A 72,089-nucleotide genomic window follows, 5' to 3' on the forward strand; every position below is an offset into this window, starting at 1 on the left:
TCTGACCCTGCCGGTGTGAGCCCTTAAAAGGACTGATAGAAAGTGCTATCCCTAAGCTGTCCAGCGCTGTGTATGGAGCGTATACAGCAGTATCGGCGATAGGAGCTGCGCCAGTGATGTCTGACACCAAGGACGCAGAAGGCAGATAATGGCGTGCTGGAGGAAAATGTCTGGTTTTATAATGCAGGACATGTGACATGGACATCCTAACACACATGCCGTTGCTTCTCTGGCTAAAAGTCCACTTAGCTGTGTGTGTGTCTGGGATTAGCTGACATGCTGGCCTGCCCCACTACACACGCGCGCTTAGGGAAGGAAGACAAGGAAAAAAAAAAAAAAAAATGGCGATCGCCATTATACATACAGCAGTGATCTGAATGCGCTGTTCCCGCACACTATACACTGAAATGTCATAATAGTGTGAGTCACAGAGTAACTTACTCTATTACAGCGGAAAGCCAGCTAGGAATTAGCTGTTTTTTTTGCTGCTAGAACCATTCTCGAACGTATCTACAACTATCGAGCTTTAGCAAAAAAGCTCGAGTTCTAGTTCGATCTAGATCAGCCCCCAAAATCACTCGAGCCGCAAACTTGAGAACCTCGAACCGCGAATCGCGCTCAACTCTATCCAACAGCCACATTTAGGATGCCACTAAGTTCACTCAGTGTTTGCTAGTATAATGGCTTAGTAACAATGAGTTTGAGTGTGCAATGCAGGTAGACGTGCTGCAAATATCTTTGCACTAGTGGGACAATACAGAAGTCCAACAGCCACTTTTATGATGCCGCTAAGTTCACTCAGTGTTTGCTAGTATAATGGCTTAGTAACAATGAGTTTGAGTGTGCAAAGGGCAGGAGGGTACAGTGGCAGGGTTGTGGGTCTCTGGGTAGAGGAAAGGAAGCCTGCCTTTCTATCCCTCCTAATGGGGAAATGCAGCGAGGAAATCCCTGACCTTAGCTACACAGACGCTGTCATCTTGTGTAGCTGTGACTGACACCAAGGACGCAGAAGAGATAATGGCGTCCGGATGGGCAGATACTCGTTTTTGTAATGCAGGGACATGTGACATGGACATCCTATCACACATGCCGTTGCTTCTCTGGCTAAAAGTCCACTTAGCTGTGTGTGTCTGGGATTGACTGACATTGCTGGCCCACCCCACTACACACGCGCGCTTAGGGAAGGAAGACAAGGAAAAAAAAAAAAATGGCGATCGCCATTATCCATACAGCAGTGATCTGAATGCGCTGTTCTCGCACACTATACACTGAAATTTCATAATAGTGTGAGTCACAGAGTGACTTACACTGTTACAGCGGAAAGCCAACTAGTAATTAGCTGGTCTTTTTGCTGCTAGAACCGTTCTCGAGCGTATCTAGAACTATCGAGCTTTAGCAAAAAGCTCGAGTTCTAGTTCTATCTAGAACAGCCCCCAAAATCACTCGAGCCGCGAACTGGAGAACCTCAAACCGCGAACCTCGCTCAACTCTAATCCTGGGGCCCACTCAGGCGCTGCTGCTCCTTTGGAAGCGATTGCCTCTGAGATCCAGGCACTCCATGTTCGACTCCCCAACGTGATCTGCTCCCTTGCAGTCAACGGGACTCTGGACACGATGAGGTAGGTGCTGCAGGGGCTTGAACCTGAGCAGACCTGAGATCCTGCACCTTCTGTGTAAGTCCATGAACAAGGCTAGAAAGGGTGTGCACCTGGTTTAGCACAGCATGGAGAGAATACATTACTTTTTTTTCTCTCCTTGTTAGATGTGTTAGAGATAATGTAACGCCTGCCTGGATCAACAGACTCAGGGGGGATGTAATGGACAGACTAAAGGGAAGCCACTCACAAAGCAGGACCCCCAGAACCCTGAAACCTTTTAACCCCTATACAGGGATTTGGAATTACAAAGAGCCCTGGAGATCACTACCTGTGGAAGGCTGCAGTCCGATGAGAGTAGTCGTCAGGCAGGGTCAAACCAGGAATAGCAAACTAGGGACAGAATCGGCAGACAAGGATGTAATCAGAAAATGGAGCAGAAGTCAAATCCAGATCGGGCAGCGAGGTACAAAAACAGCAGGCAGAATGGTAGTCAAAAAACACGCAGAAGTCAGCACACAGGAATCACAAAACAGAATAGGGCGGACCAGGAGCCAGGAAATCAGAACTATCTCTGGCAGTGGTCATGTGACAGGAGGGGGAATAAGAAGGGTGGGGTGTCTTCCCATTGGCTGTAGCTGAACGCTGGCAACTTCAGCTGGAAGACACACGCCACCCACAGTCAGCCAGTGGTACTGCAGATCCCAAGATAACCCAGCCCAGTAGATGATCGGAGCCTGCGCCCACCGGTGCCGCTGGCATCGACTCCTCTCCCATCACCAGCACCATCCACGGCAGGAACACGGCGTCACCTGGCGATCGGAGCAGAAGTCACTGGAGCAGACTCCGACGGTGACGTAACAGTGTGAATGTGGAACACCGGGGAATAACCCCCTCCTTCCCCGAGGCAAATATTGCACATAAAATAAGGTGCAATACTCTATGGCGAGTGAAGCCTCAGGGACCCACATATTCTTTGTCTCTTTCCATTAGCCCTCTAATGTTAGCAATTTTATCTTTTGTTCCTCTGCCTTTTCTGTATTCTGCTTGTTCCTCCGGCAGCACTTAGTCAAAGTAAAGCTGTAGCTGCCTTTGTAGGTTTTTCAATAGCATTTTGCTGGCATGAGGTATGAGGGCAATAGTATGATTGTTTTTACAGTCGGTAGCATCAATGTTCTTCAGAAAGTGAATAAACACGATTTAGTCTAGTCTTTGGGCCATCTACCACTTATCCATATCAGTTGACCAAGGTGTGTGACAACATCAACTGCTACTTCAAAGAACATTATTAGCTCCATTTTAATACTGTTACATCCTTCCATCTCTCTGTTGCTTGATAGAAACTTTATCAAAACAACAACTTCATCTATCAAAATGTTCAGTTCTCCATCATTTCAAGCCTCAGTTTCAGAGTCATTCTTGTAGAGGTGATCAGTGTACTCTTTCCATCTTTCCTTGATCTGTTGTGGCTCAGTTAGTTTTTCACATTGGCCTCTTTCAAAAATACCCACTCTTGGTTGAAACTTTCATTGTATCTCGTTGATCTTTTGGAATGCCTTCCTGTTTGCTTTCTATCTCTGTACATACAGTACCTTGCAAAAGTATTCCGCTCCCTTGAATTTTTCAACCTTTTCCCACATTTCAGGCTTCAAACATAAAGATAAAAATGTTCATGTTATGGTGAAGAATCAACAACAAGTGGGACACAATTGTGAAGTTGAGAGAAATTTCTTGCTTATTTTAAACTTTTTTAAAAAAAATAATAACAGAAAAGTGGGGCGTGCAGTATTATTCGTCCCCGTTCAGTTAATACTTTGTAGCGCCACATTTTGCTGCAATTACAGCTGCAAGTCGCTTGGAGTATGTTTCTATCAGTTTTGTACATCGAGAGACTGAAAGACTTGTCCATTCTTCCTTTGCAAATAGCTCGAGCTGAGTGAGGTTGGATGGAGAGCGTTTGTGAACAGTAGTTTTCAGCTCTTTAAACAGATTCTCGATTGGATTCAGGTCTGGACTTTGACTTGGCCATTCTAACAACTGGATACGTTTATTTGTGAATGATTCCATTGTAGATTTTGCTTTATGTTTTGGATCATTGTCTTGTTGGAAAACAAATTCCCGTAACAGTCTCCGGTCTTTTGCAGACTCCAACAGGTTTTCTTCAAGAATCGTCATGTATTTGGCTCCATCCATCTTCTCATCAATTTTAACCATCTTCCCTGTCCCTACTGAAGAAAATCAGGCCAAACCATGATACTGCCATCACCCATATTTGACAGTGGGTATGGTGTGTTCAGGGTGATGAGCTGTGTTGCTTTTATGCCAAACATATCATTTGGCATTGTGCCCAAATAGTTCGATTTTGGTTTCATCTTACCAGAGCACCTTCTTCCACATGTTTGGTATGTCTCCCAGGTGGCTTGTGGCAAACTTTAAACGACACTTTTTATGGATATCTTTGAGAAATGGCTTTCTCCTTGCCACTCTTCCATAAAGGCCAGATTTGTGCAGTGTATGACTGATTGTTGTCCTATGGACAGACTCTCCCACCTCAGCTGTAGATCTCTGCAGTTCATCCAGAGTGATCATGGGCCTCTTGGCTGCATCTCTGATCAGTCTTCTCCTTGTTTGAAATGAAAGTTTGGATGGACGGCCGGGTCTTGATAGATTCGCAGTGGTATGATACTCCTTCCATTTCAATATGATTGCTTGCACAGTGCTCTTTGAGATGTTTAAAGTTTTGGAAATCTTTTTGTAACCAAATCTGGCTTTAAACTTCTCCACAACAGTATCACAGACCTGCCTGTTGTGTTCCTTGGTCTTCATGATGCTATCTGAGCTTTAAACAGAACACTGAGACTATCACAGAGCAACTACCGTTATACGGAGACTTGATTACACACAGGTGGCTTATATTTATTATCATCAGTCATTTAGTACAAAATTGGATCATTCAGAGATCCTCAATGAACTTCTGGAGTGAGTTTGCTGCACTGAAAGTAAAGGGAACGAAAAATATTGCATGCCCCAATTTTCAGTTTTTTTTTTGTTTTTTTTTTTAAAGTTTAAAATAAGCAATAAATTTCATGCAACTTCACAATTGTGTCCCACTTGTTGATTCTTCACCATAACACTAAAATTTTTATCTTTATGTTTGAAGCCTGAAATGTGGGGAAAGGTTGAAAAATTCAACGGAGCTTTCACAAGGCACTGCATATTTTGGTAATGATGTTCTTTGTCTGCTCGAATGGCTCTCCTTATTCTTTTAATAATGTTGTTTTCAGCCTGCATGTTACTTTTTTACTTTGCCATTTATCGTTCTTCGATGATCTTTAGCGTCTCTTTTGTTAATCATGGATCTCTTCTGCCTTTATGTTACTGGCTTCTACAATAATAATAGTCTTTATACAGTATGTGGCAACTCAACTTTCTTAAAAAAAAATTCAGAAGTAGCATTTAAAGAGTTGATTGTCCTAGGGTTTCTTTTTAAATTCAAGTGACAGAATCCAATGTGCCACTGCCACTTGTCAAACTTCTGGATATTCATAACATTATAATCAATGGAATGTCCAGTTCAACATATTGACTGAATTGTGTTCTCACATTGCCTAGAGTTAAATAATATTGATTTTAATCATACAATCAGCTCTGGCGGTTACTGGATTCCAGCCACTTGTTCTCCCATATGACAGATAGCATAAAATGTTCTGGCATTCACAGACATATCATACTAGATTACTTCAATGGTTTTCTATGGAGAGCAGTCTTGCTCAATTATAACAGCATGATATTAATCCATATCCTTTTTACCCTCATTTAAATATCTGTGGAAACGTTGAGCTGTAGATCTGTATATGTTCATTACATTTTTTTCTAGGCTAATTACCAGATTTATCCTTAATTATTCTCTGCACTGCTTTTGCCAGGATATCCTCTAGCCATTTCCTTTGACTAATGCCTCCTTTTCATGATCCAAAGGTCATTTTTTAAAATTCATAGCTCATTTTGCATTGTTAAAATGCTTTACCCACAGGGATATTACCTCAACACATTCAACAGAAGATTGCAGCTTGTCTGTGAGATCTTACAGACAGTATTTTGTCACAAAAATTACCTGCATTTGCTTGCATCATCCATCAGCAAACTTTAAGCATTATCACCAGTACAAACTCTTTATTTAGCAGAGTCTCACATTCTTTGCTCCAATTAGTGTCCTTTATTGTTCCTTTAGCAAGTGTCTGTTAGGCTTTACTGCATAATACAAGATGATAGCAACAAAGTAAAGAAAGAGTACATCATTATTCCATAATCAAAATTAACTACAGCATCATTTCTCAGAGACGGGGTGCAATACATCTTCCAAATCACTTTTCTGTTCCTTTTTATACCATGTTCTGCTAAAAAAGAATTTAGAAGTACCAACAGTATATAGCCAGCAGGAACTAGACATTAATATTGTCAACTTCTGCTCCCTCTGGACAACCAGGGATTTAAACCTGTACTGTGCAGACTATAACAGGATTAAACCAAGGTTTTCAGCACTTCTAAACTTCAAAGCGTACAAGGATAAGGAAAATGGGCTGCCTTTAATCTTCTTTTACAAGAAACTTCTCTTACATGTTACCTTCCAGCTCAATATTTAGTCCAATTACTCTGAACGTTAAATCTTATAATATTACAAACATTAGTAGGGGTATTAGCATGCCTAATGGTCTGTCCTTTACAGTAATCTGCCAAAATTTAGTTCGGAGACAGGTTACAGGCAGTTACATTACTTCATCATAGCGTGATGATTACTTATTATCAGTCCTTGATTATAGTAGACCCTTAATTAATGGAAAAGTGTGTAGTTATGCTCATAAGAATGGATGTGCTTTATAAATCCTTTCACGTACACACTTTACCAGCATATCACTGTAAGGAAGTTTTCAATTTCCACTCAATAAATCTTGCACATACCTTCCACTGTAAATGGAGCATAATTCACACCCCAACACAGTCTATGCTTACAATGTACTCAAGTCACCGGCATCACCCACCCACTTAAGGACTGATACGTACCCAAACACGCATTGCACTCAAGTTGTCAAAGAGTCAAGAGATTCTAAGAAAGGCATATAAATTATTAAACCTATTACATTTTAAGGATTAATATAAAAAGAGGTAAAAAATAGCTTGTGAGGTAGTCTGTTGCAATTAAACGTCAATATTTGGGGGAATTTTCTTTGATTTTAAAATGGATTTTTAATAAGGATTGCACACAAAAAATGCCAAAAAGCCCACCATCTATGACTGACATTAACTTCAGATTATTTTTCCTCTGTAAAAAAATTGTGCTGCCTTGCTGCTGCTTTTTCGTGCATTCTAGTGCATTTTGAAAAAAAAATCTTCGATTTTTACTCAAATGAAGTAGGTCAGATGCCAGCTACACCATTTCATTGATCAATCACCTTAAGTCTGGTACTGATGCTTGTCCCTCTCCTATCGCTTTCTCACCCTATCAACTATCTTTCTGTACTAGCTGTAGTACCCAGTGTTGCCCGGGGTAGTAACTAAGTGTCTCTCTGTCTCACTCTTAATCCCTCTCTCTCACTTTTTCATTCTTCCTCTTCCTCTTTGTTTGTCTCTCTCTGTCTGTCTGCTTCCCCCTCTGTCTGTCTGTTTCCCTCTCTGTCTCCCTCCCTCTCTGTTTGTCTGTCTTCCTCTCTGTCTGTCTCTCTCCCTCTCTGTTTCTCTGTGTGTGTCTCTGTGTGTCTGTGTCTGTGTGTGTGTGTCTGTCAGTGTGTGTCTCTGTGTGAGTCTCTGTCTGTTTCTGTGTGTCTCTGTGTCTCTGTCTCTTTGTCTGTCCGTGTCTGTATCTGTGTCTCTGTGTGTGTCTCTGTCTGTCTCTGTGTGTCTCTGTTTTTATGTGTCTCTGTCTGCGTGTGTCTCTGCGTGTCTCTGCTTGTGTGTGTCTGTGTGTGACTCTGTGTGTGTCGCTGTTTCTCTGTGTGTCTGTGTGAGTTTGTTTCCAGGTGTCTCTGTCTGATTTTAAAATGGATTTTTAATAAGGATTGCACATAAAAGATGCAAAAAGCACACCATCTATGACTGACATTAACTTCAGATTATTTTTCCTCTGTAAAAAAATTGTGCTGCCTTGCTGCTGCTTTTCGTGCATTCTAGTGCAGTTTGAAAAAAAAATCTTCAATTTTTACTCAAATGAAGTAGGTCAGGTGCCAGCTACACCATTTCATTGATCAATCACCTTAAGTCTGGTACTGATGCTTGTCTCTCTCCTATCGCTTTCTCACCCTATCAACTATCTTTCTGTACTAGCTGTAGTACCCAGTGTTGCCCGGGGTAGTAACTAAGTGTCTCTCTGTCTCACTCTTTCTCCCTCTCTCCCACTTTCTCACTCTTCCTCTTCCTCTTTGTCTGTTTGTCTCTCTCTGTCTGTCTGCTTCCCCCTCTGTCTGTCTGTTTCCCTCTCTGTCTCCCTCCCTCTCTGTTTGTCTGTCTTCCTCTCTGTCTGTCTCTCTCCCTCTCTGTTTCTCTGTGTGTGTCTCTGTGTGTCTGTGTCTCTGTGTGTGTGTGTGTGTGTCTGTGTGTGTCTCTGTGTGAGTCTCTGTGAGTCTCTGTCTGTTTCTGTGTGTCGCTGTGTCTATGTCTCTTTGTCTGTCCGTGTCTGTATCTGTGTCTCTGTGTGTGTCTCTGTCTGTCTCTGTGTGTCTCTGTTTTTTGTGTCTCTGTCTGCGTTTGTCTCTGCGTGTCTCTGCTTGTGTGTGTCTGTGTGTGACTCTGTGTGTGTCGCTGTTTCTCTGTGTGTCAGTGTGAGTTTGTTTCCAGGTGTCTCTGTCTGTTTTTGTGTGTCTCTGTCTCTTTATCTGTCCCTGTATCTGTGTCTCTGTGTACGAATCTCTGTCTGTCTTGTTCTCTGTGTGTCTCTATCTAAGTTCTTGTCTCTGTCTTTGCGTGTCTTTGTCTCTGTGTTTGTCTGTGTCTATCACTGTGTCTCTGTGTGTTTGTGTCTCTGTATCTTTGTGTCTGTGTGTGTCTGTGTGTGTCTCTGTATCTATCTCTGTATATCACTGTGTCTCTATGTGTCTGTGTCTCTGTGTGTCTATGTGTCTGTCTCTGTGTGTCTGTGCGTGTCTGTGAGTGTCTCTGTGTCTATCACTGTGTCTCTATGTGTCTGTGTATCACTGTATCTGTCTGTCTCTGTGTGTCTCCGTCTCGCTGTGTGTGTCTCTTTCTGTGTTTGTTTGTGTATCTCTGTCTTTGTGTCTCTGTGTCTGTCTCTATGTGTCTATGTCTCTGTGTGTCTGTCTCTGTGTCTATCTCTGTATGTCTCTATCTGTCTCTGTGTGTGTGTGTGTGTTTGTGTCTTTGTCTCTTTGTCTCTCTGTATCTGTGTCTCTGTGTCTTTCTCTATATCTCTGTCTCTGTTTCTGTGTGTTTCTGTCTCTGTCTCAGTCTCTGTGTTACTCTGTCTCTATGTTTCTCTGTTTTATGTGTCTCTATCCGCGTGTGTCTCTGTGTGTGTCTCTGTGTGCGTGTGTTTGTGTGTGTCTCTGTGTGTCAGTCTCTGTGTGTCTCTGTCACTGTGTGTATCTGTTTGTCTCTGTGTGTTTATTTGTGTCTCTGTCTCTTTGTCTGTCCCTGTGTTTTATCTGTGTCTCTGTGTGTGTCTCTGTCTCTCTGTCTGTCTCTGTGTGTCTCTGTTTCATGTGTCTCTGTCTGCATGTGTCTCTCTGTCTGTGTGTGTGTCTCTGTGTGCTTGTGTGTGTGTGTGTGTGTGTTTTTGTGTGTGTCTCTGTGTGTCTGTGTGTGCTTGTTTCTAGGTGTTTCTGTCTGTTTTTGTGTGTCTCTGTCTCTTTGTCTGTCCCTGTGTCTGTACCTGTGTCTCTGTGTCCAAGTCTCTGTATGTCTCTATCTATGTGCCTGTCTCTGTCTTTGTGTGTCTTTGTCTCTGTGTCTAGACAAAAAAGACTGACTGACTGCACTCATCGAACTGATGTGTGAACAGGTGCATAACTGAACATGAAATAAAATACAAAAAAATACAGTTTGCACTCTGATAATGTTAAAGTATGGAAACCATGAATGTGTGAACATGGACCTGCATTACTGCTAAGGAAAATCTAAGAAAAATTAGATATTTAGCATATATAAATGGCCATTTGTCTATCTGCCCAGTTGCCCCTTCACGGCATATCTCGTAACTGGGTACCTAACGCTATGCTGAAGCCTCAATCGGGGTTAAAAACCTCCTGTGTATGGGCAAGTAGGAACCTGCTATACAGGACAAGATTACCTGTGGCAACTGGGGGAGGGGTGCATGGTCAGAAGGTATGACTTCTTAATCTAGACAAAAAAGACTGACTGCACTCATCGAACTAACGTGTGAACAGGTGCATAACTGAACATGACATAAAATACAAAAAAAGACAGTTTGCACTCTGATAATGCTAAAGTATATCTCATTTTTTTTAGATTGTCCTTAGCAGTAATGCTGGTCCATGTTCACACATTCATGGTTCCCATACTTTAGCATTATCAAAGTGCAAACTGTCTTTTTTGTAATTTTTGTCTCTGTGTCTGTCTGTGTCTATCACTGTGTCTCTGTGTGTCTGTGTCTCTAGATCTGTGTGTCTGTGTGTGTCTCTGTGTGTCTCTGTGTCTATCTCTGTATGTCTCTATGTGTCAGTGTCTGTCTCTGTGTGTCTGTGTCTGTCTCTTTATGTCTGTGTGTATGTCTGTGTGTGTCTCTGTGTCTATCACTGTGTCTCTATGTGTCTGTGTCTCTGTCTGTCTGTCTCTGTGTGTCTCTGTGTGTCTGTGTCTCTGTGTGTGTCTCTGTGTGTGAGTCTCTGTGTGTCTCTGTCTCTGTGTGTCTCTGTGTGTTTATGTGTGTCTGTGTCTCTGTCTCTTTGTCTGTCCCTGTGTCTTTATCTGTGTCTCTGTGTGTCTCTGTCTTTGTCTGTCTCTGTTTTTATGTGCTGCTGTCTGCATGTGTCTCTGTGTGTCTCTGTCTGTGTGCATGTCTCTGTGTGCTTGTGTCTGTGTGTGTGTGTGTGCGTGTGTGTCTCTGTGTGTCTGTGTGTGTTTGTTTCTAGGTGTCACTGTCTGTTTTTGTGTGTCTCTGTCTCTTTGTCTGTCCCTGTGTCTGTATCTGTGTCTCTGTGTCCGAGTCTCTATGTGTCTCTTTCTATGTGCCTGTCTCTGTCTTTGCGTGTCTTTGTCTTTGTGTCTATCACTGTGTCTCTGTGTGTCTGTGTCTCTGTATCCGTGTGTCTGTGTGTGTCTCTGTGTGTCTCTGTGTCTATCTCTGTATGTCTCTGTCTCTGTGTCTGTCTCTGTGTCTATCACTGTGTCTCTATGTGTCTGTGACTCTGTCTCTGTGCATCTATCTGTCTGTCTCTGTGTGTCTGTGTGTGTCTGTGTGTCTCTATGTCTTCATGTCTCTGTCTGTCTGTGTGTCTGTGTCTCTGTGTATCACTGTCTGTCTGTCTCTATGTCTGTGTCTGTGTTTCACTGTCTCGCTCTGTCTGTCTCTTTGTGTGTTTGTCTGTCTTTGTGTCTCTTTGTCTGTCTCTATGTGTCTCTGTCTCTTTGTGTCTGTCTCTGTAACTATCTTTGTATGTCTCTGTCTGTGTCTGTCTCTGTGTGTGTGTGTGTTTGTGTCTCTGTCTCTGTGTGTCTCTGTATTTGTGTCTCTGTGTCTTTCCCTATATCTCTGTCTCTGTTTCTGTGTGTTTCTGTCTCTGTCTCAGTCTCTGTGTTACTCTGTCTCTGTGTCTCTGTTTTTATGTGTCTCTATCCGCGTGTGTCTCTGTGTGTGTCTCTCTGTATCTCTGTGTCTATCTCTGTATGTCTGTGTCCCTGTGTCTGTCTCTGTGTCTATCACTGTGTCTCTATGTGTCTGTGTCTCTGTCTCTGTGTATCTATGTGTCTGTCTCTTTGTTGTCTGTGTGTGTCTCTGTGTCTGTGTGTCTCTGTGTCTGTGTGTCTCTGTCTGTCTGTGTCTCTGTGTATCACTGTCTCTGTCTGTCTCTATGTCTGTCTCTGTGTTTCTCTGTCTTGCTCTGTCTGTCTCTTTGTGTGTTTGTCTGTGTATCTCTGTCTTTTTGTCTCTGTGTCTGTTTCTATGTGTCTCTGTCTCTGTGTGTCAGTCTCTGTGTCTCTCTGTATGTCTCTGTCTGTGTCTGTCTGTGTGTGTGTGTGTTTGTTTGCGTCTCTGTCTCTGTGTGTCTCTGTATCTGTGTCTCTGTGTCTTTCTCTATATCTCTGTCTCTGTTTCTGTGTGTTTCTGTCTCTGTCTCAGTCTCTGTGTTACTCTGTCTCTAGGTGTCTCTGTTTTTATGTGTCTCTATCCGCGTGTGTCTTTGTGTGTCTCTGTGTCTCTGTGTGCGTGTGTTTCTGTGTGTCTCTGTGTGTCAGTCTCTGTGTGTCTCTGTCTCTTTGTCTGTCCCTGTGTCTGTATCTGCGTCTCTGTGTCCGAGTGGCTGTCTCTGTCTCTGTGTGTCTCTATCTATGTGCCTGTCTCTATCTTTGTGTGTCTTTGTCTCTGTGTCTGTCTCTATGTCTATCACTGTGTCTCTGTGTGTCTGTGTGTGTCTCTGTGTCTATCTCTGTATGTCTCTGTCTCTGTGTCTGTCTCTGTGTCTATCACTGTGTCTCTATGTGTCTGTGTCTCTGTCTCTAAGTGTTTGTCTCTGTGTGTCTATGTGTGTGTTTCTGTGTCTGTCTGTGTGTCTCTGTGTGTGTGTGTGTGTGTGTCTGTGTCTCTGTGTATCACTGTCTCTGTCTGTCTCTGTGTGTCTCCATCTCGCTGTGTCTGTCTCTTTCTGTGTTTGTCTGTGTATCTCTGTCTTTGTGTCTCTGTGTCTGTCTCTATGTGTCTATGTCTCTGTGTGTCTGTCTCTGTGTCTATGTCTGTATGTCTCTGTCTGTGTCTGTCTCTGTGTGTGTGTGTGTTTGTTTGTGTCTCTGTCTCTTTGTGTCTCTGTATCTGTCTCTCTGTATCTGTGTCTTTCTCTATATCTCTGTCTCAGTTTCTGTGTGTTTCTGTCTCTGTCTCAGTCTCTGTGTTACTCTGTCTCTAGGTGTCTCTGTTTTTATGTGTCTCTATCCGCGTGTGTCTTTGTGTGTCTCTGTGTCTCTGTGTGCATGTGTTTCTGTGTGTCTCTGTGTGTCAGTCTCTGTGTGTCTCTGTCTCTATGTGTCTCTGTTTTATGTGTCTCTATCCGCGTGTGTCTCTGTGTGTGTCTCTGTGTGTCTGTGTCTCTGTGTGCGTGTGTTTCTGTGTGTCTCTGTGTGTCAGTCTCTGTGTGTCTCTGTCTCTGTGTGTGTCACTGTCTCTTTCTGTGTGTCTCTGTGTCTCTGTCTCTTTGTCTGTCCCTGTGTCTGTATCTGTGTCTCTGTGTCCGAGTGGCTGTCTCTGTCTCTGTGTGTCTCTATCTATGTGTCTGTCTCTATCTTTGTGTGTCTATGTCTCTGTGTGTCTGTGTGTCTCTCTGTGTCTATCTCTGTATGTCTCTTTCTTTGTGTCTGTCTCTATCACTGTGTCTCTATGTGTCTGTGTCTCTGTCTCTAAGTGTCTGTCTCTGTAAGTCTCTGTGTGTCTGTGTGTGTTTCTGTGTCTGTCTGTGTGTCTCTGTCTGTGTGTGTTTGTGTCTCTGTGTATCACTGTCTCTGTCTGTCTCTGTGTGTCTCCATCTCGCTGTGTCTGTCTCTTTGTGTGTGTGTCTGTGTATCTCTGTCTTTGTGTGTCTCTGTGTCTGTCTCTATGTGTCTCTGTCTCTGTGTGTCTATCTCTGTGTCTATCTCTGTATGTATCTGTCTGTGTCTGTCTCTGTGTGTGTTTGTGTTTCTCTGTCTCTATGTGTCTCTTTCTCTGTGGCTGTGTCTCTGTGTCTTTCTCTATATCTCTGTCTTTGTTTCTGTGTGTTTCTGTCTCTGTATCAGTCTCTGTGTGATTCTGTCTCTGTGTGTCTCTGTTTTTATGTGTCTCTGTCTGCGTGTGTCTCTGTGTGTGTCTGTGTGTCTGTGTCTCTTTGTGTGTGTTTCTGTGTGTGTCTCTGTGTGTTTGTGTGTGTTTGTTTCTTTGTGTGTCTGTCTCTGTGTGTGTCTATCTCAGGGTGTCTGAGTCTGTCTCTACCGATATCATCTTACCTCACATATAAGCTTTCTTATACTACGAATGTCCTTGCCTATAGCAACCAATCAGAAGTCCTATTAACCTGTAGCTCCCAACTTCATTGACTTTAATGTAAGCAGGTTTTTTGGCAAATAAGTGTAAAGCGCAGGGTTAAATTTTCCCCTCAAAACATAGTTTATGACGTTCCCTGAGTCAAAGCAGGTGTCTGTGCAAAATTTCGTGATTGTAAATACAACGATGCAGATTCCTTTAGTGGACGTGCAACATATATACACACATACACACATACACTCAGCTTTATATATTAGACTAGCTGTAGTACCCGGGCGTTGTCCGCAATAGTAACTGTCTCTCTGTCTCTCTCCCAGTCTTTGTCTGTCTGTTTCTATCTCTCTCTCTGTATCTGTCTGTCTCTTTGTCCGTCTGTTTCTATCTCTCTCTGTTTCTTTGCCCGTCTGTCTCTCTCTCTCTCTGTCTGTTTGTCCATCTGTTTCTATCTCTCTCTGTTTCTTTGCCCGTCTGTCTCTTTCTCTCTCTCTGTCTGTTTGCCCGTCTGTCTCTCTCTCTCTCTGTCTCTTTGCCCGCCTGTCTCTCTCTGTCTCTTTGCCCGTTTGTCTCTCTCTCTCTCTCTGTCTCTTTGCCCGTCTGTCTCTCTCTCTCTGTCTCTTTGACCGTCTGTCTCTCTCTCTCTGTCTCTTTGCCCATCTGTCTCTCTCTCTCTCTGTCTCTTTGCCCATCTGTCTCTCTCTCTCTCTGTCTCTTTGCCCATCTGTCTCTCTCTCTGTCTCTTTGCCTGTCTGTCTCTCTCTCTCTCTCTCTCTGTCTCTTTGCCCATCTGTCTCTCTCTGTCTCTTTGCCCGGCTGTCTTTCTCTCTCTCTGTCTCTTTGCTGGCTGTCTCTTTCCCGGTCTGTCTCTTTCCCGGTCTGTCTCGTTCCCTGTCTATCTCTTTCCAGGTCTGTCTCTTTCTAGGTCTGTCTCTTTCTAGGTCTCTCTCTTTGCCCGGTTGTCTCTTTGCCCAGCTGTTGCTTTGCCCAGCTGACTCTTTGCCCACTCTGTCTCTTTGTCCGCTCTGTCTCTTTGCCCACTCTGTCTCTTTGCCCGGCTGTCTCTTTGCCCGTCTGTCTCTTTTACCGTCTGTCTCTTTCCCGTCTGTCTCTTTCCCCATCTGTCTCTTTCCCCGTCTGTCTCTTTCCCCGTCTGTCTCTGTCTGTGTCTCTATGGAGAGAAGGTATGCACACCAGTGACTATGCAAGGGGAATACATGTAATAGCAGAAACTCCTATGTGAATATTTCATGGCAGTAATGCAGATTCCACTCTCATTTTTTCATTTTTGCATGTAGCTATTGTATTTTTTAGGCCAGTACTCACACAGCAGTTTCTGCTATTACATGTATTCCCCTTCCATAGTCACTGGTGTGCATACCTTCTCTCCATATAGTGGTGTTTTTTAAGGTTTTTGCACCCAGTTCAGACTTAGAATGGTGTTCCAAATGTTATTTCTTTATCTGTCTGTGTCTCTGTCTGTCTCTCTATCCGTCTCACCACCGACATCTTTTTACCTCACACATAAGCTTTGTATACCTGCTAACAATTTATTTTATTCCTATAGCAACCACTGACAGTTGCTATTTATAGCCTGCAGCTCCCAGCTCCATTCAGTTTAATGGCTGCAGGATTTTTGTAGAGTAACTGGATATGTTCCCATCCAAACATAGTCTATGACGTTCCCTGAGTCACATGGAGTGTCTGTGCAAAATTTCATGATTGTACATGCGACGGTGCGGATACCTTTAGCGGACATACACACATATATACATATACCCATACATACACTGAGCTTTATATATTAGACTAGCTGAAGTACCCGGGCGTTGCCCGGGATAGTAACTGTCTCTCTGTCTCTCTCCCAGTCTCTGTCTGTGTGTCGCTGTCTGTCTGTCTCGCTGTCTGTTTCTTTCCTTGTCTGTCTGTTTCTATCTCTCTGTATTTGCATCAGTCTATCTGTCTCAATCTCTGTATCTGTCTTATCTGTCTCTCTCTCTCTCTGTCTCTTTACCCATCTGTCTCTTTGCCCGGCTGTCTCTTTGCCCGGCTGTCTCTTTGCCCGGCTGTCTCTTTGCCCGGCTGTCTCTTTGCCCGGCTGTCTGTTTCTAGGTCTGTCTCTTTCCCGGTCTGTTTCTTTCCAGGTCTGTTTCTTTCCAGGTCTGTCTCTTTCCAGGTCTGTCTCTTTCTAGGTCTGTCTCTTTCTAGGTCTGTCTCTTTGCCCGTCTGTCTCTTTCCAGGGCTGTCTCTTTCCCTATCTGTCTCTTTCCCCATCTGTCTCTTTCCAGGTCTGTCTCTTTCCAGGTCTGTCTCTTTCCAGGTCTGTCTCTTGGCCCGTCTGTCTCTTTCCAGGGCTGTCTCTTTCCCCGTCTGTCTCTTTCCAGGTCTGCCTCTTTCCAGGTCTGTCTCTTTCCAGGTCTGTCTCTTTGCCCATCTGTCTCTTTCCAGGACTGTTTCTTTCCAGGGCTGTCTCTTTCCCCATATGACTCTTTCCTGGTCTGTCTATTTGCCCGTCTGACTCTTTGCCCGTCTGTCTCTTTGCTGGGCTGTCTCTTTGCCGGGCAGTCTCTTTGCCGGGCTGTCTGTCTCCAGGGCTGTCTCTTTCCCGCTCTGTCTCTTTCTTGCTCTGTCTCTTTCCCGCTCTGACTCTTTCCAGATCTGTCTGTTTGCCCGTCTGTCTCTTTCCCGGTGTATCTCTTTCCAGGTCTGTCTCTTTGGGCGTCTGTCTCTTTGGGCGTCTGTCTCTTTGCCCGGCTGTCTCTTTGCCGGGCTGTCTCTTAAAAGGGCTGTCTCTTTCCAGGGCTGTCTCTTTCCCAGTCTGTCTTTTTCCCAGTCTGTCTCTCTCTGTCTGTCTGTCTTTTTCTGTCTCTCTCTATCCGTCTATCTTATCTTATACTAACAGTTTATTTTGTTCCTATAGCAACCACTGACAGTTGCTCTTTATAGTCTATAGCTCCCAGCTCCATTCAGTTTAATGGCTGCAGGATTTTTGTAGAGTAACTGGAAAGCACGGGATTAAATTTTCCCGGCCAAACAAAGTTATGACATTCCCTAAATCACATGCAGTGTCTGTGCAAAATTTCGTGATTGTAAATGCGACGGTGTGGATTCCTTTAGCTGACATACGCACACACACACACGCACAAACACACATACACTGAGCTTTATATATTAGATTATTCAAAGACTATTACACTTACCTCTTTCACTACTTCACTCCTACAACAGATTACTCATCTCTATTCTCTTCATACAGATGTATATCTTATTCATCTGCTGTGTTTAACCTATCTTTCCAGCTTATATCAGTGGTATACATCTCATTCATCTTACTGTCGTTAACACATCTTCCCAGTTTGTATCAATAGTATATATGTAATTTATCTGCTGTGTTTAACGCATCTTCCCAGTGTATTTCAAAGGTGTACATTAAATTAATTTGCTGTATTTAATTCCTCTTTCCAGTGTGTATCAATGGTATACATCTCTGTCTCTGTGTCACAGAAGTTACTAGGTTCCTTGCATATTCTTGCCCTACTACCTGTATCAGTGACTAGAGATGAACCACCCCCCTAGAGTTCGAGTTCGGTTCCGTTCGGCGAACGTTCAATAACCCCATTGAAAACAAAGGCAGGCAAACACAAACACATAAAAACACATTATACATGTACACATACAGTTAATAAACATTGCCATTACACTTACAGGTCCCCGAGACGCGTCCTGCACTCTGTCTCCCGCCGCTTTTCCTTCCGATAATCGCTGTGTCCTCCCGGTAACCAGCACTGATGATAGGACCTTCCATGATGTCAAAATAGCATGTGACCAGTCACATTTGTATTATCTCATTGGCTACAGACTGGTCACATGGCTAGACGTCATGCTAGGTCCCCGTGTACCAGCGAGATGCTCTGGCACATAGTTGGCTTCCCCGTTCCTGCATGTGGGCGCTCTCACCGTTGCTATAATAACCACCTTTCAGATTACTTTAGCAACGGTGGCAGCAGTGACGTCACCGCTTAAAGCCCGCAGCCTCTGCTCACTCCCACAGAGTGATTAGACTGCACGGAGAGCAGCAGCGTCTTCCTCCCATGCAGTGCTGTCTGTTGTAGCAGAGCTGCATGGTTTGAGGGAGAAAAAAGACAGAAGACCAGGATCGTGGAGGGATGAGAGGGAGTAATAAACATGGAGTCTGTAAGTGTGTCTGTGTATTTATTTCTATTAAAGTATTTTTTCTCTGTGTGTTTTTTTTTAACTTTTTATTGGAGATTCTTAATGGCTGGGTCAAACTTGCCTGATATTAAGAATCTCTGGCTTAATACTAGCTAGCAAAACAAAGCTAGTATTAACCCATTATTATCCAGCAAGCCAGCCGGCTTCAGGGCTGCTGGAAGAGTTGGATACAGCGCCAGATGATGGCACTTCTATTAAAGCGCCATTTTCTGGGGCGGCTGCGGACTGCAATTCACAGCAGAGGGGACCAGAATGCTTGGGCCAACCTGTGCTGCGGATTCCAATCCCCAGCTGCAGAACTACAAGGCTTAGCATGCTCCATTCACTAGTGTATGCAGGACAGCAGACAGCAGCTGCAGAACTACAAGACTCAGCATACTCCATTTAGGACTGTATGCAGGAGTTTTTTGCCCACCAAACAAAAGACGTGGGCATCGCCATATTTTTGTATGCTAGCCAGGTACAGCAGGCAGGTACGGCTGCCCCCAACCCCCAGCTGCCTATTTGTATCCGGCTGGGAACTAAAAAAATAGGGAAGCCCTTTTTTTTATTATTTCATGAATTTCATGAAATAATTAAAAAAAAATCGACATGAGCTTCGCCCCATTTTTGTGTCCAGCCAGGTACAACTAGGCAGCTGGGGATTGGAATCCGCAGCACAGGTTGGAAAGAGCTTTCTGGGCCCCTCTGCTGCGAATTGCAGTCCGCAGCTGCCCCAGAAAATGGCGCTTTCATAGAAGTGCCATATTCTGGCGCTGTATCCAACTATTCCAGCTGGGTGGTTCGATGGGTAATAATGGGGTTAGGGCTAGCTGTGTATTATCAACTTGCCCTAAGCCCGAAATTCATGGTGTCACGCCAATTTAGACATCGCCACCATGAATTTCTAGTACAGATAAAAAAAACACAACACACAGAAAAATATTTTTATTAGAAATAAAACACAACACAATTAGTGACTCCATCTTTATTGAAATAAAGAACCCCCCTCTGCAGTAATCCTGGGTCAAGGGTCCTGCGCCGTCCAATCTGGATCCAATATCATCTGATCGGTTTGCTGGAAGGCAAAGCGATCAGATGATGTGTCAGGTTCAAGGGCCTGAATCACATGACACATCAGCTGATTGTATAAACGGCTTTTATACAATCAGCTGATGCATCAGTGCAAAAAAAAACCAAAAAAACTACACACTTCAGTGCAGACTCCTGTCCGACAGCATCAGCTGATAGCTTAGCCGGCCGGGCGGTAAAAAGCTGGCCTCACCGCTCGACTTTTAGTGTCAGCTGATTCCGTCATGTGACCACATTAGCTGATCATCGCCAGGTCTGAGAGAGAGAAAAGAGAGAGAAAAGACAGAGAAAAGAGAGAGAAAAGAGAAGAGAGAGAGGGAGAGAGAAAAGAAAGAGAAAAGAGAAGAGAGAGGGAGAGAAAGAGAGAGAGAAGAGAGGAGAGAGAGAAGAGGAGAGAGAGAGAAGAGAGAGAGAAGAGGAGAGAAGAGGAGAGAAGAGAGAGAGAAGAGGAGAGAAGATTAGAGAAGAGAGAGGAGAGAGAAGAGAGAGGGAGAGAGAGAAGAGAGAGAGAAGAGAGAGAGTAGAGAGAGAGGGGAGAGAGAAGAGAGAGAAGAGAGAGAGAAGAGAGAGATGAGAGACAGAGAAGAGATAGAGAGAAGAGAGAGAGAAGAGGGGAGAAGAGAGAGAGAGAAGAGAGAGAGGAGAGAGAGGAGAGAGAGAGAAAGAAAAAGAGAGAAGGAGAGAGAAAGAGATAGAGAGAGCGAGAACGAAAGAGAGAGAGAGAATAAGGGAGAACAAGAGAGAGAGAACAAGAGAGAGAGAGAACAAGATAGAGAAGAGAGAGGAGAGAGCAATGCAGCCTCATTCCGTGAACTGCTCCGATTTTAGGGTGTGGTCCACGGCTCACAGCTGATGTACGGCTCTTCCCTTCAGTGCATAATTAAATTATAAATAAATAATAATATTAAATTACAATTTAAAAATAAATTAAATTATTTACCGTGGCAGCCAGGACTGGAACTCGTGAACTAATGTTTTTAGGCAGTAGCGCTAACCATTGCGCCACTGCCTCTAATGAGAAATATAGGAAGATTTGGTTATATTGACCTCTGCATTGCAGAGTGAAGTCCCCGGTGTCAGCGCAGCTCACTTCAGGTACTACGTGGAGAGGACACAGATAGCTCGTGTTCTACGGGGCTCCCTGTCATCTTCAGGTAACAGAACTGACAGTGTCATGTGGATTACTTCGGACCTGGATTGTTGTTTGGGGATTAATAAAGAGGTAAATGAGGGTTTTTTTGTCTTTTATTCCAAATAAAGGATTTTTCACTGTGTGTGTTTTTTTACTTTCACTTACAGGTTAATCATGGAAGGTATCTTGGGGGGGACGCCTGCCATGATTAACCCCGTCATTACCTCCATTGCCACCGCACCAGGGCAATTCTGGATGAGCTGAGTAGAGTCTCGGGACTGCCGCATCTAATGGATGCGGCAATTCCGGGTGGCTGCTGGGTGATATTGTTAGGGTGGTGGGCTCCCCATAACGTGGCGCTCTCCATTCTGACAATGCCAGCCTCCAGACGTGTGGCTTTATCTTGGCTGGTATCAAAATTGGGGGGAACCGCATTTTTTTTTTTTAATTATTTATTTATTTATTTTACTACACGATATAGACCCGCCCACCTGCGGCTGTGATTGGTTGCAGTGAGACAGCTGTCGCTCATCGTGGGGGCGTGTCTGACTGCATCCAATCATGGGCGCCGGTGGGCGGGGAAGGCATGGAATACCTGAATAAATAATGAAGCGGCAGCCATTTTCAAAAGAGGAAAAGCCACCGGAGATTTGTGAAAGCCAAACAGCGCCGGGCCTGTGATCGGTGAGTAGGAAAGAGAGAGGGATTGTGCTGGGGATGCAGCACGCATGCAGATATGCAACGTGCGCACATACTTACTGTGAAAAGCCACGCTTTTGGTGATCGAACCGTTCTGGAACGTAACTCGAACTGCAGAACTTTAAGCAAATCGTTCGAGTTTGTTGAACGACTCGAACACCCCCCAAAATCACTCAAACATGAAATTGCCGAACCGTTCGACTCGAACATCGCTCAACTCTATCAGTGACCCTATTCCTTCACTTCTCCTTCAGTCTCCTTCCCTGACTGTAACCGCTCACCTAACTAAAATATTTAACCTCTCTTTCTCATCTTGTGTCTTTCCATCCATTTTGAAACATGCCAGCATACACTCATTGCTGAAAAAAATCAGTAAACCAAAATTGTGCTGCCAACTACAGACCTGTCTGTAATCTCCCCTTCATCTCTAAACATCTGGAACACTTGGTCTAGTCTCATCTAATCCACTGTCTTTCAGATAACTCTTCCTGACCATTTACAATCCGGTTTCCGCTCCTTACACTCTTCGGAAACTAAAATTCTAAATTTTAAATTCTCTAATGATCTACTAACAGCTAAATCTAATGGTCACTACTCCTTGCTGATTTTCCTGGATCTCACTACTGCATTTGATAATGTGGATGACCAGCTCCTCCTCACTATGCTCTTCTCCATTGACATCAAAGACATCACTCTCTCAGGGTTCTCGTCCCACCTTTCTGACTGCTCCTCCATTGTATCTTTAGCTAGCTCATCATCCTCTCCTCTTCCCCTTACTTTCAGGTGTCCTCAAGGTTCAGTCCTAGGTCCCCTCCTCTTTTTTTTTATACCTTGCCTCTATTGGACAAACCATCGATAGATTCAGTGTTCAGTACCATCTGTATGCTGATGACACATAATTTTACACATTAACTCCTGATATCACAACTGCATTACTACAAAATACCACTGAATGTCTAACTACTGTCTCCAACATCATGTACTACCCCTATATAAAACTAAATCTGTCAAAAACTGAACTTTTCATGTTTCCTCTCTCTACTAACCTTCCTAAATCCAATATTACCATTTACGTGTGTGGTTCAACCATTACTCTCCAGCAGCATGCCAGCTGTCTTGGGGCTATATTTGAATCATAGAATCATAGAATATTAGAGTAGGAATGGACCTCCTGGATCATCTAGTCCAACCCCCTGCTCAAAGCAGGATTCACTAAATCATCCCAGACAGATGTCCATCCAACCTCTTTTTAAAAACTTCCATTGAAGGAGAATTCACAACCTCTCGTGGCAGCCTGTTCCACTCGTTGATCACCCTCACTGTCAAAAAGTTTTTTCTAATATCTAATATGTGTCTCCTCCCCATCAGTTTCATCCCATTGCTTCTAGTCTTTCCTTGTGAAAATGAGAATAAAACTGATCCCTCTACAGTGTGACAGCCTTTAAGATATTTGTAGACAGCTATTAAGTCTCCTCTCAGTCTTCTCTTTTGCAAGCTAAACAATCCTAAATTCTGTAACCGTTCCACATAGGATATGGTTTGCAGACCAGTCACCATTCTGATCACTCTTCTCTGAACTTGCTCCAGTTTGTTGATGTGTTTTTTAAAATGTGATGCCCAGAACTGGACACAATATTCCAGATGAAATCTGACCAAAGAGGAGTAAAGGGGGATAATGACTTTACGTGATCTAGACTGTTTGCTTCTGTTAATACATTCTAGAATGGTATTTGCATTTTTTGCTGCTGCGTCACACTGTTGACTCATGTGCAGTCTGAGATCTATTAGTATACCTAAGTCTTTTTCCCACATGCTGTTGGAAAGCTCTATTCCTCCCATGCTGTATATACTCTTTTTATTATTCTTGCCAAGATGTACGACTTTGCATTTCTCCCTGTTAAAAACCATTCTATTAGTTGCTGCCCACTGTTCCAGCTTGTTTAGATCTTGTTGAATCCTCTTCTCTCTCTTCTCTAGTATTGGCTATTCCTCCTAGCTTTGTGTCCTCAACAAATTTAATCTGTTTACCCTTAATTCTTTTGACTCAAATCTCTCCTTCACTCGCTATATCCGATCGCTCACTGGTTCATGCCATCTACACCTCAAAAACATCTCTAGAATTTGATCTTTTCTTACCGTTGACTTTGCAAAAAAACTCTTACTGCTCCTCTTATTCATTCTCATCTGGACTATTGCAGGTTTCTACTAATCAGTCTCCTTCTCACTAAACTCTCCCGACTCCAATCCTTCCTGAATGCAGCCTTCAGGACCCCTCCAACCAATCTTTCCACCTTGTGCCAGTCATTGCACTGGTTGTCCATCTGCTACAGAGTACAATATAAGCTTATCACTGTATGAATGAAAAATATATGAGCCACATTGAAGTGTAGTCACTTACACAAATTGTTGTAAAATGACACCCTCCTTAATTAAATTATTCACTTTTCATATAATCCTAATTTAAGCCGCCTTCCCTAGATTTCCTCCCCTTCTTCCGAAATCCATAATTTTTTTTTCCTTCAATCTTACCATATGAGGGCTTATGTTTGCGGGTCGCATTGTATGTTTGAGTGAAACCATTAGTTTTACCAAATAGTGTACTGAAAAACGGGAAAAAAATTCCAAGTGCGGTGAATTTGCAAAAAATGTGCAATTTCTCGAATGTTTTTGGGATATTTTATTCTACATGTTCACTATATGGTAACACTGATGTGTCTGTATGATGGTCTGTATGAGTTTGTAGATACCAAATATGTATAAGTTTACTTTTATCTAAATAGTTAAAAATTAAACTCGGCGATACCAAATATGTGTATATTTTTTTAACTTTTATTTTCAATGGGGTGAATGGGGGGTGATTTGAACTTTTAGTTTTTTTATTTTTTCATATTTTTAAAAACATTCTTTTTACATCTTTTATTTATTTTACTACTCCCCTAGGGGGCTACAAGCATCAGCAGTCTGATCACTTGTTCATTACTACTGATCAGTGCTGCACAGCTCTGGTCAACAGAAATGCTGCGTTCCTGTGTGAGCTTGTGCTCTGTTGGCTCTGACAGAAAATACGTCATGATAGTTACAGGGATCATCACATGAATTGTCGCTACCATGGTAACTATCGGCTCCTCGTAATCGCATCACAGGGCCACCGATGGCGGCGGGTATTCGCGCGATCCCCGCGATGGCCATTTAAATGTGACAACACGTTCTAAGTGTCAAGCAGGTGTGGGTGGATCGCTGGCTCACTGGAGCGGGTTAATACTTTGTACATTCTCCTTTGTTGGTGATGAAGCTTCCGTACACCTCCTGTATGGAGACTCTAGTCACCTACATTGCTCAGGTGTGATTAGCCTATTCTTCCACACAAACAAGTTTCACATCCTGCAGGTTCCGACTAGAGATGAGCGAACCGGTTGCGGTTCGGCTCGAGCTCGGTTTGCCGAACCGAGGTCTGGTTCTAGTTCGGTTCGGCGAACCGGTTCGGCGAACCACTCAAACCCATAGGAATCAATGGGAGGCAATCACAAACACATAAAAACACATTATAAATGTACACATGCAGTTAATAAACATTGCCATAACACTTACCGGCGCCCGCGATGCATCCTGCACTCTGTCTCCTGTCTCTATTCCTTCCGATGATCGCTGCGTCCTCCGGATAACCAGCACTGACAGGACCTTCCATGACGTCGTCAAAATAGACATGTGACCAGTCACGTGTCTGTTATCTCATTGGCTACAGACTGGTCACATGGCTAGATGTCATGTCCTGTCCTAGGTCCTGTCACTGCATCTCTCCAGTACGTGGTGATCGTTTGTGTATCGCCGTGTACCGGCGACATACTCTAGCACACGGTCAACTCCCCATTCTGCTTCCCCATTCCGTTAGGGACCGGCTAACATAGCCGGTCCATAACGGAAATCACCATTGCCATAGCTAACCGCGGCTCCGGGAATCACATGATCGGAGCACCGTTGCTATGCTAACGCGTCTGTCAGTGGTAATGTTACCGCTAATAGCCAGCAGCACTGATCACTCACGGAGTGAAGGTTGCACGGGAAGCAGCGTCTTCCCCCATGCAGTGCTGCTGATGTAGTAGAGCTGCATGTGTTGAACGAGAAAGACAGAAGACCATGGATCGTGGAGGGCTGGCAGTGAGTAATAAACATGGAGTCTCTAATGTGTCTGTGTATTTATTTCTATTAAAGTAATTTTTCTCTGTGTGTTTTTTTTTTTTAACCCTTTATTGGAGATTCTTAATGGCCGGGTCAAACTTGCCTGACATTAAGAATCTCTGACTTAATACTAGCTAGTAAAACAAAGCCAGTATTTACTCATTATTACCCAGCAAAGCCACCGTCACCAGGGCTGTTGGAAGAGTTAAATACAGCGCCAGATGATGGCACTTCTATGAATGCGCCATTTTCTGGGGCGGCTGCGGATTGCAATTCGCAGCAGAGGCGCCCAGAAACCTCGGGCTAACCTGTGCTGCGGATTCCAATCCCCAGCTGCCTAGTTGTACCCGGCTGGACACAAAAATGGGGCGAAGCCCACGTCATTTGTTTTTTAATTATTTCATGAAATAAGTGAAATAATTAAAAAAACGGGCTTCCCTATATTTTTGGTTCCCAGCCGGGTACAATTAGGCAGCTGGGGGTTGGGGGCAGCCCGTACCTGCCTGCTGTACCTGGCTAGCATACAAAAATATGACGAAGCCCACGTCATTTTTTTGGTGGGCAAAAACTCCTGCATACAGTCCTGGATGGAGTATACTGAGCCTTGTAGTTCTGCAGCTGCTGTCTGCTCTCCTGCATACACTAGTGAATGGAGCATGCTGAGCCTTGTCATTCTGCAGCTGCTGTCTGCTCTTCTCCATACAGACAGACAGCAGCTGCAGAACTACAAGACTCAGCATACTCCATCCAGGACTGCATGCAGGAGTTTTTTGCCCCCTGAAAAAATGATGTGGGCTTCGCCATATTTTTGTATGCTAGCCAGGTACAGCAGGCAGCTACGGGCTGCCCTCAACCCCCAGCTGCCTATTTGTATCCTGCTGGGAACCAAAAATAAAGGGAAGCCCTTTTTTTATTATTTCATGAATTTCATGAAATAATTAGAAAACAAATGACGTAGGCTTCGCCATATTTTTGTGTCCAGCCAGGTACAACTAGGCAGCTGGGGATTGGAATCCGCAGCACAGGTTGGCCTGAGCTTTCTGGGCCCCTCTGCTGCGAATTGCAGTCTGCAGCCGCCTCAGAAAATGGCACTTTCATAGAAGCGCCATCTTCTGGCGCTGTGTCCAACTCTTCCAGCTGACCTGGTGAAGGGTGGTTTACTGGGTAATAATGGGGTTAGGGCTAGCTGCATATTATCAACTGAAATCATTATTACCCAGCAAGCCACCGGCATCAGGGCAGCTGGAAGAGTTGGATATGAGAGCGCCATTTTCTGGGGCGACTGCAAACTGCAATTCGCAGCAGAGGGGCCCAGAAAGCTCGGGCTAACCTGTGCTGCGGATCCAATCCCCAGCTGCCCAGTTGTACCCGGCTAGACACAAAAATGGGGCGAAGTCTACATAATTTTTTTTTTTAATTATTTCATGAAATTCATGAAATAATTAAAAAAAGGGCTTCCCTATATTTGTAGTTCCCAGCCGGGTACAAATAGGCAGCTGGGGTTTGGGGGCAGCTCGTACAAAAATATGGCGAAGCTCACGTCATTTTTTTTGAAGTTTTTTGGCAAAAAAATAAAAAATGCTTCCCTGGATTTTCCATTGCCAGTGAAGGTAACACCAAGCAGTGGGGGTTAGCAGCCAGTAGCTGCTTGGATTACCTTTAGTTAGCAATACAAAAAATGCAGCCCATATATATATTTTATTAATTATTTATTTAAATAACTAAAAACAAAAAAAAGGGCTTCCCTGTATTTTGATTGCTGGACATCACAGTACTGTAAAAATTATTCTTTAAAAAAAAAACCGTAGCGCTCCGCGGTATTTTTGATTCTCAGCGCAGATAAAGCAGACAGCTACGGGATGCCACCCCCATCTGCCTGGCGTTACCTTGGCTAGCAATCAAAATACAGGGAAGCCCATTAATTTTTTTTATTTAAAAAAATAGTTAAAAAAAAATGACGTTGGGTCCCCCCATTTTTGATAGCCAGCTAGGGTAAAGCAGACGGCTGTAGCCTGAAAACCACAGCTGGCAGATTTACCGTGGTTGGGAATCCAATGTGGAGGTCACCTTAGGCTCTTTTTTTTTAATTATTTTATAAATATTAATAATTATAAAAAAAAAGTAGGGTCCCCCCCAAATTGGATCACCAGCCAAGGTAAAAGGTAAAGCGGACAGCTGTGGTCTGGTATTCTCAGGGTGGGAAGGTCCATAGTTATTGGTCCTTCACAGCCTTAAAATAGCAGGCTGCAGTCACCCTAGAAGTGGCGCATCCACTAGATGAGCCAATCCTGGTGCTTCACCCCAGCTCATCCCGTGGCCTGGTGCGATGGCAAACGGGGTAATAAATGGGGTTCATACTAGCTGTAAAGTCACCTGACATCAAGCCCAGCAGTTTGTGATGTCATGGCGTCTATCAGATACCCGACATCACAAACTGTCAGCACTAACAAAACAAATAGATGAAAAAAAATGTAATTGAAAAAACACTCCCCAAAACATTCCCTCTTTCACCAATTTATTGTACGGAAAAAAATAAGGGGGTCCCACGATGACTCTGGACCGTCTAGAATATGGGGGGACACGCTCATGGAATGTATCCCTCATTTTCTAGGAGTGCAGACCCTCCATGTGAGGAGTGTGGGTGCAATGAATCTGCACCCACTCTCACCGGGTCCACAGCAGCAGAGTCCATGTCGTAACTGTTGCTACCAAAGCTGCAATGTCCTGCTCATGAGGTAAGGGCATGCCTAATCAGGAGAACTATTCTACATTTCCAAATATTGGTATTTGCTGATATTATTGTTATTCCACCTACTATATATTGGGGATAGGATCATGGAGATGGAATACCCCTTTAAGTCCAGTTATCCAGCTGAATGAATACTAAACAGAGCTCGCTATTTAGACATGTTTTCTTGTGGCGTATAATGGACTCTCATGTTTGGTAGTCGTTCAACAGGGCAACAGAAATAGCAAATCCCTCCATTTGTAAATGTAGTATTGCTCTCCTTTTCAACTATGTTCCTTACCTCATGAGCAGGGCATTGCAGTAGCTTAGAGATGCATGGTTACCGCCACTCACTGTGTCTGAACACAGGAAGCTGAGCTGACAGCCGCTCTGTGCATGCGGCAGCATCTATTGTGAAGGAGGGAGCCGCGGGGGATCAACGCTGCACAGGTACTGTGGGACACCGGGGAACACCGGTGGGGTTATAGGGGGTGACCTGGCAGGGCCTGGGGAGGAGTTTTCTATTGCATTATTGCATGTATCATGGCACATGCGACAGAAATCAGAGGAGTATGGTGAATGCGGCCGGCGCGCTGCTGTGCGCGTGCCCATCTTGGACTTTCGGGAGGGGGGAGGGGGGGCACTTTGGCGACACCGGGGGACCGGGGAGGAGATTTATCTCTCATCTGACATGACATGTCTGACAGTGCAGCTTTTACAGCAGAAAACGCATGCAAACGCAAGTGTTATTTTGCAGGATCCTGTCACTTTAAGTTTATGGGCGGGCATTGGAGTCATGTGATCGGGAGTGAGGGGAATTAAACGTGACAGACTGGGCGCCGGCATCTAACAGCTGTGGAGGCTCGTAACCAAGGTAAGCATCGGGTAACTTGCTTGGATACGCGATATTTACATTGGTTACAAGCGTCTGCAGCTGCTAGGAGCCGGCTCCCTGCACACGTTACCAACGTAAACATCGGGTAACTAAGACCGCGGTTACCCGATGTTTACCTTAGTTACGAGTGTCCTCCGCTCTCAGGCAGGGGAGAGTGGAGAGAGAGGGAGGGGAAGGCAGGGAGATGGAGAGAGAGAGGGAGGAAGGGAGAGAGGGAGGGAGGTGGAGAGAGAGGGATTGAGGGAGGGAGGTGGAGAGAGAGGGAGGGAGGGAGAGAGAGGGAGGGAGGGGGAGAGAGGGAGGGAGGTGGAGAGAGAGACTGATCACCCGAGGCTGGTTTCTGTACATGCTCAGTAGAGCAAGCAGGATCCTGCCTATCAGCATGCCAGCGTTCACATGTGTTTGCATGCTGTTTAGTCAGGATCCAGCAATTTGCAGTATTTGGACGCAGCTCAAAAACGCTACAAGTAGCGTTTTTGAAATAAGTAAAAAAACTGCAAGTCGCTGGATCCTCACTATAACACACGCAAACGCAGGTGAACGCATGTTGACGCGAGTCCATTGCAAATGCATTGAAATCAAAACGCATTTGCACTGGATCCGTTTTTGAGTTAAAAAAACGTTAATGACGGATGTTAAAAAAACGTAGTGTGAAAGCAGCCTTATTTTCTTTCTCTGAAACCAGTTGAGAGTTTCCTTGGCTGTGTGTTTGGGATCACTGTCTTGCTGAAATGTCCGCCCTCGTTTCATCTCCAATCTCCTGGTAGATGGCAGCAGATTTTTATCAGGAATGTCTGTACATTTTTCCATTCATCCTTCCTTCTGTTATATGAAGTTTTCCAGTGCTATATGCTAAAAATCAGCCTCACACCATGATGTTCCCGCCTCTACACTTCACTGGTGTTAGTGTTTTTTGGGAGATTTGCCTTTTTGCCTCCAAACATGGTGTGTATTATGGCCTCCAAACAGTTCAATTTTGGTCTCATCTGACCAGACTATATTCTCCCAGAATTTCACAAATGTGTCTAAATGTTGTTGAGAAAACTTTAAACGCACTTGAACCTGCTTTTTGTTCATCAATGATATCTTGCATTTACTATTTCTATCCCCTGCAAATTTATTAATTTTAACTCCATGGGCCTGAAATTTTTTAGCCATATGGATTCTGAACATATTAATTCCTTGGATTTGACTTTGAGCCATTATATTGTATCTGGCATCATTTACACTTGCACTTTTTGCAAGGACTCCACCTGCATGCATCCCTATGACATCCTCCACATACCATTTCTAGTGTTCCAGTGGGTGAGATGATTAGGCCAAAGAGGAATTGCTGTAGTTTTCAAGCCTATTCTCAAGAAACTAAGCATTTATGAACAACTTCCTCTGCAAGGCTAGTCTGAGTTGTCATTACATACTGTACGACACATGCAACAGCAAGAGATAGGGACACTCTTTTATGTACGAAGTCTAAATTAGTTTACAAGCACAAATTGATTCCTTCCATTGTTTTCTCCACACCAAATAGCCTGCAGTAACATAAAATATGAAACATCATTAATAAATATGTTCCAGTTTTGTATGGTGATGATGTTTTGACCAAAGTTCTGGATAGACATGGATATATATGTATTGCAAAAAAAAAAGTTCCTGTAATAGGATATAAAGTTTTTATTAGTTTATTCAGAACTGAAACAGCTAAATGAAATACCTGGCTGCTCCATAGTGGTACATGTGGTACATACAAATATGTACATTGAAGTATTTGTTGTCAGTTTTTGTATACCATGGAGGTTGAGTTCCTGCTGGGTCCAAAAGGGAGAGAGGTGAATCCAGCAGGAAAGCTACCTATACCAAAGAATACTGACAGCAAGAACAATCGAAAGTCAGGGAACATTCTGTGCAACCAGATGCTGTGACCTTCCATGGCCAGAAACCACGTGATTGTCTGTCACATGTGACACACCCATGACACTAGTTCTCTGAGATTGATATAAAACAGCCCCACCCAGTGCTGACAGCAGAAAGAAATCAAGACAAGATTAACATTGCAGCTTCCAAAATGGACATAATCCCAAGTCCCAGGAATAAAATAGGATTGTTATATCAAGCATCACCAGAACCAACAGTGTGTCGCAGCCTAGCGGCAGTAGCAGAGGCTAGCACAGATGTTACAGTACATAGTTATATATTTTCATAGGTTGTAACTATATAACTATGTACTCTAACACCTAGGTCTGTCTATTTCAACCTTTCTCAACCAATTATACATTAGTCACTAAATTATTTATAACCAACAATACCCCCCATTTATAACTGACAGTACTTCCTATTAGGACCAGGCATACCAGGGAAAGAACAATGGAACTTTCTGATAAGATTGACAACATTGATGTCATTTGCTGACATCCACGATTTTTCCTCTGGTTCATAGCCCTTCCAACGAACCGGGCACTTTAATGATTGCCTTACTATCCTGGAATCAATAATTTTTTTCTACTTCATACTTGTGGCTGCCTCCAAACAAAATAAGTGGAGGGAGGTTATGAGAGGGTGCACCAGCAAATAATATCTCTTTATCAAAGATTTGTGACTGACATTGGGAATCCGAAATGAGGGGGGAAGTTTCAAATAGAAGGCTACTGGCTTGACTACCTGAATAATCTCATAAGGACAAAAGATTTTGGGACTCAACTTAGGTTAATGAACATTGAGTTTGAAATTTCTAGTAGATATCCAATCCTTATCCTCAATAGCCCATCAATGCACCTCTTATTAGCGGTTGAGGTCTGCATGAGAACTTCCATACATACCGATGACTGGGAGTGACCTCTAGAGCTTAGTTCTTAAAACATTCTCAAAGCGATGCTCCATAGGAACAAATCGATGTTGTGAGACATTTCTCCATTTGATTTCATCAGAACTTTAAGGATTTTATTTAAAGTAATAAAATGGTGAATGAAGGCAAGTGTGGGACTGGTTATTTAAATAAGGTTTTAATTTCCCTGTGTCTGTGGTAGCACAGTGGCTCAGTGGTTTGCACTCTAGTCTTGCCGCGCTGGGGTCTTGGGTTCAAATCTCACCAAGGCCAACATCTGAAGGAGTTTGCTTGTTTCCTCCCACACTCAGGTTAATAATGGGGGTGTCTGATAGATACCTTTTCATTACTGACCCCTGGGCTTGATGTCAGCTGTCAATTCACATCTGATATCAACACAAAAATTATTATCCGGATTGGCAGGTAAACAGATCTGAAGCAGCTGTTGGCTGATATTTTTAGGCTGGGAGGGGCAAAATAACCATGGCCCTTCCCTGATAATATCAGCTCCCATCTGTCGGCTTTATCTTTGCTTGTTATCAATAATAGTGAGGCGCCCATGCCATTTCTTAAAATTATATATTTCAATAATTTAAAAATATGGCATGGGATCCCATCTATTATTGATAACCAGCCAAGGTCAAGCTGACAGCTAAGGGTTGCAGACCAAATCTGTCTGTTTTACCTGCTCTGAGTATCATAAATAGGCATGAATGCACGTCACTTTTATTTATTTATTCCATATCCACATGTTTGCAGGGCAATTGCCCACATTTTGCTTCTTTCTGTAGTCCCTTAGCCCTTAATACGACCACTTTACAGCACAGACGTTTGGGTCAACATTGATTTACATGGGGTTCAGGGTCTGGAGTAAAGCTCAGGTGAAGTCTGGGCCCCAAACCAAACTTTTAACTAAAGTCCAGCCAAACCCGGAAATCCCAAATTGCCACGGGTCAGCTCATCTCCAGTTGTAAAGGAACCAAAACGTGCATGATACCCAAGATTTGTGAAGAATGGAGTTTGTCTTAATGGCAAATTCAGTTAATGGCAAGTGTTCTAACAAGTCAGACTGATGGTCAGAGGCATAACACCAAAGACATTTCTTGAGTGTTTAATTGGCATGCTTATTCTGACCATTGGTATCTGGGCAATAAGCTGATGAAAAGAACAATTCAATATTAATTTTACTACAGAACATCCTTCAGAAATTAGAAACAAACTGAGTACCTCTATTGGAAACAGTATCCGGAATCACATGTAGATGTGCAATGAGTTTGATAAAGAACTTACTTAAATATTGAGTTTGGCAACCCAGTCAAGGAAACAAAATTATACTGTTTGCTAAATCTGTCCACCACTACCCAAATTACAGTTTTCCTTTCTGAGGGTGGGAGATCAGCAATGGAATCAATGGAGACTTGGGTCTAAGGACTTGTTTTACTGGGTAAGGACAGACGGAGTCCTGTTGGGTGGGTTCATGGAGTTTTTGTTTGGGCACAAATTTTGTAAACATTCACATATCTCAGTCTCTAGCAATGGTTGGCCACCAAAGATTCCTGGTTGTTAGTCGGATTGTATTGCTAATACCAAGGAGACCTGCAAGCAGAAAATCATGAGACTCCTGGAGTACTTGTTGATGAAACTCGGAAAGCACAAATAATATTTAGAAGAGTACTGTCAATGGCTAATTCTTGATTTTTTTAAATCTACTTAATAAGATTTAGAGATCCTGCATACACAACTATACCCTCAGCTAGAATGGGGACTTATTCTCAGTGCATGGATTGGTATGGGCGGAAACTTCAGGAGAGAGCATCAGCATCAGCTGTCATATTTTTTATTCCAGGTCTAAATGTCACTACAAAATAAAACCTAGAGATGACCAAGGCCCATCTAGTTTACCTAGGATTTAGCCTTTTGGATGACTCAAAATACATCACATTTTTGTAGTCAGTAATAACCGTGACCTTATGTTTGGCACCTTAGAGGAAGTGGCGCCATTCCTCAAAGGCCCATTTAATTGCCAACAATTCACAATTGCCAATATCATAGTTCATTTCTGCAGATGAAAATTTTCATGAAATGAAGGCACATGGGTGGAGTTAAGTGAGGGACGGTGTACCTTGTGACGACACTGCTTCCATTCCAACCTCTGAGGCATCAACCTCCACTACAAAAGGATGTTCTAAAATAGTCTGGACCAATACAGGGTCAGATTGAAAATGCTTTTTTTAATTTTGTGAAGAAACAGATGGCCCCTGGCTTCCAATTAGCTACACCTGCCCTTTTATTGGTCACTTTAGTAAGTGGTTCGGCAATTTTTGAAAAAAATGTAAGAAATGTATGGTAGTAGTTGGCAAATCCAAGGAAAAGCCGCAAGGCTTTCAGTGACCTGGGTTGTACTTACTCCTTAACGGCTTGGACATTAAAGGGGTCCATTCGGAAACGATTTGCAGACAAGATATACCACCAGATAATCTACTTTTTCTATTAAGATTGCACATTCTTCAAGCTTGGCAAATTAAAAATTGTCTCTGACTCTTTTGAGCACAGTATGTACATGTTGGATGTGTAACATAATGTCAGGTGAATAAATCAACATGTCATCCAGATATAAATAGACAATATGTGGTTGTCTATCTCTCTATATGAATTAACAAAAATTAAAAATCAGCTTGTGCATTACTTAGCTCAAAAGGCATCAAAATATACTCAGAGTGCCCCTAAGGTGTGTTTAACACTGCCTTTCACTCATTTTCTTCTTATATGGATCAGGTTATACCCACCACTGAGATCAAGCTTGGAGAACTACCATCTTCCAACAGCTGGTTATGGAGATCAGGGATGAGTGGCAGAGGAAACTGATTCTTTATAGTAATTTTGTTTAGTTCCAGATAGTCAATACAAGGTCTGAGACAACCATCTTTTTTACCAACAAAAAATAAACCGGCACCATTAGTGACATGGACAATCTGATGAACCCTTTTTGCAGACTGTCTGCTTTGTAATTTTTCATGGCCTGTCATTCTGGATGACAAAGATTATATATTTTACCTTTGGGGAGACGGGAGTTTGGTTCCAGGTCAATGGAACAATCATAATCTCTGTGTGGGGGTAAGTTTTCAGACTCAAACACAAAAAATGTATCAGCAAAATTTCTAAATACATTGGGTAAATGACATGGTATGGCTTTAGACAGATTCATAGATAAAGACATACATTTCTCCTGACACTCAGGGCTCCAGCATACAATATCACAAAGGTGTCAGTAAATGACTAGGTTATGTTTACGTAACCCAGGCATGCCCAATACCATGGCTGCAGACATAATATTTATGGAAAAAAAAAATACGTGGATTAAAAATATAAAATAGCAGGGTCACCTCCTTAGTGATATACTTCACCACACCTCGGGGTGAAAGGTGTATTTGGTACAGCAGGGACTGTCATATCAAAACAATAATAACAATTATTTTAATAAGGGTAACCCAAGAGTCTTTGCCATCTTAATATCAACAAAATTGGCTGCAGAACCACAATAATTAAAGGTCTGAAGCTGTGACGCCCTGGGCAAGCCAGGGGTCACAGATCATAACACCACCACACCCTACACCCCAGTTAGGAACACCAAGGCTAACCAAAAATCCTTGTTGCCTTCCTCCAGGGGCTGATGTCCACACCAGGGGGTGGGCCAGGCAGTTGGCTCCGCCCACCAAGGAGTTCACAGCCCTGGAGGCGGGAAAACCAGGCAGTTGAGCTCAGACAGAGCTTGAGTGAGAAGCAAGAACAGTTGAGAGGAGTGAAGTAGAAGGAAGTGGAAAAGGAGGACAGTAAGAGTAGAGACAGTGCAAAGGAACAGTTAAGAAAGCCTGAAGCTGGTCCGGGTGTGTGCCCCGGACTGAGACAGCAAGGTCAGAAGACGGCGGTGACTGTCTGCAGGGGGACTGCTTGGAGGTTGCTGGAAGGACCGCGGACGGGTGGTGGCCCGGCGGTACCGGAGCGGTATACGAAGAGCAGTCAGCACCAGTGGCAGTGGCCTTTTGGATCCCGGCAAGGCTAGGAGTCGCCGTGAATTTGCCAAATCCGTTAGTGAAGGGGACCTCTGGGTCTCCCAACAAGCAAGTCCCGATTGAAGGCAACAGTCCAACCGTTACAGAGAGACACCGCCACCGCCAGGGCACCAGTTTCTCAGGGCCAGCGCCTGCGGGCAAAGTAGGGCTCCTCCGGCCCATATCCAAGCCGGGGAGCGGGTTACCGGTGGGAACCCATCGAAACCATCATCATCTTAGGTGCAGGAAAAAGGGACCGTCACCGTCAACTACTGGGGAAAGCAAGTGCAGCCATCCAGGGGAACCATCTTTCCAGCCGTGTTTTACCGAGAACTGTGTCACCGTCTCAGGCTGAGTGAGTACCACAGTGCCGCAAGGCACAGCGCTGCCCCCGCGTCCCTGCACCCCACCAAGCCCTGCATCACCCACCTAATCACTGGGCCCCGGGACAACTACCCCCTACCCACGGAGGGGAGAACCAACAACTTTGCTGCTCCCTGTCATCAGTCCCCGGGATCCCCATACAGAGCAGCGGTGGTGTCAACAAATCACCACAGCCGTGGGTGGCATCACGGACAATAAACTATCCCAAATCCCAATCCCCTTTCACTCACGGGCGAGGAGCGCCGCTCGAGTCCCCGGGATCCGGCCCATCGCTCGAGCCACCGAGCAGCAGCAGCAGCAGGCCGCAGCAGCCGCAACGGCAGCCGGACCCGAGCAGTGGGAGAGCGCGGCGTCTTCTCCTCCGCCCGCGACAAAGCAAAAGAGATTTTTCTAGGTAAGAGGAAAAAAAAGGAGTAATAGTTTTGCAGAATCATAGAAAAATATCTGTGCACCTAGGTAGGCATCCCGGGACCTACCTAGGTGCTGGTGTGTATATGGCAGCTGTTGTCTTGGGTAGGCATAAATCTGACGTTCAGTTGCTAGGATTCAGTATATACTGTTTGGCCCATTGTTGTCAATGGGAGTTGGTCATCTCAGTCTGCATAGTTTCAGCGAAATAGTTAAAGGTATACAAGTTTTATGTACAGGTACAGAGTCAGTGCCGCATTTGTGTCTTTGTTTGAGTAATTACCTATCAAGGCACATTAGTAGGAACATGGCTGTGTCAAGGTAGTCAGGAGATGGAAAATGCACTAACATGTCTTTAATGTCATTGCAAAATCCAGCCCAAAACTAATGATGAAAGGTATGGTCATTTCTCTGTGAGTCAGTAGCCCAGTGCCTAACCTCCATGAAATAATACTCCGCAAGACATTGCATCTGATGTAGTGAGATTAATTTACTTTCAGCTAATGCTACTCAAGGGCATCATATAAGAGCCCTAAAGCATCAAAAAACAAATCGACTGTGGAGACCTCTGGAAAGTCCGAGGGTAGAGAAAAGGCCAAAGCCCGGGGTTACCCTGCAGCAGGAAAATAATGAGTCCTACATGCTGACTTTGAAAACAAGATGAAAGTAGGCAAAGCCTGAAATACAGGCAACAAGTTTCCCTGAAAGAAAAAAAATCCTATAAACACCTAAAAAACAGTCAGAGAGGTTAACGTTTGATTCAGAAATAATAAAGTGAGGTGGTGCAGGGGCTTGGATTTGAGAGGTGTCATGTTGGCAAAACCATGGACTAAATTGGCCGAGTCTTGCATTTGATCCACCAACATTTGGAAAGAAGATCCATAATTCGTTTTGGGCCAGTCACTTTGTCATGCTCGCACAGTTAGTAGTTACCAGGCAGCTTGAAAATGGCTACGACAAACAGGTTTGTTACAAACATTTCCCAGAATCCAGGAGTTGCCCTGGTCTTCCCCACTTAACCCCTATACATGGATTTGAACATAAACTTAGGTCCCTAGGTAAGGGCCACTGAGTTAAATGCTGTTCGGTGGCAAAAGCTGGCAAGATGGATAGTCAAGAAGCTGGGTCAGATCCAGGAGGTCATGTTAGGAACAGAATCAACAACAAATGGGTTGTCAAATGTAAAGCCTTGGTCAATGAACAGGAAAATCAGGTGAAAACACAGGAGCACAGTAAAGAGGCACAACCATAATAGAATCCTATTTACTGGCAGTGGGAGCTCCCTCTTTGGGCTTTATATAGAACAGCCCCACTCTGTACTGATAGCAGAGAGAAATCAGGAGAACAAGATTAACTCTGTAGCTTCCAGACTGGACAGAACCCCAAAATAGGATTGTAATATCAAGCATAACCACAAACAGCAGAGTGGTACCATCTAACACTGAAGCAGAAACCGGCACAGATGTTGCAAAATGTGTGTAAACACATGACATCTTTACTAAGCAATAACATTGCAACTTTTTGCCACAAGATGAATACCAAGAGTAGACTGTGAGCCCTCGCGGGCAGGGTCCTCTCTCCACTTATACCAGTCTGTTTTTGTATTGTTAATGATTGTTGTACTTGTTTTTATGTATACCCTTTTCACTTGTAAAGTGCCATGGAATAAATGGCGCTATAATAATAATAATAATAATAATAATGATAATAATAATAATAAATGCACCAATAGATATCTGTCAGCAGCTTGCTGATTATTTCCAGATACCTGAGCCTGAGTTTAATCTGAAAAAAAGAAAAAAGTTATATTTTATACTTATGGACCACACCGTCGTTGGTATTCAAAGTTGGAGTTTCACTTTATATACACATACCTACAAGGGAATAAAAAAGCAGTATAATTTTAGATAGAAACATAAAAATGGTAATGACTTTTTTGGCTTGAAAACTATTTTATATTAGTGAATAAAAAAAAATTCCAGCTACCCTCTCTATGCTGTTCAATTTAACTGAAATTATTAGAATGTATTACTTTACAGTATTATGCTGACATTTGTCTAATTGTGAGTTGAGGGAGATAGTTTTTTGAGGCAGATCAGTCTCTATATTTGCCTCTTAACATCATTCCAACCTTTATCACAATTTTAATTCATAGCTACTATAAATTCAACAGAATGGAAAAGCCTGCTTTAATGCTACAATGGAGTATTTCAAATGTTTTCAGATGTTCTTTAAGGAGAACACTTTTGGAATAATATATGTGGGCTTTCTTCTGTGTTTTTTAACGTGGTCTGAAATATATTATTAAATATATTATTAAAGATATGTAAAATGTCTTTAAAATGTACGTTTCATGCTTTGCCCTTGTTCTTTTCTTAATGACCCTCTCATGTGCCCTTTGCACATGCCATGTTCATTAAATTACAATGCTTGATTTAAATTATGTTTTGCAAGGGATTTTACCTCTAGCACAAGAGAAATAATACTTACCTCCTAATGTTCTAAAATAAAGGTCAACAGATATATTAGATACATATATTCCAATCATACTGAAAAGCCTGTAAAATAGGGCAATCATTTTACTATAAATTCTTGTGTCTGCATGCCACTGGATAAATCACAGAACAGATGAGGGACCAATACGTAAAGGTTTGACCATAAAGTAATGTCGCTTCTAGAAAGATGTTGCCAAATGATTTTGCTCTGTTTTCTTTGGATCCTTAATTCTTAATAAAGGAAAGATCCCTTGATACTTTTAAAGTAAGATGAGAATCAATAATATCTTTATTCACTATGCTCTACATGATGTTATTGTGATCACCATAATTGTAATATTTTACCTACCATTTTCTGGAACACTAATAATTTTATAATTGGTTTTCCCTTATTGTTATATTATAGATTATTATTATTATTATTAATTTATAGAGCACCATTAATTCCATGGTGCTGTACATGAGAAGGGGGTTACATACAGAATACATATACAAGCTACAGTAGACAGACTGGTACAGAGGGAAGAGGGCCCTACCCTTGCGGGCTTACATTCTATAGGATTATGGGGAGAAGACAGTAGGTGGGGTGTAGATTGGGGGGCAGCTCCGCACGGTGGTTGGGTGGCAGCTCCGCACGGTGGTCGGGCGGCATGATGATTGAAAATCTAACTTTTAAAATAAAAACAATTAACGAAATATTTGTCCAAATGGATTGAAAAGTACAATAGCCTAAATATTGTGCTGTAGTAGTTTTTAATGTGGACATAGATTCTATCAATTTCATATGTCATATATTACAGTTTGAAGACAACACTTTTGAGTTGCCAACTGTCCATAAATTGATGGACAGTACATATATTTGGGCAGTTTTATTCCTGTCCCCTAAAAATGATCAAGAAGAACGATCAAGCGTCCATAAGGTGAAAAAAGATTTTTTATTGATCAGTATAAAGGTGGACACACAGATAAAAATACCATTAAAACACCAAAAAGGACCAACCGGCAGTAAGAATATTCACAGGATTTAGTGAATGCCAGACTTGAATACGCACCAGAAGGTCACAATGGTAAGAAGTGCATAATTATGCCTATAAATTCATAAAGTGCATAGCCACATATGTTTATTAATAATACTGCATTATATACCCATATCAAATCATTAATGCTGTCCAAACCGTATATATTGCATAATGCGCAGTCAAATCAGTCATGGGTATGATGCTGCACTATAGAGCTACATTACATCAGTGCAATCAAATATAATGCTGCACTATAAGACTTATGTCACAGGCATCAGTATAGTTGATGCAATGCTGCTCCACAGGGCAATCTCATAGGACTATGTCACAAAGCTATATTTGAGTGTATATTGCACTATAAGACTATACCACAGACGTTGGTGCAGTCAAGAGAGGCAGAGATCACATGAAATTATATCAAAATACACATGCAATCCGCTGCATAGGAGGCAGAGGTTCACCGTAAAGTGAGGATAGGGTGATAAGCCCCATAAAGTGATTTCACCTATAATAACCGCGGACATGGCATTGATTATAGAAGCGGCGATGAAGCTTACCACATGTGCAGCAGGATAGGATGTGACCTGGCCGGAAGATCCGCCTACCCGACGGCCGTTTCGGCTACCGCCTTCGTCAGGGGGGGTGGAGCTATGCTGTCAGGCCAGTTCTAATAAAGGGGGCATGCACCAATCCCAATCTGTCATCACTTACGTGACGCATGCGTTGCCGCGGCAACCCGCGACGCCAGCCGAACACCGCGTCAAGAGCCGGTGACGTCAGATCACATCATGTGATCCGACGAAACCCGCCCCTATAGACACAATAGTTCGGGAGACGCCACGTGCAGAGAGGCACGCATGCGTACAAGTGATGTACATGGAGATGGATGATAATGCGGTAGTAAAATACTGATGAAAGACTCTCATAAATTCTCAATCTATATAATTACATGGCATAACACCATATATCATAAGTTGCAGCCTAGATTTGCTTACAAAACTTAGGAAAGCGATTCAAAGCATACAAACAACAACACATTATTTTGAAAAAACCTATATACATACACATCAGAAACTATGAGGCCCTAATATTATTAAAGATATACATAACGCGATAATGGATAGAAATGTGGTTACAAAGGGAAAGACTCATATGCCTATAAACACATGTACTACTTATGTGCAACCACAGATTTCACATTTGTAAGTATACACGGTCATAGTGACAAGTAGATACTGTGAGGGGAGGGCAGGGAGGGAAAAGGGGGACGGAAAGGAAGGGGGAGGTGGGGGGGGGGGAAGGGGGGGGAAGGGGGAAAGGGGGGGGAAAAGAAGACGGGAGGTGCTGGTGTGACCCAGAAATCTCAACTCCATATATATATACATATATATATACATATATATATATATATATATATGTATACACTCCTCTACATATACGTATCATAGGAAGGGTAGGAGAAGGAAGGGGCTGCATGGGCATATATGCTAATGATACATAATGCCATTTATATAGTATGTAATTGTACTCAAATTGGATTAAGCCACAGATGGGCAAAGGTATATTACTGATAGTATCAATTGCTATAGTATATAGCTATCTAATAACTGCCCATACAATCCCTAAACTCACCATAGCCCGAACCCATGACGTCAGCACAGGAGGATAATAATTGTACAATTGGATCACAAAAAATTCTTGATATAATAAGGAAAAATAAGCAATTAGAATATCAAAAGAATAGAAGACCAAGAATAATCCAGTCGCGAAAAAAAGGCCGATAGTCGATGTGTAGTCCTTAGAACCTCGTTTTCTTTGGAATCCATGGTGTGGCTGTGTCGGAAAGTCACAATCAGGAAGTAATGCCCATGGTAATAGTCAACGAGCCTACGAAAAGCAGCATAGAAAAGGGTGCAATTAAAACAGGTTAAAACCAAAAACTAAAAGTAAGAGCTAAAATTTATGGAGGAGACCACATGAGGAACAGTATATAAGCATACACGAGGAGGGTGGGGTTATAAGAATGGGGCAAAACTGATATTCTCATTTAAACCCGATGGATATAAAGTGGAGAGTATCCAAATCCATCGGGTTTCCATTTGTGCCAACCGTTTACTTATTGGCCCACCTCTAATGGAGATGTCAATACAATCAATGCCTTTGACTTTAAGCAAGGAAGCGTCACAATTGTGATACTCATAGAAATGTTTCGGTAGTGTCTTTAACGAAGATATGTCAGTTTGACCAGATGCTGCTGTTATACCTAATACATGTTCACGCACACGTGTCTTAAATTGGCGAGTGGTCAGCCCAATATAAATTTTAGGGCACGGGCACATGGCATGATAAATAACAGCTTTTGTGTTGCATGTTATAAACTTTTTTATCTGATAGTTTTTACGTCCTGATGAATCTGTAAATGACTTGCTGTTCTCAATATTGGGACATGCGACACATCTGCCACATGGTACACATCCCTGTCTAGGAGCAATTCTATCAGTATTAATGAGGGTTTGTTGTGAGTCAGCTTGATGATGGCTGTGAATCAAAGTGTCGTATAGATTCCTCGCCCTTCGAAAGGTGACTTTGGGGCGAGATGGAAGGATTTTGTTTAGAATTGGATCAGCCTGCAAGATAGGCCAAGCTTCTTGTAAACATCTAATCATAGATCTTGATTGGGCATGAAAATTGGTGATAAAACGGATAGTGTCTGAGTTGGATTTTTCAGCATGTTTATAAAGCATAGATGCCCGGGTAGTGTATTTAGCCCTATGGTAAGCACGTTTTATCACCCTATTGCTATAGCCTCTCTCTTTGAAGCGTAGCTTCATATCAATGGCTTGTTTTTCAAAATCAACTTCGGTCGAACATACTCTCCTCAACCGTAAAAATTGCCCAATAGGAATGGCATGAATCATATGTCTAGGATGAGCAGAAGATGCATGTAAAAGTGCATTTGTGGAAGTAGGTTTTCTATATAAATCGGTCTGGATATGATTAGTGCTGTCTTTCTTCAGGGTAACATCCAAGAATTCAACTTGGGTATAAGACCACTGATATGTGATTTTGATGTTATAGTTGTTTTCATTTAAACGGGACATAAATTGATGAAGGTTGTCAATGGGTCCCTGCCAGATCAGGAAGATGTCGTCGATGTACCGTGCCCAAAAAAGGACACGATCCATCGACGACTCCTGATCCGACAGGAAGAGGTCTCTCTCCCACAGCCCCAGGAACAAGTTGGCATAGGAGGGCGCAAAGGATGCGCCCATCGCAGTTCCCTGGAGCTGCAGGAAAAACGACCCCTTAAAGGTGAAAAAGTTGTGGGTGAGAGAAAACTGTAAAAGTTCCATAAGGAAATTGATTAGTGGTTTTGATAAATTGGACATATTAAGAAAAAACTTTGCAGCAGAGAGCCCATCATGATGTCTGATGCTGGTATATAATGATTCAATATCACCAGTAACTAGAACCATATCGTCGCCAACACAGAGACCATCAACCTTCCTTAGAAGGTCTCCAGTATCTTTCAAGAAAGAAGGTAGGCATTCTACAAGTGGTTGAAGATGGTAATCAATCCACTTGTTGATATTCTCTAAGTAATTGCCGCAGCCTGATATGATCGGCCTTCCTGGTGGATTTTGCATATTTTTATGTACCTTCGGTAGAAGGTAAAGGGTGGCAATAGTTGGTTCCAATACTTGTAATGCTGTGCCTAATTCTTTGGTGATAATATTGTCATCAATGGCCATCCCAATAATATCTGATAATTGTTGTTTAAAGGATAACAAGGGGTTGAAAGTCATTTTTTTATAGCAAATGTGATCACATAATTGGCGAAAAGCCTCCTTTTCATATAATGGGATCGGCCAGATGACAATATTACCACCTTTGTCGGCGCGTTTGATAGTTATGTCTGGTATCTGTTGGATTTCTCTTAATCTTCTCCGTTCATGACCAGTAAGGTTATCATGGGAAATCTCATGAGATATTTTATTAAATTGTTGTGAAACAACCTGAACAAATAGGTCAACATTAGTACATGAATTTAAAGGAGGGAACTTTTTTGATTTAGGTCTAATACATGGTGGAATTACACTCCCCTGTCCCCCCGAGTGCTCCACCGACAATTCTTCCAGTATTTTTAGAGCAGATTGTTCCTCCATAGAGGGAAAAAGAGAGTGCAATGTCTCATCATGAAAATGTTTCTTGAAAATAATGGATCTGGCAAATATGTGCAAATCTTTTATGGCACTAAATTCGTCAAAAGGAGCTGTAGGGGAAAAGGTTAAGCCTTTGTTTAACAAAGCCAAATCCACAGATGTAAATTCATGTGTACTTAAGTTAATTACCTTATTAGTTGTTTTCTTAATGCCATGAGTTTGGCGTTTATATGGCCGGTAAGTGGGATTATGATTCTTCCGAATCCCTGATCTGGTGATCATGGGGGGGGCAATATCAGATTGATCACTGAGCGAGGTGACCGATGAATGTGAGGTAAGTTCATTAATGTGTCCGGAGTTGCCCGCCGGTTTCCTCCAGAAATAAACCAAATTCTGTGCGGTCTTTTTTGTCACGAGTGAGTTTGGATAGTTGGACCTCATGGATCCTTTTTACGATAGTATCCAGTTTTTTCTCAATCTGAGTTTCATATGTCAAAATTTTGTCCTCAGGACATAATGTCCGAAATAGTGTCTGTTTCTCATCCAAAGACTGATCTAGTTTGGTAAGAGAATCAGAATTCAAACCAATCAGCAATTTCATCAGTGTAAATGAGCATATGTTACACGCTTCTTCCCATTTAGAAGTAAAATCATCATCATCCACAATGAAGCTCGGGGTAACCCGAATACGAAGCCCTCGTGGAATGAGATGATGTGATATATATTTTTCCAAAAACATACGGTTCCACCATAGTCTGGTACGTTTAATAAGCATGTGTTGGATTTCAGACCAAAGATCCTCCAAATTATGGTCTCCTCCTGTCGAAGTCGAAACTGTAGGCCCACCAAATGCCTGATCAATTTGTTGGAGCCAAGCAGATTCTTTGGCTCTGTAGTCCATAATGCCTGTGCAAAGATCTGTGCCAAACACAGTTGATTGCTGTAAATTGTAAACAAAGAGAACACACAGGAAAAAAGGTTGCATGATTGTTGTCATATATATACAAGGAAAACTCCTATATAGTGCAACCATAGGCTACATATCCATACTGGACAAATCGCATGAAGATTAGGAAGAAAGGAACAAGAAGAACGATCAAGCGTCCATAAGGTGAAAAAAGATTTTTTATTGATCAGTATAAAGGTGGACACACAGATAAAAATACCATTAAAACACCAAAAAGGACCAACCGGCAGTAAGAATATTCACAGGATTTAGTGAATGCCAGACTTGAATACGCACCAGAAGGTCACAATGGTAAGAAGTGCATAATTATGCCTATAAATTCATAAAGTGCATAGCCACATATGTTTATTAATAATACTGCATTATATACCCATATCAAATCATTAATGCTGTCCAAACCGTATATATTGCATAATGCGCAGTCAAATCAGTCATGGGTATGATGCTGCACTATAGAGCTACATTACATCAGTGCAATCAAATATAATGCTGCACTATAAGACTTATGTCACAGGCATCAGTATAGTTGATGCAATGCTGCTCCACAGGGCAATCTCATAGGACTATGTCACAAAGCTATATTTGAGTGTATATTGCACTATAAGACTATACCACAGACGTTGGTGCAGTCAAGAGAGGCAGAGATCACATGAAATTATATCAAAATACACATGCAATCCGCTGCATAGGAGGCAGAGGTTCACCGTAAAGTGAGGATAGGGTGATAAGCCCCATAAAGTGATTTCACCTATAATAACCGCGGACATGGCATTGATTATAGAAGCGGCGATGAAGCTTACCACATGTGCAGCAGGATAGGATGTGACCTGGCCGGAAGATCCGCCTACCCGACGGCCGTTTCGGCTACCGCCTTCGTCAGGGGGGGTGGAGCTATGCTGTCAGGCCAGTTCTAATAAAGGGGGCATGCACCAATCCCAATCTGTCATCACTTACGTGACGCATGCAGTATTTTTATCTGTGTGTCCACCTTTATACTGATCAATAAAAAATCTTTTTTCACCTTATGGACGCTTGATCGTTCTTCTTGTTCCTTTCTTCCTAATCTTCATGCGATTTGTCCAGTATGGATATGTAGCCTATGGTTGCACTATATAGGAGTTTTCCTTGTATATATATGACAACAATCATGCAACCTTTTTTCCTGTGTGTTCTCTTTGTTTACAATTTAAAAATGATGCATCTGTAATATCTTTTTTCAATTGAAGGAACTTGGACAGTTAATTATAATTGTAATCAACATTTACAGTTGACAGTGAATGATAATGTCTTCAAGTCAGTATTCTGGGCTGTAGATATGTGTAATGTAAAATCTTAATGATATGAGCTTATCGATTCATTATGGTTTTGTCCATATAAAATGATATCTGTAAATGATTTTTAGATAAATTGCCCAAAAACGAAATCAGGTTGGTAACTCTACAACTCCTGGATTTATGGCCTATGTGGGCATGTGGATGTTGTAGAGGAAGAAACGATGCACCTAGAGGATCCCCCTTAAAGGTCACCTGTCAGGTGTAATATGCACCCAGAACAATGAGCAGTTCTGGCTGCATATTGGTAATCCCTGCCTTACAATCCCTGTATCTAGCAGTATACATAAAGAGATTTTTAGAAAAAAAAATTCTAAAGATTCTATATGATATGCTAATAAGCGCAGGGTCTAGTCACAAGGGCATTAGTTCATGCATTCTTTCCTCCACCTTAGCATATTAGCACGGGGCCCAGCATCATTATCAGTGGTGACATGTGTACCTGTGTCCTTGCGCTGCCTCAGATGCCAAGCTTAGGTTCAATGCACATGGATCAGAATACCCCGTACTTTCGGTCATGTGCACTATGAAGCTGGGTGTACGCATCTCGGCTTCAGAGAGATCTAGTCCGCATGACTGGAAGTGTGGTGCCTTCTGATCCATGTGTACTGATCCTAAGCTCAGAATCTGAAGCAGTGCAATAGACACAGGTATGCACGTCACCGCCAATGATGACGCTGGGCCATGGGCATTGAGTAGCATGTTAGCACGCTCCTGTGGGTGTGCTAACATGCTGAGAAGGCGGAATGAGCGCAGGAACTAATGCCCTTGCGACTAGTCCCTGTGCTCATTACTATATCATTAAGGATCTTTAGAAATACTTTTTCTAAAGAACTCTTTATCTATGCTAGTGTATACAGAGTTAGTTAGGCAGGGATTAGCAATATGCACCCAGAATTGCTCCTGGTTCTGGGTGCATATTGAACCTGACAGGTTCACTTTAAGTCACTCACTTAATAGCCAGGCCAGAATGCTGATGATGGAAAACCTGCTCCTTCAGGAAAGCTGGGTATTCTTTAGGAGATCATGTTGAGTTGTGTTAGGGCCAGGTGGACGGGCAGACCCAGGAGGTGGATCCACTGGGCCGAACTCCTCACTGAAGGCAAGGGGTCCGGTAGCCAGAGCACTACAGGTAGCAGGATAGTCCGTGCAAAATAGTGGAATGTAGAAGTCCCTGGGACCACGGAGTCACAGATGGTAGTCCGGGTGACGGAGCTCAGGTTCGGAGGCCAAGATGTTGTCAGGCAGAGTCCGGAACTGATGGAGCGAGAGGACGGGTCACCACAGGGATCAAAGATGGTACGGACTGACGGGATGGCAGATAGTCAGCGTGCGGGGTTCGGGAATCGGCAGGACCGGATGGCGAGGCAGGAGCGGCTCTAGAAGAGAGAGAGGTGAGTATATCACAGGGACAAGGAGACCTGACTCCTAGCTTAGGAAACACGAAGAACAGGCCCCGCCCACTTGGACATTAAACCCCTTTGTACCCTGTACCTGTGTGTTCAATATCCTGTCTGTGGACGCTGGCCCTTTAAGAAAGGGTCAATGACCGCGCGCGCGCCCTAATGCGCATGCGCGAGGCCCGGGTGCCAGAAGCCAGGGCAGGGAGCGGCGAACAGGAGGCAGGGGAGCCGGGCTGGAGCGAAGCTGACAGCGGACGCTGGGAGCGGGGACCGGGACGCCTGGGGATCCTAGGTGAGGAGGCCTGGAGGCTGTGGAGCGGGGGACGCCGGACAGAGGAGCCGGGGAGCGAGCCAGGGAAGCCGGGGAGCGTGGCAGGGGAGCCGGGGAGCTGAACAGGGGACCCGGGGAGCGTGACAGTACCCCCCCATGCCCCCCTCCCCGCAACCGGGACAGGAAGGCACGTATCAGAGGAGTACCCACATTCTCCCGGGGTTCCCAGGACCTATCCTCAGGACCATACCCTGCCCAGTCCACCAAGAAGAACTGCCGGCCCCGTACGGTTTTCATGGCCACGATATCCCTTACCGCATAGATGTCGTCATCGGCAATAGGAGGAGGAGCCGAACTGGCAGCAGCGGAGAAGGGACCAAGGACAACCGGCTTGAGCAGGGAGACGTGGAAGGAGTTGGGTATCCTCATCGTGGCCGGGAGCTGCAGCTTGTAGGAGACCTCATTTATTTTGCTGAGGACTTTAAACGGCCCGATGTAGCGAGGACCCAGCTTGTAAGATGGTAGCTTCAATCGGACATACTTGGAGGCAAGCCAGACCAGATCTCCTGGAGAGAAACACGGGGGATCCAGACGCCTCTTGTCTGCGTGTCTCTTCATCCGAAGGGAAGCACGTCCAAGGGACGTATTGACAGAGTCCCAAATTGTTGCAAAGTCACGTGCTACAGCATCAGCAGCAGGGACATCCGAGGAAGAGGATACAGGTAATGGGACGGAAGGCTGAAGTCCGTAAACGACATGGAAGGGGGAGCTGTAGGAGGACTCACTGACGTAGTGGTTATGGGAGAATTCAGCCCAAGGAAGAAGCGTGGACCAGTCGTCGTGATGGGCGTTGACGTAGTGACGTAAGAAGGAGGTCAAGATCTGATTGACTCGTTCCACTTGGCCATTCGACTGAGGATGGTAGGCTGAAGAAAAGTCCAGAGTCACTCCCAGATGTTTGCAGAGGGCCCTCCAGAAGCGGGAGGTAAACTGAGTTCCTCTGTCGGACACAATGTGTGATGGAAAGCCGTGCAACCGGAAGATGTGCTGTATGTAGGCGTCAGCGAGTTCCTGGGCTGAGGGCAGTCCTGCCATAGGGACGAAATGAGCCATTTTGGAGAACCGATCCACCACGACCCATATGACTGCGTGTCCGGAGGACAGGGGCAAGTCCGTAATAAAGTCCACTGCAATGTGTTGCCACGGAACAGAGGGTATAGGCAGAAGCAGAAGACGGCCATATGGCAGATGTTTGGGCGTCTTATTCCTGGCACAAGAGGAGCAGGCTGAGACAAAAGAAGCGACGTCTGTGCGAAGGGATGGCCACCAGTAGTGACGTACAATTGTACTCCATGTTCTCTTCTGACCAGCATGGCCGGCTGTTTTCGAGGCATGGGCCCAGTGCAACACTTTTTGTCTGTCGGTTTCAGAGACATAGGTCTTCCCGGGCGGTATCTGGGCTAGGGTGACAGGAGCCACCGGAATGATTTTACTAGGGCAGATGATGGGCTGGGATGTCTCCTCCTCCTGCTCCATGGGCATGAATGACCTGGACAAGGCATCTGCGCGTACATTCTTGTCCGCGGGTCGGAAATGAAGCTGGAAATCGAACCTGGCAAAGAACAAGGACCAACTGGCTTGCCGTGGGTTCAGTCGCTGAGCAGACCGCAGGTATTCCAGGTTCTTGTGGTCCGTGTAAATGATCACGGGGTACACTGCTCCCTCCAGAAGGTAGCGCCATTCCTCCAGAGCCAGTTTGACTGCCAATAGCTCTCGGTCACCGATGGTGTAGTTGCGTTCAGGCGCAGAGAAGCTCTTGGAGAAGAAACCGCAAGTAACCATCTTCCCGGAGGAGGACTTCTGCATGAGCACTGCTCCGGCTCCCGAGGAGGAGGCATCCACCTCCAAGGTGAACTGTCGGTTTAACTCTGGACGGTGGAGCACAGGGGAGGAAGCAAATGCCCGCTTCAGGGAGCCAAACGCGGCGTCGGCCGCAGGTGACCAGTCCTTTGGATTAGCCCCCTTCTTGGTCAAGGCGGAGAGAGGTGCAGTCAGAGCAGAGAAGTGAGGGATGAACTGACGGTAATAGTTTGCGAATCCCAGAAAGCGTTGGATTGCCTTCAGTCCAGAAGGAGGGGGCCAGTTGAGAATGGAAGAGACCTTCTCCGGATCCATCTGCAGGCCGGTATCGGAGATTACGTAACCCAGGAAGGGAAGAGAAGACTGCTCGAAGACACACTTCTCGTACTTGGCGTACAGACGATTCTCCCTCAGTCTTTGTAGTACCAGCTGCACGTTCTCTCTGTGGGTCTGGAGGTCCGGAGAAAAGACCAGGATGTCATCAAGATACACCACCACACAGACGTAGAGAAGGTCTCAGAACACGTCGTTCACCAATTCCTGAAAGACTGCTGGTGCGTTACACAGGCCGAAGGGCATCACACAGTATTCATAGTGCCCATCGCGAGTATTGAACGCGGTCTTCCATTCATCCCCTGAGCGGATGCGGACCAGGTTGTAGGCACCCCGAAGATCCAACTTGGTGAACACACGAGCTCCTCTAAGCCGATCAAACAATTCGGGGATGAGCGGCAGGGGGTACTTATTTTTCACGGTGATTTGGTTCAATCCCCGGTAGTCTATGCATGGGCGTAGGTCGCCTTCTTTCTTCTTAACGAAGAAGAAGCCTGCTCAAGCAGGAGAGGAGGATCTCCGAATGAATACCCTTGCCAGGTTCAGTTCTCGTGGCAAGAGGAGCCCCATCGGGTGATTTCACCAGTGCCCCAGCTGACTGACGGTTCGTGTGTCCGTAACCAGGGGAGTCCCAGCAGAATTTGATGGGACATGTGTGGGAGGACGTAGAGAGCGATGTTCTCGGTGTGCAGGGCACCGATACGCAGTTCCACCGGCTTGGTGATCCACGAGATGGTGTCAGAGAGGGGTCTCCCATCCACAGAGGCAATCACGAGGGGTTTGTCGAGTGGAGTAACAGGCACCTGGTACTTGTCCACCGTGGCCTGCTGGATGAAATTGCCTGCTGCCCTGGAATCGAGGTACGCCTCGGCCATGAACCGCGTCTCTCCCGTTGTTACTTGAACAGTCCACGTAACCGGGTCTGAGAGAGTCCCAGCACCTAGGGTGGCCTCTCCTACCAACCCTAGGCTTTGGAGTTTCCCGGCCTCTCTGGACAGGAGCGTAGAAGGTGTGTGCCCTCTCCGCAGTAGAAGCAGAGGCCCTTGGCGAGTCGTTCTGCTCGGCGTTGTTCAGACTGCCGCAAACGGTCGATCTGCATGGGCTCGTGGACGGAGACACCAGATGCCGTTGACTGAAGTACGGCGGGCTTCTGCGGAGGAGAGGAATGCCGTATCGGACGTCTCTCACGGGACACCTCTTTGGATCGTTCCTGAAAGCGAATGTCCACTCGAGTTGCTAGGGCAATCAGGGCATCCAGGGTGGACGGCACGTCACGACCAGCCAGCTCATCTTTAATTCGACCCGAGAGACCTTCCCAGAAGGCGGCGGTTAGAGCCTCATTGTTCCACCCGAGTTCCGAAGCCAAGGTGCGAAAACGGATGGCATATTGACCCACCGTCAGAGTCCCCTGACGTAACCGGAGGAGAGATGAGGCAGACGCGGAGGCGCATCTGGGCTCATCAAAGGTGCCACGAAATGCCTGCAGGAACTCCTGGATGTTAGTGGTCACCGTGTCCTCCTTCTCCCACAAGGGGTTCATCCACGCCAGTGCCTCACCCTCTAGATGGGACATCATGAACGTGACCTTGGCTTGGTCGGAAGCAAACAAATGCGGCAGCTGCTTGAAATGGAGGGAGCATTGGTTTATGAATCCCCTGCAGGTCTTGGGATCTCCGGCGTACCGGGGTGGTGGGGCTAGACGAAGCCTGGAAGCATCCGAGGAGGCTGCCACGGGAACTGCGGCCGTGGATTGTACAGTGGAAGCTCGAGATGCTGAAGATGTGACCGACGCTTGTAGCGTGTTCAGGCGGGCGTCCACAGAAGACATAAAGTTCAGCATGCGGGTCTGGGTCTCACGCTGGCGTGTGAGTTCCTCCTGCAAGGCCGCTAGTGCTTCGGCGGGATCCATGGCCTGTTCTTACTGTTAGGGCCAGGTGGACGGGCAGACCCAGGAGGTGGATCCACTGGGCCGAACTCCTCACTGAAGGCAAGGGGTCCGGTAGCCGGAGCACTACAGGTAGCAGGATAGTCCGTGGAAAATAGTGGAATGTAGAAGTCCCTGGGACCACGGAGTCACAGATGGTAGTCCGGGTGACGGAGCTCAGGTTCGGAGGCCAAGATGTTGTCAGGCAGAGTCCGGAACTGATGGAGCGAGAGGACGGGTCACCACAGGGATCAAAGATGGTACGGACTGACGGGATGGCAGATAGTCAGCGTGCGGGGTTCGGGAATCGGCAGGACCGGATGGCGAGGCAGGAGCGGCTCTAGAAGAGAGAGAGGTGAGTATATCACAGGGACAAGGAGACCTGACTCCTAGCTTAGGAAACACGAAGAACAGGCCCCGCCCACTTGGACATTAAACCCCTTTATACCCTGTACCTGTGTGTTCAATATCCTGTCTGTGGACGCTGGCCCTTTAAGAAAGGGTCAATGACCGCGCGCGCGCCCTAATGCGCATGCGCGAGGCCCGGGTGCCAGAAGCCAGGGCAGGGAGCGGCGAACAGGAGGCAGGGGAGCCGGGCTGGAGCGAAGCTGACAGCGGACGCTGGGAGCGGGGACCGGGACGCCTGGGGATCCTAGGTGAGGAGGCCTGGAGGCTGTGGAGCGGGGGACGCCGGACAGAGGAGCCGGGGAGCGAGCCAGGGAAGCCGGGGAGCGTGGCAGGGGAGCCGGGGAGCTGGACAGGGGACCCGGGGAGCGTGACAAGTTGTTTTTCATGTCTATGGAGTACTGTAAATAGCTTTTTCTGTCTGTCCATTTCCGCAGTGGAATATACAGTATGTGATTATTTAAAGTACCTGGTATTGGAGGAGGTGATGAGGGAGGAGAGAAAAGTGTGAGTCGCATACACTAATTAGCCATAACCTTAAGGTACCGTCACACTAAGCGACACTCCAGCAATCCCACTAGCAACCTGACCTAGCAGGGATCGCTGGAGCGTCACTACATGGGTTGCTGGTGAGCTGTCAAACAGACAGATCTCACCAGCAACCAGTGACCAGCCCCCAGCCAGCAGCGACGTGTGGAAGCGATGCTGCGCTTGGTAACTAAGGTAAATATCGGGTAACCAACCCGATATTTACCTTCGTTACCAGCGCACACCGCTTAGCGTTGGCTCCCTGCACTCCTAGCCAGAGTACACATCGGGTTAACTACCCGATGTATAGTCTGGCTATGTGTGCAGGGAGCCGGCACTGACAGCGTGAGAGCGGCGGACGCTGGTAACGAAGGTAAATATCGGGTACCCAAGGAAAGGGCTTCTTGGTTACCTGATATTTACATTGGTTACCAGCATCCGCAGAAGCCGGCTCTCTGCTCACTGCACATTCAGTTGTTGCTCTCTCGCTGTCACACACAGCTATGTGTGCTTCACAGCGGGAGAGCAACAACTAAAAAATGGTCCAGAACATTCAGCAACAACCAGCGACCTCACAGCAGGGGCCAGGTTGTTGCTGGATGTCACACGCAGCAACATCGCTAGCAACATCGCTGTTGCGTCACAAAAGTCGTGCCTCAGCAGCGATGTTGCTAGCGATGTTGCTTAGTGAGACTTGGCCTTTAAAACCACTCTCATGTAAAGTCAATAAAATGACAATGTCATGTTTCAGGGGGGTAAGATATGCTAAGCATCAAGTGAACAGTAAGTTCTGGAAGTTATAGTCTTGGCTCAGGTAAGATGGGTAAGTGTAAAGATTGGAGCAACTTTGACAATGTCAAAATTGAGATGTCTGTATGATAAAGTCAGAGATGTCACAAATAGCAGGTCTTCCGCAGTGATTCTGGAATATTATACTTAGTTCATCCCAAAGGAGGTGTAAGAAAGAACAAGCTGTGAATAACTAATAGCATTACTGGTGCTCAATGTTTCACTAATGTAAATTGGGAGTGAAGACAGGCTCATCTGGTCCAATCATACTAAAGCACAAATTACTGACATGCTTGGTCTAGCTATAGTAGTAAATAAAAAAATGAAATAATAATATATGATACAAGTATTAAATGAAACAATATAAAATTCTTCAGATGGTAAATACAGGTTAATGTGCTCTTGCTCACTACAAAATAGACGTGAAACTTAAGTTCCTTGGTTCCAGTGCAAAGTGTGCAGCTGCCCCTTCTAGCTATTCCATATGATTTATTGCACTGGTCTTTTCATAAGAGACCAAGGGACTTTTGTCCCCTTTAGCACAATATACACCTGCAAAAGTATATATTTTACGCCACAGTATCACAGACTATGCTGATGACATTAAAAATCACAACAGGAATAAAAGCAGATGTATTATACAAAGAAAAAAAAAGAAATGGTTGCATTTCTCATTTATTGTACCATATGTTCATGTAACGGTGCTTTCTACATCTCGCTTATATCACTGCTGCTTTTTGAACTGTTTTGATATACAAAAAGAGTTGCTGAGTTTTCTTGCTTGAAACAGTTTATCCTTAGAGGGCTTCCTACTGAACTTTAACCCTTGGAATTCTTATGTTCTAAAGCAAAGGAAAAGAAATAATAAATTGATTCATCAATCTGGCAAGGAACTGCGGGCAACATATCTGTGCCCACTGAGAGATTTGTCTTTCATCCAGCTAGTTACTTTGTGTGTCATGTTGTACTTAATTAGTCTAGCAACAAGAAGACAGAGAGATGAGAAAGAGAATGAATAACTAATTTAGTGAATATTTTAATAACAATTACCCTATAACTTATGCCAGTAATGTAGGACGCTGTCCAATAAATAAACAATATTATTCAAACTTCAGATTCATTCACAGAGTGTCTCTTACTTTCTGGTCATATACCAAAAATGAATAATGTTCTGCTGCCTCTTAACTGACAATAGAACAGCCCAGAAATATGGGCACAAAGCACAAACTAAGCATTCATTTTGTAACTCGTCAATTCCATGTATAATTTAGATTAGATTCATACATATTTAATTATAGTTAAAGTTTTACCGAGGCTTTGAAATGTCCTCAATTGTAATCGTCTTAATGCTTAAAACTGAAATGCCTGACACAGTAATAGATTGAGATAAGTTTTTCAGCCGCATAGCTGGTTCCTCATATCTATGAAATGGTATTTCAAATTTTTTCTCGTAACAGCAAATTTTCACTGATTTAAAAATTGCAAAAATAATCCTAACGCATATAGGGAAAGAAGTATGAAATGGGCAATGTAAAAAAAATTAAACAAATAAAAAATGGAAATTTTATATTTAAGATGACTTAATAATCATTGCCTTATTGACCATATCCACAATATATTCCAAAAAAAAGAAACATTTTGACCTTATTAGTATTATCAATCATTGTTTGCTATAGATGAGAATAGAGGGTTGGCAAAAAGTAAAAAAAACCTCACCTTCTCACCTGTAACAATTAAGGATGAGTAAACCCGGACTGTAAAGTTCGGGATCCATACCGGTGCTGAACCCCAAACACAGACTTTTGACTGTATGTCCAGTTTCTGTTTGTCACCCAGATAAAACTTGTTAATAGGTTGTAGACTAGTCAATCAGCAAACTTTTAGCCAATGGACATGTCCGGAGCCATCGGAGCCATGTCAAGTATTGGCATGGCTGTGATTGGCCGGCACATCTCATGACTCGGCCTGTATAAAGGCCAGGTCATGGGCTACAGCGCCATTTTGCCTAGAATAGGGAGAGTTTGCTGTTGGAGTAAGGGACAGTGATAGCTGCAATTAGGAAAAAAAATACATTGTAGGGATCGGAAGCAGTAGGAGTGAGGGACAGTGATAGGTGCATACAATGCTAAATGAAATACAGTATTGAATCACTCAGCTTTGCATAGTCATCCAAAACAGCAACGTAAAGGCCGTGTAATCTATTAGCTCAATCTAGCAAAAAACTGTGTTTTCCGGTGCACTTTGCTGCGGGATTATCTCTGAAACCTTATACAGCGTTGCATCAGTCAGCTTTGAGTAGCGGTCCAAAAGAGCAGCGTACAGGAAATATAATCTAGTAGCTCAATCTACAAAAATCAGAGATTATCCCAGCGTGCTTTGCTGGGTGAATATCTCTGAAATCTTAGACTGCATTGCATCACTGTCACTTTAAGTATGGGGAAGTACCATGAGTATGGCAACAAGGAAGGGAAGGGAAACCCTGTGTCTTGGGAAGAGGGAGATGGTAGCCCCTGACCAAACCTTCCATGGGTCCCTGGCTCCCCTGCCACTCTAGATAGGTTCTTCAACTATGTGCCGAGACAGATACCTGACCCTGACTGAAGCTAGAACTGGGCCCTGTGTAGGGAACGGATGGGTTGAGGGCTTAGTCAACCCGAATAAGTGCTAAATTAGATACAGGGAGCACAAAGAGGAGAAAGCATATAAACAACTTATCTCCAGGAAGATTCAGGGAGAGATGCAGCAATGAACCACAAAGTTTCTTCAGATGGATACAAGCTGACTGCTTGCAGAGAAAGGGATAAACCCCAACCAGAGAAAAGGGGAAAGTAAGTGAGCAGTTTGTGCAGCCAAATGCTGCCACCGTCTACATCAAAGGACTGTCTGTCAAGCATGACACACCTATTACAATCATGCAGCTTTGCATAGTGGTCCAAAACAGCAGCGTGCATGCAGTGTAATCTATTAGCTCAATCTTGCAAAAAACAGAGTGTATACAGCGTGCCTTGCTGTGTAAATATTTCTGAAATCTTATAGTGTGTTACATTATGCAGCTTTGCATAGCATTCCAAAGCAGCATCGTACAGACAGTGTAAGCTACTACCTCAATCTAGCAAAAAAAAAACAACAAAAAAAACCAAACTGATTTTTCCAGCATGCCTTGGCTGTCTGAATGTCTCTGAAACCGTATACTGCATTGCATCATGTAGCTTCGCGTAGCAGTCCAAAACAGCAGCATACAGTCAGTGTAATCTATTAGCTTAATCTACCAAAAAACAGATTTTTTTTTCCAGTGTCCCTTACTGTGTGAATATCTCTGAAACTTTATACTGAGTTGCACCACGCTGCTTTGTGTAGCAATCAAAAACAGCTGCATATAGGCTTTGTTAGAATCGTTCTCTGTATACAGGCCATCTATTTATCTTAATTTGTTTGTGTGCCAAACAATGAGTTGAACATCAAATAGGGGATGTGGCTGTGTTGGTGCTTCTGGTGCTTGTGGCGTACCTGCTTCAGGGTGAGGACAAGGTAGATCTGTTCCTGCTACGCTCCAAACTGAAGCACCTTCCTCTGCTGCAGGCAGGTTGCCGGCTGGTCTCTGTCATTTCTTAGGCCTGAGTACTGCAGCACGAATGGTGAGGCCAGAACAAGTTGAAGCGGTTTCAGATGATATGGATACCAGTGCCTCCAGTTCTCACACCTGAAAGCTCAGAGTTGTTCCCTAAGCTCCATAGTCATTTTCCTTCCACCTCAACCCATTGAAAATCAACCAACCAGTGTGAGCCACAAGTCAAGCAGCAGTAACTTCACTTATAATTTTTGATGACACTGTTGGCTGCGGTCTCGTAGCCCGTCCACCTCGCCCTGCCCCAGAGGTAGAACAAAGTGCACTGATGCCCAACCACTTGTGTTGGATGATGAGTCCGTCGGAGAGCTGGTGGACAATGAAAAAGAAGGTGCCAACTGCTGCAGCTTTTATCAGTGTGCAGACTGGAAAGGAGGGCAGTCAGTAGAATCTAATGCAAGGGATGACTGGATCCACAAGATTCCTCCACAAAGATGTACTAATCCTTTTCCCCCTTCTTCTTCAAGACTGTCCACAACTGGAGCAGAAATTTGGCAATCTTGACTGTGTAGATGAACTGGGAATACAAACTCTGTTAGGGCCCATTTTAAAATGTTGGTCTGTGAATAATCTCTGAAATCCATCTTTATGGGGTCACTGTTAAACTTTTTAATTTTTTCATTTACTTGCTATGTACCAATAATTGCTATAGTGACAGAAGCCTTTAAATTAATTTACCTATCCACATTTGTTTTCAGGGCAATTCTCCTGCTCTTACCCCCATTTAGGCTCCTTTTGCAGCCCAATAACACTTACTACAACCATTTTACAGCCTCAAACTTGGGCTCCTTATTGACTTGTATGAGGTTTGCTGTTTGAGGTTCGGGGTCAAGTTCGACTGCCAAACCAGCCTGGTTTTTTTGTTCATGCTGGTTCGGCGAACCTGAATATCCATGGGTTTGCTCATTGCTAGTATTTATCCATGTTCTTAAGCAAAGACATATTGCTAGAGTATGTCATTACTTCGAAGGAACAGACAAGTTCTTTGGCACCTTTACGCTATAATTTAAAACCATACTGCAGGTCAACTAGGTTTAAGCTCATACAATTTTTGTAGTGCATGGTCCATTACATTGGTAAAATGCCCTAATACATGAACTATATTTTCCAGACGTTTTGTGGCAGTCTTTAGCAGCTGTATGAATATATAGAAATAAGTTGTATACTTCTGTCTACATGTATGGTTGTACTGTTTCAAATGTTTCTGCTGAATGTAAGCACCCAACATCAAAAGAAACGTTTAACGTATGTAGTGTGAGTGAACTCAACTATCAAATGAATATTAGCTTCAGCTAGATGTTGTTTCTGAAGGGGTTGGCCACATCACAGGTTACGTTAAACCCTAGAAAGCATACCTGGGGCCTTGCAGGCCTGCTAGGTCACTTGTTTTCTATGCTAGATTTCTATGGTTGCGCGTTCTAGGGTTAAAAATGCATATATGCTACTTACTGTTATATATTTTTAATTTAACTTTTCCACCATTTATTTTAATGAGAAATTTGGTATCTTTTAATGGTTAACCTCTGGCCCCGATTCATCAAGATTGGTGATTTTCACACAAGTCTAGATGTAGATGTAAGTTTAAGTCATGATAGGAAGGAATTTAGGTCATGGCAATCATTCAGGCAAAGGGGCTGTGCCTGTACTATCGCCACCAGCGATTTTGTCAGTTACAGACAGGGCTAGAGCCTGGACTGCCCCTAGCTGTTGAACCTCCTAAATGATAACATCAATAGCGATTGCAGAATTTTGGGGCTGAAAGAAGTAGTGGGCACACTATCCCATCTGATCAGGAGCACTACTACGTGATTATAGGGGCCTGATTATTGAAATTATAATCTGAGGTCATCATGATGACCTCTGGATCAGCCAGCTACAGCAAGCCTGTTAGACCACGCCATGAGCAAGGTCTATGAGGCTCACATTCACACTCACACCTCTCCACCAAGACCAAAACCAAAGAGCAGTCTAAGGACACCAGGGATAAAATTTTAAGTCTGCACAAGGCTGGGATGGGCTACAGAACAATAGGTCAGCAGCTTAGTGAGAAGGCAACAACTGTTGTCGTAATTTTTTGAAAATGGAAGAAACACAAGATGACTGTCACTCTTACTTGGTCTGAGGCTCCATGCAAGATCTCTTTCCTCGTGGTGTAAGGATGATTCTGAGAAAGTTCAGCAATCAGTCCAGAACTGCATGGGTAGACCAGAGCAATGACCTGAATACAGCTGGGACCACAGTTTCCAAAATTTTTGTTAATAACACACTATGCTGTCATGGGTTAAAATCCTGCAGAGCACCCAATGTCACCCTACTCACACCAGAACATGTCCAGACCCATTTAAGGTTTGCCAATGGCCATCTTGATGATCCAGAGGAGGCATGGCATGTTGTCAGATGAGACTAAAATAGAACTTTTTGATATCGACTCTATTCGCTGTATTTGGAGAAAGAAGAAGGATGAGTACAACCCCAAGACAACAATCTCAATCATAAAGCATGGGGGTAGAAACATCATACTTTAGGGGTGCTTTTCTACAATGGGGCCATGACGACTACACCGTATTGAAGAGAAGATGGATGAGGTCATGTATCATGCGATTTTTGCCAACAACCTTCTTCCCTCCGTAAGTGCATTGAAGATGGATTTTGGCTGGGTCTTCCAGCATGACAAAGCCCAAGGACACACAGCCAGGGCAACTAAGGAGTGGCATTTAAGAAGCATTTCAAGGTCCTGCAGTGGACTAGCCAGTCTCCAGACCTGAACCCAATAGAAAATCTTTGGAGGGAGTTGAAACTCAATGTTGCCCAGCAACAGCCTCAAAACCTGAAAGATCTGGAGAAGATCTATATGGAGGATTGAGCCAAAATCCCTGCTGAAGTCTGTGCAAACATGGTCAAGAACTACAGGAAGTGTCTGACCTCTGTAATTACAGATAAAGGTTTCTGTACCAAATATTAAGTTCTGTTTTTCTATTGTATCAAATACTTATTTCATGCAATACATTTTATTTTATGCAGATAAATTATTTAAAAATCAAACAATGTGATTTTCTAGATTTTTTTTAATTCTGTCTGTCACAATTGAAGTGTACCACCGATAAAAATTACAGACCTCTCCATTCTTTGTAAGTGGGACGACTTGCAAAATCAGCAGTGTATCAAATACTTATTCCCCCCCCCTGTATTTGGTATCACCATGACCGACAAACAACCCAATCTACAAAACTAATTAACCCCGTCAGTGAAAACCATAAAAAATAAAAATAAAAAACATTGCAAAAACTGTCTTTTCATTATAGAGCGGACAAAAAAGTGAAATAAAACATGATTATAAAAGCCATATGTAAATAAATCTAGTAACACTAAAATTATATTATTATAAAAATAAAAAACATTGCAAAAACTGTCTTTTCATTATAGAGCGGACAAACAAGTGGAATAAAACACGATAAAAAAGTCATATGTAAATAAATATTTTTGCTGCTGTGTTTGGGATCCTTGTCCTGTGTCAGTTGCCAGAGTGGGCTTAGCTTTAGCTTTTGAATATGTGTGCTCACTTTTGAATCTAGAATACTTTGGATTACAGAGGAGCTTATAGTGAACTCAATAAATGCAAGGTGCTCAAGTCCAGTGTTGGCAAAACCACCCCCAAATAATCACCCTTCCATCACAAAACGTAAAAGTTTGTATGTGGTGTTTGTGCTGACATACTGTTTAGTTTAGGTTCCTCTCTAATGTAGAAAAATATCTGTTTTGTAAAGGACTCTCATTTTCACCCATGAACACTATGGATAAATTCAAGCTAACCAAAGATTTTTATCTCATTTGTAGACAGCTTACTTTTAAATTATTTTACCATCAGCCTTCCATAATTGATATGCTTCAATCTGATAAGAGAAACATTCCGTAATCTCCTTGGCCTGCTACATTTTTACTTTTATTTGTGCTTTTCAACACTCTTTTAGAAAGCAAAAGATAGGAAACCTTAAAACATAAATGTCAATCTAATCTTAATTTCTTAAATCTATAGTATACATGAAAATAAGCAACTTTGTAATATATCTTATCAGACAAATTTGCTTTTTTCTGCTAGAATTGATCAGTCATTATGAAAATTCTCAATTCTGAGGTAAAATCTGAATTCATTGAACTCCTTCCAATTACTGAGATAGGAGAAGAGAGCTGCTACTGATAAGATTCTAGCTAGATAGCAGAGAGAGGAGGAGAGAGGAGCTCTGCTGCTAGCTTCCTCTCTCTGCCTCTAACTTCTCCCTCCTTCCGTCATCATAGAATCTCATTAGCACCAACTGCCGTCTCCTATCTCAGTAATGGGAAAGTCTTCACTGAATACAGATTCTACCTCAGAATTGAGAATTTTGATAATGACTGATCAATTCTGTCAGAGAAAGAAGCAGATTTCTCTGATAAGACACATTAGAAAGTTGCTTATTTTCACGTGAACAATTGATTTATGAGATAAAAACTAAAACAATGGTTACGCTTAAAAAAGTTTCCTACATTAACTAATGGAATGACATCTGTCAGATCATGCTCAAAAATTGAAGTATTTTGTTAAAGGCTATTTTGTTACAGTAGTGTAATGTGTGATAGACACTCCATCAATTTCTATTGGAGAAGTAATAGGGATAGGCATTAGATACACGTCTCTGGGTTGTATCACAGATGGTGGGCATTAGATACATGGCTCTGAGTTGTAGCACAGATGATGGGCATTAGATACATATCTCTTGGGCGTACCAAAGATGGAGGTCATGAGATACTACCCAGAGCCATGCATCACATAATGGGCATTTTATACACAGCTGTTATGTCATTGTAGCCTCCTGCCTAACCTATGCAGTGACATAGCAAAGTTGAATGACCGATCAAAGCAAAACAATGTCATGACTGCTCTGCTGCACTGTGAAGTGCAGGCTCACAGCGGTGGGTACCAGGGAGACTCAGAACACTTGTACTTTACTACTGATGCCAGCCTGCGAACATTGCCCATTGCCACTGCAAATACTTGATCTCACATCTACACTCCCTGCACCTCCTCCTCACACACTGGTTCCCCGGCTCCTCCTATCACTGCACTGCACTGAAGACTGTGGGCAGTTAAAAGGGCAAAGTGAAGCTTGAAGTGTAGCTGCAGGCTTAAAACAATGGTGCCGATCTCCTTTCACAACTGTGACCTGGACAGTCCAAGAGACATGCCCCGATCACAGTTGAAGGCAGAAAAAGTGCAGGAGATGGAGCAGGACATAGACCGCAGTTTACTATGTACAGAGAATGCAATATTTGAGTTAAGAGTCATGTGTACAGATCAACAGGTGCAAATGGCAACCCAATGGATGCAAAAAAAATGAAAAAAAACAACCCACCAGTTAAATTACTGTACAGTGGAACCTCGGTTTACGAGTAACTTGGTGTGCGAGTATTTCGCTATACAAGCAAAACTTGCTGTAAATTTGTAACTCAGATTACGTGCACGCTTTGCTGTACGAGCAAATTCCCAACCGTACACGCTTCCAATTCCGCACTTTAACCGCGCTCTGACCCTCTCTTGCAGTTTGCACAAACACACACAAACACACACAAACACGCACAAACACGCACAAACACACACACACATATTATGCTCACCTTACCTTCCACTCCATCACTGGCCTCATGGTTCTTGTAGTTCGCCGGTACAGGATATGTATCGGGTAACCATCGTGACGATAGAAGAACTTCCGCTGTCAGCCGCTATTCAAAGGCAGCGCGCTGGCCCATCACAGGAAAGCAGCTCCTACCTTTGGCATCAGCGCTCTGGCATCAGTCGCGATCGTTACCCGATTCACATCCTGTAACGGCGGACTACAAGAACCAGGAGTCCAGCGATAGAACAGAAGGTAAGGTGAGCATACTAAGTGTATTGTTCTCGTAAACCAGGGGTGGGGAACCTCTGGCCCGCAATGACCTTTTCTACGGCCCCAGGGGCAGATTTCCGGTGGCCGCAGTGCTCGGACAGCTGCTCATCTTGTCTATTGCCGGCCAGCAGACAGCACTGGGGGTGGGACTTCTTCCCTCCCTCTGGCTCCTACATGCTCCCCTGTTAGATTGTAGCTAGAAGCAGAGTGATGGGGAGGGGCCTGCATGGCACTAACGAGGCTGTATAGTGCCGTGCATTCTGCCTCTCACACTCCCGCTCTGTGCACTCTGCCTCTGTCCTCAGCTGTTCAGGTCTAGCACCGCAGAGGAGAGAGAAGACGAGAATGAAGCCAGAGATGATTGGCCACACTTTAACCAGTCAGTGCCCAGCTGCTTTCTCCTGTAGCCCTTGAGCTCAGCAGCTGCTTCCATGTGTCATGAGGAGGGAGTGTCAGGCAGGAACTTGTACTGCACCTGATCTTACAGGGGCAACTAAGCAGCAGGTACTTATATCTGATCTAAGTGTGTTTATATCTAATATATACCACCATATAACAAATGTATTTGTAACTTCAATGTCCAGTGTGTGTGTGCTGTGTATACGGCGTGTGTGCAGCGTGTGCTGTGTATACGGCATGTGTGTGTTGTATATACGGCGTGTGTATGTGCTGTGTATATGGCGTGTGTGTGCTGTGTATACGGCATGTGTATGCTGTGTATACGGAGAGCGTGCTGTGTATATGGCGTGTGTGTGTGTGCTGTGTATACGGCATGTTGAGTGCTGTGTGTACGGCTTGTTGAGTGCTGTGTATGGCTTGTTGAATGCTGTGTATGGCTTGTTGAATACTGTGTATGGCTTATGTGTGAAAGAAGTTGAAATCAAAGTTGTTAGTTTTTTTGTGAGTCTTACGACCGAACAAACATATCGGCCTTTTATTAGGCCTTGCTCACTAGTCGCTCCTAGGATTTTTTTGAAGAGAGAATATATTAAGGGGGGATTAGCACCAAAGTAGTCAGCAATCTCAGCGTGTTTTTTAGACAATAAATGAATATCTGGTGAGGGATTTGGAAAGTCTTTCTTTAATCCTTTAACCCCTTCACGACCTTGGAATGATCTATCTGTCCAGGATCGTGTCCCGGTAAGCCCCGCCCCCTGCCGCGGGCAGGCGGCGTGGATCGGCACACATATCAGCTGCTTTCAACAGCTGACATGTGTGCCTGCTAGCCGCGGGTGGAATCGCTTCCACCCGCGACCATTAACCCCTTAAATCTTGCTGCCAAAGTCTGGCAGCAAGATCTAAATGCGCGCGGCCATGTTTTTTACTTACCGCCGCCCCCACCGGAAGTCACGTGTGTTATCACGTGACTATCGGTGGTTGCCATCGTAGCACAGGGTCATGTGATGACGCCTGCAGCTATGATGTTTCACTTTCATTTTCCCTCGGCCGAGAGCAGAGGGAAAATCAAAGTGACTGAATCTGCTGTTTACAGCTGTATTGCTGTGATCAGCAGATAGATAATAGCGATCGGATTGCTGATCGCTATAGCCCCCTAGGGGGACTAGTAAAATAAAAAAAAAAGTAAAAAAAAAAGTTTTAAAAAAAAAAAAAAACAAGAAACCTAAAAGTTCAAATCACCCCCCTTTACCCCTATTGAAAATTAAAGGGTTAAAAATTAAATAAATATACACATATTTGGTATTGCCGCGTTCAGAAATGCCCGATCTATCAAAATATAAAATCAATTAATCTGATTGGTAAACGGCGTAGTGGCAAAAAAATTCCAAACGCCAAAATTACGTTTTTAGGTCGCCGCAAGTTTTACACAAAATGCAATAAGAGGCGATCAAAACGTAGCATCTGCGCAAAAATGGTACCTTTATAAACGTCAGCTCGAGACGCAAAAAATAAGCCATCACGGAGCCAAAGATCCCAAAAAATAAGAATGTTACGTGTTTCGGAAAATGGCGCAAAACGTGCGCCACTTTTATTGGACAAATTTGTGAATTTTTTTTAACCCCTTAGATACAAGTAAACCTATACATGTTTGGTGTCTACAAACTCGCACCGACCTGAGGCATCACATAGATACATCAGTTTTATCATATAGTGAACACGGTGAATAAAACATCCCAAAAACTATTGTGCGATCACACTTTTTTTGCAGTTTTTCCACACTTGGAATTTTTTTGCTGTTTTCCAGTACAATATATGGTAAAACCTATGGTTTCATTTAAAAGTACAACTTGTCCCGCAAAAAACAAGCCCTCATATGGCAAGATTGACGGAATAATATAAAAGTTACGGTTCTCGGAAGAAAAAGAGCAAAAAACAAAAACGCAAAAACGGAAAGTGCCCGGGGGCTAAAGGGGTTAAGGTCATAATGATGCAGTGTAGATTCGTGTGCTGTCTTCCCCATGGAAGTAGTTGGAGGAGCTGTTTGGTATGACCTCTGTCTTGTAGTGCTGTGGCAAATTTTTTTTGTGTGTTGTATATGGCATGTGAGTGCTGTGTAGAGTATACAGTATCGCCTGTGCACGTGTACTGTATATGGCCAGTGTTATGTCATGGGCAGTGTACAATATGACAAGTGTGTCAAGGCTGTGTGCAGTATACGGCCAGTGTGTGATTACAATGTGTGGTTTAAAGCCAGTGTGTCAAGTTTGTGTGCAGTATACGGCCAGTGTGTCGGGGCTGTATGCGTTATTCAGGCGGTGTGTCAGAGCTGTGTGTGTATGTACAGTGTCTGTTATGTGATGTATATGATTTACCAATCTTATTATCATGAAGAGTTGCCTGCGCTCTAGACAACAACAAACCTGGAAAAGCAGTTGTGAGAAGCAAACATTACAGCCGCACCAAAGAGAAGCAGCTCCAGCAACCACAGTAGGGGGTGAATTAATTAATTGTGTGACCAATTATAGCCTGGTCATTTTCAGGTTGATAATTTTTTGTGGCCCCCGAAGGTTGGTAGAATTTTCCAAATGACCCCCAGCAGTAAAAAGGTTCCCCTCCCCTGTCGTAAAAGAAGCATCCACTGTAGTTAAATTTTGTATTAAAAATAATTGATTATATAATCAATAATTTTAATACAAAAAAATTGCGATACCTTCCCTTTAAGTGTTTTTCTGTGCAAAAGAAGTCAAACTAAAAAAATCTATATAAAATTTGGTGGCATTGAAATTGTATTTACCTTCATAATAAGGTTTACATATCAATTATTATGAATGTTGAACAGTGTTTATAAGCAGGTACATATATAATTCAGAATTAATTTTTTGTTCATTCCAGCTCCCAAAAACTTATGTAAAAAACAAGCCCTAATATGGTTACATCAATTGAAAAATAAAAATTTGACGATTCTTTGAATATGAAAATGAAAAAAGTGAAAAAAATCTTCATTCTGAAGGCCCAAGATTGGTCAGTCCAAAAGTACTTAACTTTGATCTATTTGGAGATGTTTTGAAGATTTCACTTAAGTCAGATGAGTCATTCCTTTGTTTTATTTTAGTTGAGGCATGAAGGACAAAGAGTAAAGATTAGCTGAAACTATGTTCAAAGCTAGGTCCTCTTTTTATATATAGATGAAAGAAGTTATATATAAAAAAGTATGGGTAGTTTTGTTTTGTTACTATCAAACTTCTAAATCACTTTTGAGCGAAATGTTTTAAAATATTGTTTATATATTTTCTTGGTATAAATTATTCAATAATTTGGTCTACTCTGCTGCACAGACAAATGTTCACTACCAGAACTTCCCTGCAGCATTTACTAAACATATACTTATAACAGAAAAAAACTGAATAAAAAGAAAAAAGTTTAGATATTAAAAATGAAAACTGTGCTAATTAATCTGATACATTATTTTTTATGTGTAGTTGTTATTCTTATTTTATTATGAACACAAATATTCCAAAGATAGATAGATAGATACATATAGATAGATAGAGAGATATAGATAGATAGAGAGAGATAGATAGATACAGATAGATAGACAGATAAATAGATAGATACAGATAGATAGATAGACCTCAGAGGTTTGTTTAAGAACATTAGTGATTGAACAGCATTATGAAAACCAAAGAACTTACCACATATGTCAGGGATACAGTTGTAAAAAAGAGGAATGCATGGTTAGGATATAAGAAAAAAATCCCCAGCTCTGAACATGTCACAGAGCACTGTTCAATCCATCATCCAAAAGTAGCACAACTACAAACCTTTCAAAACATGGCTGACACCTAAAATGACATTCCAAACAAGGAGAGCACTAATTAGAGAAGCAGCCAAAAGGCCTATTGTCATTCTGTGGGAGTGGAAGAGACCCATAGCTTAAGTGAGAGAATCAGTCTACAGGACAACTATTAATGGTATACTCCACAAATCTGGCCTATATGAAAGAGGGGCAAGAATAAAGCCATTTTTTAAACCAAACTGAAAAGTCCTGAGGGTACTCAGCTAGCATGTGGAAGAAGGTGTTCTGGTCAGATGACTAGAGTTGTGCGATGTTCGAGTCAAACGGTTCACCAATTTTAAATTCGAGTGATTTTGGGCGGTGTTTGAGTCGTTCGACGAACTGGAACGATTTGCTTCAAGTTCGGCACTTCCAGTTAAGGCTATGTGCACACGTTGTGTATCTGCATGCGTCCTGCGTCCCCAGCACAATCCCTCTCTCTTTCCTACTCACCAATCACGGGTGTGAGGCTGCACGGCTGTTACAAAGCTCCGGCGGCTTTTCCTCTTTTGAAAATGACTACCGCTTCATTATTGAATCAGGTATTCCCTGCTTTCCCCGCCCACCGGCGTCCATGATTGGTTGCAGTCAGACACGCCCCCACAATGAGTGACAGCTGTCTCACTGCAACCAATCACAGCTGCCGGCGGGCGGGTCTATATCGTGCAGTAAAAGAAATAAATAAAAAAAAATGCGGTTCCCCCCAATTTTGATACCAGCCAGGATAAAGCCACACGGCTGGAGGCTGGTATTGTCAGGATGGGGAGCGCCACATTATGGGGAGCCCACCACCCTAACAATATCAGAAGGCAGCCGCCCAGAATTGCCGCATCCATTACATGCAACAGTCCCTGAACTATACCCAGCTCATCCCGAACTGCCCTGGTGCGGTGGCAATCGGGGTAATAACGGGGTTAATCATGACAGGCGTCTCCCCAAGATACAGTACCTTCCATGATTAATCTGTAAGTAAAAGTAAATAAACACACCACGAAAAATCCTTTATTTGGAATAAAATACAAAGAAACACCCTCTTTTACCATTTTATTAAAATCCCCAAATACCCCTCCAGGTCCGACGTAATCCACAGAAGTCCCGCGAAGCATCCAGCTCTGCTACATGAAGCTGACGAGAGCGCCGTAGAATACGAGCGCTCTGTGTCAGATCCGCAGAGCAACTGACGTGAGCTGCGCTGTCAGCGGGGACATCACTGAGGTAATGCTTGCGTGAGAGGTGATGATGGGGGTTGTAGTGCCTGTGTGTGCGCGAGGATGAGTGGCGTAGTGCCTGTGTGTGCGGTGATGATGGGGGTTGTAGTGCCTGCATGTGCGGTGATGATGGGGGTTGTAGTGCCTGCGTGTGTGCAGTGATGAGTGTGGTACTGTCGGTGTATGCCCGCCCATCCGCCCATCCATCCGTCCATCCATCCATCTGCCCATCCATGCATCCATCCATGCACCCATCCATCCATCCGCCCATCCATCAATCTAAATGCCCATCCATCCACCCATCCATCCATCCATTCGCCCATCCACCCATCTGCCCATCCACCCATCTGCCCATCCATCCATCTGCCCGCCCATCCATCCATCCGCCCGCCCATCCATCCATCTGCCCATCCATCTGCCTATCCATCTATCTATCCATCCGCCCATCCATCCATCCATCCACGTGAAAAGAGACGGAAGGCACTCACCAAATATGCGGTAAAAAAAGCTGTTTTATTCGACCATCAGGTAAGAGGGAAAGGCTTGGCCTTTCATTGGAATGAGCACCGTGGCCAAAATGCAAGGAAATTTACAAGCCATATAATGCGAGTATAAACCTGAAATAGGAAGATTGAGCGGTTAGCTCGCTGAATTGTGCCAGTGTTTCCCCTTTTCACCTTCCATACATCCATCCTTGCAGCTGAAGAATCTGCTTCTAGATTCTCTACTGCGGTATAGAGGTCAAGATTACCAAATCTTCCTATGCTTTTCATTAGAGGCAGTGGCTCAATGGATAGAGCTGCTGCCTAAGGAAAGTTACTTCACGAGTTCGAGTCCCTGCTGTCCCGGTAAAGAATTTAATTTATTTTAAATTATAATTATTATTTATTTATAATTATAATTAAATGTAATTATGCACTGAGGGGAGGAGCCGGACATCAGCTGTGAGCCGCGGGACACACCTCTAAAATCAGAGCAGTTAACGGAATGAGGCTGCATTGCTCTCTCCTCTCTCTCTTCCCTCTCTTCTCTCTCTCTCTCTCTCTCTCTCCCTCTCTCTCTTTTTCTCTCTCTTTCACTCTCTGTTTTTCTTTTTCTCTCTCTTTTTCTCTCTCTCTTTTTCTCTCTATCTTTCTCTCTCTCTTTTTCTCTCTTTTTCTCTCTCTCTTTCTCGCTTTCTCTCTCTATTTCTCTCTCTCTCTTTTCCCCTCTCTCTCTTTTTCTCTCTCTCTTTTTTTCTCTCTTTTTCCCTCTCTCTCTCCGATCTCTCTTCTCTCCTCTTCTCGCTCTCTTCTCTCCTCTCTCTCTTCTCTCTCTCTCTCTCTCTTCTCTCTCTTCTCTCTTCTCTCTCTCTCCTTTCTCTCTTTTCTCTCTCTATCTCCTCTCTCTCTTCTCTCTCTCCTCTTTCTCTCTTCTCTCCTCTTCTCTCTCTCCTCTCTCTCCCTCTCTCTCTTCTCTTTTCTCTCTCTCTCTCTCTTTTCTGTCTCTCTTTTCTCTCTCCTTTTTCTCTCTCTTTTCTCTCTCTTTTTTCTCTCTCAGACCTGGCGATGACCAGCTGATGCAGTCACCTGACGGAATCAGCTGATACTATAAGTCGAGCGGTGAGGCCGGCTTTTTACCGCTCGGCCGGCTAAACTATCAGCTGCTGCTGTTGGACAGGGGTCTGCACAGAAGTGTGTAGTTTGTTTTTCTTTTTTTTTTTGTACTGATGCATCAGCTGATTGTATAAAAGCCGTTTATACAATCAGCTGCTGTGTCATGTGATTCAGGCCCTTGAACATGACACATCATCTGATCGCTTTGCATTCCAGCAAACTGATCAGATGATATTGGATCCGGATTGGATGGCGCGGGACCCTTGACCCAGGCTTACTGCGGAGGGGGGTTCTTTATTTTAATAAAGATGGAGTCACTAATTGTGTTGTGTTTTATTTCTAATAAAAATATATTTTTGTGTGTTGTTTTTTTTATCTGTACTAGAAATTCATGGTGGCCATATCTAATATTAGCATGTCACCATGAATTTCGGGATAAGGGCCAGTTGATAATATACAGCTAGCCCTAACCCCATTATTACCCAGCGAGCCACCCATCACCAGGGCAGCTGGAAGAGTTGGATATAGCGCCAGAAAATGGCGCTTCTATGAAAGCGCCATTTTCTGGAGCATTTGCGGACTGCAATTCGCAGTAGGGGTTCCCAGAAAGCTTGGGCACCCTGCGCTGCGGATTCCAATCCCCAGCTGTCTAGTTGTACCTGGCTGGACACAAAAATTGGGCGAAGCCCACGTAATTTTTTTTTTTAAATGTTTCATGAAATTCATGAAATAATTTAATAATTTAATAATAACTGTTAATTTTCGGATGAACTTATTAACATCTAATATTGTTTTAAAAAGGTCAAACCTCTTATTGGGAACAAAATTTAAACCCCTTTTCAAAACACTTATTTCACAATTGTTTAAAATGCATGCCGACATATTTATAACAGAAAAATTATTATTATCACTATTTATTTCCTTTTCCCCCTCGTGTAATGATTGTGTTGATACACATGATTTTCTATGTTTCCGGCCGCTCCTCCTTGTTTTTTTCGATTTTTCTGGAAAAACGGCTGATTTTTCAAGTTTTTTGACACACTTGATGAAGTAGATGCAGTGTCAAAATTATTATCTGACGTGTCCGTATTGTAATCTGTAGAGTCCACATCAGTCGTTTCAAAATCTGTAGAAGAAAAATTTACACGAGTGGAATTGTTGCGTCTTTTGTTTTTCAATATGGATTTGGGACCATTTTGAAAGAATCTCCTAGAATTATGCCAATTGTAGATTTTATTATCCTCATAGTCCCGCAAATCTCGAACAAACTTTTTTTCTTTAAATGCAGTGATGGTATCCTCAAGGGCAACAATTTTAACATTTATTTGATCTTTCATGGTCTTATAAGCGTCCAGACCTGAATATTGTGCAAGGGAAATTTCTATTTCTTTAATCTTGTTCTCCAACACACCACAAAGTGGTTTTGAGGTGGAATGTAACATTATTGAAAATAGGTTTTTAGCAAGAGGCTATAAAATGAAAAACCTTCAAAAAGCCAAAATCAAGGCAAATAAAGCGAGTAGGTCACAGTATTTGGAGATGAACAAAATCAAAGAAAATCCCCAAAAAAATCTTTCAGTTGTTTTTTCAACAACATACAGTAAAAACTATTATGATGTAATCAAAATTGTGAAAAAATATTTGCC

Source organism: Anomaloglossus baeobatrachus, chromosome 1 (assembly GCF_048569485.1).
Source record: "Anomaloglossus baeobatrachus isolate aAnoBae1 chromosome 1, aAnoBae1.hap1, whole genome shotgun sequence".
In the NCBI taxonomy this organism is placed as follows: domain Eukaryota; kingdom Metazoa; phylum Chordata; class Amphibia; order Anura; family Aromobatidae; genus Anomaloglossus; species Anomaloglossus baeobatrachus.